The 53,399-nt window shown below is 46.5% G+C and overlaps 4 protein-coding genes across 5 annotated transcripts; 3 read left to right on the top strand and 1 right to left on the bottom strand.

The window, feature by feature from the left end:
* The first annotated feature begins 16,710 nt into the window (after positions 1-16,710).
* LOC100278158 (phosphoinositide binding) lies at positions 16,711-21,928 on the top strand. Its single transcript, NM_001350952.1, has 4 exons — positions 16,711-16,960; positions 17,125-17,268; positions 17,827-17,995; positions 18,773-21,928. The coding sequence occupies exons 2-4, from the start codon at positions 17,155-17,157 to the stop codon at positions 21,694-21,696; spliced, it is 3,207 nt and encodes a 1,068-aa protein (NP_001337881.1). The 5' UTR covers positions 16,711-16,960; positions 17,125-17,154; the 3' UTR covers positions 21,697-21,928.
* A 224-nt stretch (positions 21,929-22,152) lies between these two features.
* On the top strand, positions 22,153-25,724 carry LOC100193191 (uncharacterized). 2 transcript variants are annotated; one of them, XM_008682903.4, is made up of 5 exons: positions 22,153-22,535; positions 22,625-22,770; positions 23,379-23,538; positions 23,654-23,971; positions 25,368-25,724. In XM_008682903.4, exons 1-5 carry the CDS (start codon positions 22,433-22,435, stop codon positions 25,436-25,438), a joined length of 798 nt encoding a protein of 265 aa, XP_008681125.1. In that variant the 5' UTR covers positions 22,153-22,432; the 3' UTR covers positions 25,439-25,724. The 2 variants fall into 2 exon arrangements, with proteins under 2 accessions (XP_008681125.1, NP_001131818.1); NM_001138346.1 differs by having other exon boundaries at positions 22,328-22,535; positions 25,354-25,700.
* Positions 25,725-27,464: 1,740 nt separating this feature from the next.
* Positions 27,465-29,881, bottom strand: LOC103628729 (zinc finger MYM-type protein 1-like). The gene is made up of 2 exons (XM_020538199.1): positions 28,974-29,881; positions 27,465-28,896 (listed from the first exon to the last, which is right to left on the bottom strand). The coding sequence occupies exons 1-2, from the start codon at positions 29,879-29,881 to the stop codon at positions 27,465-27,467; spliced, it is 2,340 nt and encodes a 779-aa protein (XP_020393788.1).
* Positions 29,882-51,369: 21,488 nt separating this feature from the next.
* LOC100280774 (uncharacterized) lies at positions 51,370-52,130 on the top strand. The gene is made up of 2 exons (NM_001153696.1): positions 51,370-51,536; positions 51,709-52,130. Exons 1-2 carry the CDS (start codon positions 51,458-51,460, stop codon positions 51,918-51,920), a joined length of 291 nt encoding a protein of 96 aa, NP_001147168.1. The 5' UTR covers positions 51,370-51,457; the 3' UTR covers positions 51,921-52,130.
* Positions 52,131-53,399: the final 1,269 nt, after the last annotated feature.

A 53,399-nucleotide genomic window follows, 5' to 3' on the forward strand; every position in this document is an offset into this window, starting at 1 on the left:
TTGTTGGTATGGATACTCTCTGTTTACAATTTTGGAGATTAGGTTTAGTGCTACTGTCGGTGTTTTGGGTCCCACCGCACACCCGGGGTTGCCCCTCAAGGTGTTTTTAGGAGTAGGACGGTGTCGACAACTGTAGCAAAATGGTTCGTGCCGAGGGACAGTGGACAAGGTTTACAGGTTCGGGCCGCTTAGAGATGCGTAACACCCTACGTCCTGGTGAGTATGCTTGGTGAATGAGGTTACAAGAGAGCTCTCTGAATTGAGAATGCAGAGGGTTGATGTGGTGGCTAAGTAATAGGGCCGATCGTTCTGAAGGGGTGCCCCCTAGGCCTTATATACTCGACCGTGGGGCAATACATGTGGATATGATAACAACAAGTAGCTAAAAGATAGTGAACTGCTTGAGTTTATCTCCATGTAATTCTGCCGACTTATCCTCGCATGGCTCCGTTGCATGGGGGCTCCAGCGCGGGAAAGTCGGATCTCCGTTGCGGTCACTCGCTCGACGTTGTGGGCCGTCCGGGTTTGCACCAATCCGGCCTCATGTCGCTCTGCTTTGCTGGTTGTCTCTCCCCAGGCCCACGAAAGAATGACCTTACGATTTATTGGGCCCTTGGGCCTTTCGTGAGGTCTTTTACTCTTTTAGTGGACCCGGGGGATATCTATCCCCCACAAGCCCCCGATCTTTGGGTTAATTTAGAGGTAATCAGCCCAAAGATCCCAAGTCCAGCTTGCAGGTGATTTGAAGAAAATGACTTCCTGTTGTCTTCTCCTGCTTTGATCACTCGTAGACCGAAGCCTAGTTTCGTGCTTGTGCCTTAGAGGTCGGCATTTCAATTCGTGGGATTCTGAACTTCATTGGGTGCACCGGAGGTGCACCCAATGGGTGTAGCCCCCGAGCTTCGAGTAGATTTTAGAAAATAATCTACTCGAAGGTCTTCCCCAGAAATTATTTCCATTTGTGCTCCTGCGTTTTGGTTGAGGGCTGGCCTTTTAATCTTGTCCCACGCCTTAGAAGTCGGCACTATCTTGGCTTGGAATGATAATCCATGGGGTGCACCGGAGGTGCACCCAATGTGTAGCCCCCGACCTTCAAATGGATTTTTGAGGATAATCCATTCGAAGGTCTTCCTTTTGTGTCTCTTTGCTGAAAATTATTCTTTTTGTTTGTAGAAATTGGCATGAAGCTATTCGCATTATGCTTTGGAGGTCAGCATTATGTCATCAATATTTTGCTTCAGAGGTCAGCATATATTTTGTCTTTAGCAGCCGAGTTCGCAATCCATCCATATCTTGCTAGGTAGTGCAATTTATTTGCTCTGCGACTGATTGGACGTTTGATGGACGTTCTTTGTCTAGTCTTCACATCGCTTCTGTCGGCCATATTTTGTACTTCACTGGCTATATTTGGCTTTCCTCTGATCCTTACTGATATCTCATTTTTGTCTTGAGGTATTCACTGCGTGCCCTGCACAGATGTGACCGTTTTGAAAAATATACTGATAATTCCTGGGCGTCCCCCCCCCCCCCAATGGGTGTGGGCAAGGGACGGCTTGGTACGCTGAGTGTTTTAGCCGGCTGCTTCTGAGTAGTAATGTGATGTGACGGCGGGTGTAATCATATCCTCTGCGCTGTTGACTGGAGTCCCAATGGCTGTTGTGTTGCGTGAAACGGCGTCAGCCGCCTGACGTGTCTTCAGACGGGTTGAAGTGCTTATTGAATGCTTTGCGACTGTTCAGTGACCGCGGTTGGAGGTGAGCGGTTGCCTTCTCCTTCTATAAATAACGTCGTTGTCTCTCTGGATTTTTCACATCTCTTCGTTGTTCTCTGCTGCTTCCCTTTCTTCTCTCCCTTCTGCTTCCACCATGGGCAAGAACAACAAGCGCAAGCGTGAGCCAACTCCTCCATCGGAGGAGTTTGGTGACTCGGAGTACTCAGAGGAGGAGTTCTCCTCTGAGTCTGAGGGGTCTCCGGCTCCCGTCCCCCTGCGTGAGTCGTCTGACGACTCAGACGACTCCCAGGGGCTCGCGGCGGAGGTCTGGACGTACATCCGGGCCGTCAAGCGCTCCGGGCTCGAGGGCTCGGATGAGTCGGAGTACTCCTCGGATGAGGAGGACTCGGACGGCGGCGGCGAGGACGACGACGACGACGACGATGGCGACGGTGACGGTGACGGCAGCGGCAGGGGCGGCGGCGACGGCAGCAAGGACGGTGACGGCAGCGGCGGGGGCAGCAACCGGGGCGGCAGCAGCAGGGGCAGCACCAGAGGCGGCAGCGGCGGCGGCAGCAACAGGGCCAGTGGCTAGATGCCACTGGTCTTTTAGATATTAGTATAGTATAGTTAGAATAATGTAGTAGTAATGTAGAGTAGTATAGCGTAGTGTAGTAGTAGTAGCAGTAATGCAATGTAGTAGTAGTAGGGAAGTATCAACTCGTAAAGAGTTGATTTGTAAGTATGTTATCTTCCCTTCTAATGAAAGAATGATGTTGGCTTCTCCTTTATAACTTGTCTTGCTCGTTTGTGAAGCTGATTCCTTTGAGATAGTAGATGAATAACTTGGGGATCAAACTGATGCTTTCAGAAATAGCTGCCGAGTAACTTGTAGACGGTGTCAGAGGGCGACGTCAGCGTTTTAGAGGTAACACCGAGCGACTGAAGGGCGACGTCGGCGTTTTAGAGGCAACGCCGAGCAACTGAACACTATATCAGCGTTTTAGAGGCAACGCCGAGTGATTGGAAAGCGACGTCAGCATTTTAGAGGTAATGCCGAGCGACTTGAGACGATGTCAGAGGGCGACGTCAGCGTTTTAGAGGTAACACCGAGCGACTGAAGGGCGACGTCAGCGTTTTAGAGGCAACGCCGAGCAACTGAACACTATATCAGTGTTTTAGAGGCAACGCCGAGTGATTGGAAAGCGATGTCAGCATTTTAGAGGTAATGCCGAGCGACTTGAGACGATGTCAGAGGGCGACGTCAGCGTTTTAGAGGTAACACCGAGCGACTGAAGGGCGACGTCGGCGTTTTAGAGGCAACGCCGAGCAACTGAACACTATATCAGCGTTTTAGAGGCAACGCCGAGTGATAGCAGGCCGCGCGAGCCACTTTGAGGATGATAGCCGAGTGATGAGGTGGCGCATCGGTTTTTTGGGAAATAACTGCCGGATGACCACGTGGTACGCTGGGTGCTGACAGGGCACTTTTTGAAACGGTATCTGGCTCGAGAATATCCCATAAGTGCTGCGCTTTTAGCCGCCTTTGCTTTCCGTGCCCTAGTTCTTGCTTTCCCGCTTCCGAATCCTCTCTGCCATTCGCCTCCCACTCTGCTCGCTGGTAGAATCGAGATGGCACCCAAGAGGAAGACCTCGAGCTCGTCTACTGTGGTGATTCCTCCAATCGACCCCAACAGCCAGTTGCCTTTCGCAGGTAACCACATGTCCGTCATTTCTGAAACTGAACTTCTCCACCTCGTATCCATCGGGGTTCTTCCTCTGCGAGAACTCTGTTCTTGGCGGATTTGCCATGGGTTTACTGTTCTGACAGAGGATACCCATGAGTCCGTTGTTTACGCCCCTTTCCTTCTCCGCGGCCTTGGCCTTCCCATCTCTCCCTTTTTCCGCGGCCTCCTTGATTTCTACCATATTAACTTGACCCATTTGAACCCCAATTCAATTCTGCAAATCTTCATTTTCGTTCATTTATGCGAGGCCTTTCTTGGCGTGCTGCCGCATTTCGGTCTGTGGAAATACTTGTATCATTGTCGCCCTGGGATGGCCGGGGGACAACATCAGTTGGTCGGGGGTGCCAGCTTGGAGATGCGCCGCGGGAGGAAAACTGAATATCTCGAGATCCCTCTCAAGGACAGTATTAAGGGATGGCGCCTGGAGTGGTTCATAGTTGAGAATTATGGGAATTCTCTCCCCTCCCGGTCGGGAAGACAGTCGGACGTTCGCACCCCAAGCTGGACCGAGTCTCCCACAGATCAGGAGGTAGCTGAGGCAGGTGTGTTGCTAGCTGAAGTTGGACTGCTGAAAGAGAGGGGTCTGACTGCTGAAGCTGTGGTTACTGATTTTGTTTTCAAGAATATTCAGCCATTGAAAGACAGGGCCTACCCAGCTTATCTGTATCGAGGGCTAGCCGACTCAACTCGGGTTACTAACAGAAGAATTCCCTCTGCAGACTTGGTGAGTCGACTAGAGATGATCCTTAGGGGTAAAGTGTCAAATGTTGGTGCTCCAGTGGCATACTCGGCCTGGAACCTGCCTCCTCCCAAAGCCTTCACCCTTTTTGTGTCGAATCCACCTATTAATGATGGCATTTTGGGCCTTAGAGTGCGACCCTCTGCTGAAGAAGTTAGTGCTTTGGTTGCCTCGCTTGGGGAGATTCCTGATGATGAACGGCAGGTCCATTTTGAGGTGCCCCTGAACCCTAGTGATGCAGAGATAAGCGCTATGCTTGATTTGCTAGCTGAGGATTCATCCGACGCTGCTCCTGCTGGGGCGTTGGTAGTGGCGCCCCTCCTAGAGGCTGATACGACTTTGGATGTTCAGAAGCCTGTCAGTACTCGCCCGAGGCGCCCTTGCCGAGCCAATCAGCCTGATCCTTCTGCTGATGAGCAGAAGAAGAAAAGAAGACGCCTCCGGCGAGTATCCAGTTTGGATCAGGACACTGGTACCTCAGTTCCTGCTACTGAAGAAGTGCCTGCGACTGGATTTACGGATGCTGACCCCAATGGGTGTACCCAATCTGCTGCTGATCCCAATGTGGGTGCTCCATCTGTTGCTGACCCCAATGGGGGTGCTGCTTGTGTTGCCAATGTGGATGACGAGGAGGAAGAAAATGAAATTCCTTTGACTCGAAAAAACAGTCGGCAGTTCATCGCCAGCGGTGAAAGTAGTGGGGTTCCCTCTCCTGCTTTGTCTGCCCTCATTGGTCTGCAAGAACTGTCCCTGGCCAACTTTAATCAGACTCTTGAGGATATGGTCCCAGAGGACTTGTTATCGGAGCCAGTGGATGATGGTGCAATGGAGGCTTGTGCTGACGTGCCTGATGCTGGGTTGAGGTCATCCCGTGCCTCATCGACCTTAGAGCGCGATCTCGAGGGTCGGGAGACTGACTTGGATCGTTCTGGTCCTATGGAAGTAGCTGAGGGCCCGTCAACCTTAGAGGTTGCCACTGCAGAGAACTTGGACCCCCCAGGATGGCGCTGACACATGCCCAGCCCCCGAGGATGTCGTCGGGGTTGACTTAGCTCGGGTGAAGAGTGTAAGCCACTGCCCAGCCCCCGAGGGTGCTGCCGGGGATGATCCGGCTCAAGTGGGTAGTGCAAACTATGACCCAGCCCCCGAGGGTGCCCGAGCAGGGTCTCCCTCCTGTACTTCCATGGACGTTCATGCGGGATCTCCTCCACACTCTGGCTGTATGGTGGTAGCCCAAACCTTGGGCCAGGGAGTCGCTTTAGAGGGCAGCGTCCCCGCTGATCGAGTGTTTGGCTCTATTGAAGGCACCGAGCTGATTCCTACTGGTTCGTTGCAAGCTGCTTCGGGTGGTGGCCTTACGCCTGATTATCAACTGATCTCTCCTGATTTGGGGATCCCTTCGTTCTTTTCCAACCTCCAGGTACTGTGATGTATTTTAGCTTGATTTTCACATTGTATGAACTGCTGTCATTACACTCATCTGTTTTCCTCATCAGGCTTTGGTGGATGGGATGGCTAGCCAGCTGAGGCTACAGGGTGCTTCCGTCCCAGAAGTAGCTTCGTCTCTTGCATGTTGGAATCCAGTGTCACTTCAACATCGCGTCTCTGAATTGGAGGCAACCAACGCTGGTTAGTGCCTTTTTGCTTCTCTTTGCCTTCACTGTGGACTGCTTTACCTTCTGACCCCGTTTTGTTTGATTATCTCTTGCTAGGAATGACTCGGCATATTTCAACTCTTGAGGAAAAACATTCCCGAGATCAAGCTGAATTGGTCCAGCGGTGTGCTGAATTCGAGGAGAAGTACTCTCAGAGCCAAACTGAACTGGGTCAAGTCTCTGCTGCCTTGGATGACGCCAATGCACTGAGTTCTTCTCTTCATGCTCAGCTCGATTCTGAAAAGGTAATTTACAAAACTGTGCTTTGCCTTGCTGTGTTCCTATTACTTGCTTGGTTTTTGAAGGAGTTGATTTTTGCTCGCAGGAAGAAAAGTGTATCCTCGCTGCCTCTCGTGACAGTCTTGACAGATTGTATCGTGATTCTAGCAACTCGCTGACCATCTTGGAGAGGAGTCACCGCTTTACAATGGAGGAATTGGACAATCAACGCTGTAAGCTGCAAGAATCCGCGGACGAAGTGACCCGCCTCAAGCAGTTGATATCAGCAAAGGATGCTACCATCAAAGAACTCCGAGCTTCCAAAAAATCCATTGTCCAGGAGTTAGAAACTGCTCGACTGGCTGCTAAAGTTGCCGAAGAAACTTCTGTTACTCTCAGAGCCCAGCGCGACAGAGCCATGGACAAGGCTATTCGGGCGGGACGAATCTTGATGAGGAGACCCGGCGTGGTTGTTCCTGAAGACATAAGGGCTGATGTGAATGCTGCCCCTGATTCCTCGAGTCGCCCTTCTTCGTCGGTCGCTCCTGAGAAAGACATTGCGAAATAGAGAAACATTTTGCGTGCTTTGAGCGCGCGGTTAGCATGATCGAGTATTTGTTAGAGGACATCAGTTCAGCATTCGAATGATATAATTACTCTCTTATTGTTTCAGAATTCATCAGTTCGTAAATTTGCAGTAGTGAAATGACGCGCGATGATTATGAAATTTGTTTGCGGGATATAGAAGTCATCCCCTGAATTGCATAGGCATGAGCATGTTGCACCGGCTTAAGTCGCCACTGACTTTAGCCGATTGCTCCATTAGTAGGGCATAGTGGTCACCCCGAGTTGAGTAAGCGTGAGCATGTTGCCCCGCCTTAAGTCGTTTCCGACTTAAGTCGATTGCTCTGATAGTAGGGCATAGTGATCACCCCGAGTTAAGTAAGCGTGAGCATGTTGCACCGCCTTAAGTCGTTGCCGACTTAAGTCGATTGCTCCGATAGTAGGGCATAGTGATCACCCCGAGTTAAGTAAGCGTGAGCATGTTGCACCGCCTTAAGTCGTTGCCGACTTAAGTCGATTGCTCCGATAGTAGGGCATAGTGATCACCCCAAGTTAAGTAAGCGTGAGCATGTTGCACCGCCTTAAGTCGTTGCCGACTTAAGTCGATTGCTCCGTTAGTAGGGCATAGTGGTCACCCCGAGTTAAGTAAGCGTGAGCATGTTGCACCGCCTTAATTTGTTGCCGACTTAAGTCGATTGCTCCGATAGTAGGGCATAGTGGTCACCCCGAGTTAAGTAAGCGTGAGCATGTTGCACCGCCTTAAGTCGTTGCCGACTTAAGTCGATTGCTCCGTTAGTAGGGCATAGTGGTCACCCCGAGTTAAGTAAGCGTGAGCATGTTGCACCGCCTTAAGTCGTTGCCGACTTAAGTCGATTGCTCCGATAGTAGGGCATAGTGGTCACCCCGAGTTAAGTAAGCGTGAGCATGTTGCACCGCCTTAAGTCGTTGCCGACTTAAGTCGATTGCTCCGTTAGTAGGGCATAGTGGTCACCCCGAGTTAAGTAAGAATGCAAGTCAATCGTAAACAAACTGAGTATCTTTGAAACCTCTTTTTTATTGATGACATATTTCCACTTTACAGAGTACATCGTCGTCCCGACAGTTTTTGAAATACAGCTAGGGATAAAACTTTCTGAGGTGTTCTATGTTCCAGGAGTTCCCGACTTCTGTGCCATCCATCTGAGTGAGACGATACGATCCGGGCCGAGTGACTTCTGCTACCATGAAGGGTCCTTCCCATAAGGGCGATAACTTGTGCCGTCCCTCCCCCGTTAGAATTCGGTGGAGGACGAGATCTCCTATTGAGAAGGACCGTTGTCGCACAGCCTTGTCGTGATAGCGCCTTAGAGTCTGCTGGTACCGTGCTGATTGGATTACCGCATTTAGCCATTTTTCTTCAAGTACATCAATGTCCTCCAACCTGGTGGCCTCAGCTTCTGCTATGTTTTCGAAGATCAACCTTGGCGCCCCAAACTTGAGATCGGCGGGTAGCACTGCCTCCGACCCATAGACCATGAAGAAAGGAGTGTTTCCATGCAGGGCTCGACTAGGTTGGGTTCTTAGGCTCCAAACGACATAAGGCAATTCCCTTATCCACTTTCCTGCGAATTTTTCATTCTTATCGAAGACCTTTTTCCTGAGTGCCTCCAATATCATCCCGTTGGCTCGCTCAACCTGCCCGTTGGCTCTTGGATGTGCTACAGATGCATACTTGATCTGAATGCTCTTTTGCTCGCAGAAGTCGAAGAATTCTGAACTTGTGAAGTTGGATCCTAAGTCAGTTATGATGCTGTTTGGTATCCCGAATCTGAATATTATGTCCTGTATGAATTCCACGGCCTTAGCAGAGGTTAAAGAAGCAATGGGCTTGAACTCTATACATTTAGTGAATTTGTCGATCGCTACCAATACATGAGTGTATCCCCCTTGAGCTTTCTTGAAAGGTCCGATCATATCCAGTCCCTAGCATGCGAAAGGCCAAGTTACTGGTATGGTCTGCAGTTGCTGCGCTGGCAGGTGTTGTTGCTTTGACAAGTATTGGCAAGCTTCGCACCTCTGAACTAACTCGGCTGCATCGTTCTTTGTTGTTGGCCAATAGAATCCTGACCTGAAGACCTTCCCGACTAGTGTTATGGAGGCTGCATGTATTCCACATTGCCCAGCATGGACCTCCTCCAGAAGTTGCTTCCCAGTGGACGGGAGGATGCACTTCATGAGGACGCCTGACGCACCCCTTCTATACAATGTCTCCCCAATGAGTGTGTAGTGAGCCGACTGTCTGGCAATGCGCTCGGCCGAGTTCTTGTCATCTGGTTCTTCTTCATTCTTTATATACTTGATGATTGGCCTTCTCCAGTCATCAGAGTCTGACTCGGGTTGATCTATAATGTTGCACTCTTCTGTTTGATCCATTGAGATACTCGGCTGTAGTATTTCTTGCACAAAGACTCCGGGTGGGACCTGAGCTCGACTGGATCCTAGCTTGGACAGTACATCGGCTGCCGTGTTCCGATCTCTTTCTACATGATGAAATTCCAGATCCTCAAATTTATCTTCCAGCTTTCGGACGGCAGCGCAGTATTTTCCCATTGAATCGCTTGAACAATCCCACTCCTTGTTTATCTGGCTGATGACCACCAGAGAGTCTCCGTATACCATCAATCTCTTGACGCCCAATGAGATGGCGATGTTCAATCCATGGATCAGAGCTTCATACTCGGCTGCATTGTTGGAGGCCGGAAATAGCAGCTGGAGGGCATATTTGAGGTGCTCGCCTCCAGGTGCGGTGAAGAGAATTCCTGCTCCTGCTCCCTGCAACTTCAGCGAGCCATCAAAATACATTCGCCACACTTCTGCAGTCTCTGGGTTATCTGGTACTTGCTGTTCAGTCCACTCTGATACGAAATCAACCAGTGCTTGAGTTTTGATGGCAGTGCGAGGTCGGAACTCGATGTCATGAGATCCCAATTCACAAGCCCATTTGGCTATCCGGCCAATGGCCTCCTTGTTGTGAAGAATATCCCCTATTGGAAAACCGGTGACTACTATGACTTTGTGGTCATCAAAGTAGTGACGTAGCTTGCGGGCAGTTAGAAGTACTGCGTACAATAGCTTCTGAACTTGAGGATACTTTTTCTTTGAGGGGCCTAGAACTTCACTGATGAAGTAAACATGATGTTGCACTGGGTAGGCATGTCCTTCTTCTACTCTCGACTACCAACGCGGTGCTTACCACGTGAGTCGTGCAAGAGATATACAGTAGCAGATCTTCAGCTGGTTGAGCTGACGTAGCTTGTCGGGGTGGCTTCAGTACTGGTGGTGTTGTCAAGAATTTCTTCAGCGCATCTAGAGCTTCCTGTGCTTCTGAAGTCCACTGAAACTTATGCACCTTCTTGAGTAGCTTGTAAAACGGCAAACCTTTTTCCCCCAGCCTGGATATAAATCTGCTCAGAGCTGCCATACATCCAGTAAGTCGCTGAACCTTCTTTTGTGATCGAGGTGCTTCCATCTTCATGATAGCTTCAATCTTATCCGGATTAGCCTCAATTCCTCGGTGGCTGACGATAAACCCGAGTAACTTTCCCGTCGGTACCCCGAAAACACATTTTTCAGGATTAAGCTTCCATCTATACCGTCTCAGACTGTTGAAAACCAGCTGTAAGTCTTCGATGAAGTTTTCCGAATTCTCCGTTTTGATTACCACATCATCTACGTAGGCCTCCACACGCTTGCCCCAGTGGTCGGCTAAGCACGTTTGGATGGCTCTCTGATAAGTCGCTCCAGTGTTTTTGAGGCCGAACGACATGGAGGTATAACAGAAAGCACCAAACGGAGTGATGAACGCCGTTTTTTCCTCGTCTTCCTTCGCCAAACTAATCTGGTGGTATCCGGAATAGCAATCCAAGAAAGACAGCACAGAACATCCAGCGGTGGAGTCCACCACCTGATCTATCCTCGGGAGCCCGAAGGGATCCTTCGGACAGTGTTTGTTGAGATCGGTATAGTCGACGCACATGCGCCAATCCACTTTATTCTTTTTGAGTACAAGAACAGGGTTGGCTAACCACTCGGGGTGTAACACTTCTCTAATAAATCCGGCCGCGACCAAGCGAGCTAACTCGGCGCGAATGGCCTCTCTCTTGTCGGGCGTGAAACGACGTAGCTTTTGCCGAATCGGCCTTGCCTGGGGATAGACTTTCAGTTTGTGCTCGGCCAGTTCTCTTGGGACTCCCGGCATATCCGCAGGTTGCCATGCGAATACATCTTGGTTATCTTGCAGAAACTGGACGAGCGCGCTTTCCTATTTGTCGTCCAAGCTGGAGCTGATGATGGCAGTCTTGCGTTTATCAGCGAACCCCAGGTTGATCCTCTTGGTTTCTTCAGTCGGCCGCATAGAAGTTGCAGTCTGAGCTTCGTTTGCCGGTACTGCAAGGTCCTCTTCAGGCTTAGAGTTCGCCAGTGTCGAAGAAACCGCCGACGGCTTGGTGGTGAGGGCTGCTTGGATGGCCACTCGGAAACACTCTGCGACGCCTTGGAAGTCGGCGCGCACAGTTATGATTCCTTGCGGCCCTGGCATCTTCAGTATCATATACGTGTAATGAAGGATGGCCATGAATTTGGCCAGTCCCGGCCTCCCGATGATGGCGTTGTACCCGCAGTCGAAGTTCGCCACTTCGAACCTCAGGAACTCGGTTCTGTACTTCTCCGGAGTTCCGAAGGTGACTGGCATGTAGATGTGGCCCAGCGGGTATTCCCCTTCCGTCGGCACGATGCCAAAGAAAGGAGTGTCCGACTCGTGGAGCTCTTTGAGGTGAACTCCCAATCCTTGGAGTGTCCGGGGGAAGGTGACGTTGATGCTGCTCCCCCCGTCCACTAGCACCTTCTTTACCCGGCTCTCTCGGATCACCGGATCGACAAGAAGCGGGTATTTGCCTGGATGGTCGAAGTTGAGCCATTGATCCTCCCAAGTGAAAGTGATCGGGTGTTCCGACCATCGGTATGGGGCGGGAGGACCGGTGGTCGCCACCAGTATCTGGCGGTCGTTGAGCTTTTGTTGTCTTTTGTTCTCCTGCGACCCATGTCCGCCGAAGATGACGTTGACCTCCATGTCGACGCATGGGAAAGCTCCTCCTCCTCCCTCCTTCTGCTGATGGGGTTGTCGTGGTTCATCTGGTCCTCCCCTCGGCGGAGGAGGAGGTAGACGTTGGAAGGGCCGGTCGTGTCCGACGGAATGCTTGAAGTCCCGGCAGTTACGAAGAGTGTGGCGCATGTCCTTGTGGTACGGGCACTGGGCGTCGAGGATGTCGTCCAGCGTGCGTTCGCCTCCACGAGGTCCTCCTCGGGCGCGAGAGGCAGGTGGTCCGGCGGCGTGTACTTCTTCGCGAGGCCTCTTCTCCCATCGTTTGTCGGGTTGCTGGTTCGTGTCGCGTCGTGGTGCTGTCGGTGCGGGCTTTGCTCCTCCGATGAGGTCCTGGGCCCGCTCGTCGGCGGTGATGTAGAGGTCGGCTTCCCGGAACAGCTCCTCGGAGGTAGTCGGCGCCTTCTGTAGTATGGCTCGGGCGAAAGCCGAGTCGTTGGATCCTCTGTAGAAGTCCTCGATCACGGCCGCCTCCGTGACCTCGGGAATACGATTTCTCATGGTCTAGAACCTTTTGAGGTACGACCGGAGAGTCTCGTCCCCCCGGCGCTTGATGGATTTGAGGTCCCACGGTTGCGCTGGTTTGTCGGAGAGGGACTGGAAGTTGGCGGTGAAGCGTCGACTGAAGTCGCCCCAGTTGTCGATGCAGTGTCGGGGTAGATGTCGCAGCCATTGCAGCGCGTATTGCCCAAGGACAATGGGTAAATACGCGGTCATCACGTCTTCGGACGCCCCGGCAGCTCGGGCAGCGGTGGTGTAGACGGCTAGCCAACCCCCTGGATCTTGCTTAGGTTCATATTTGTCGACATTGGATACCTTGAAGTTGGGAGGCCATTGGATGGCCCTAAGGCGCGGAGTAAGAGCAGACACTCCGCACGTGTCCTCCTGTCGTCGGGGATGATGTCTGTCCCAGGGAGGGGAGTAGTGGTTGCGGTTCCTCGACCGCCCCCGGGTGGTACCGCCAGTTGAGGCCGTTGCCGACTCAGTTCTGGTGGCCTGGCTCTGAGCTGGGATGCCATGATCCCTGTCGTACTCCTCCCGGCGGCGGATCTCGTTCTCATGCCGCCGTTCGCGCGAAGCATTGATGGAGCTTCGCGCGTCTCGGTGACTGTTGATGGCGTGTCGTAGATCGTTCGGCGGGTGAGCAAGCGGTAGAAGATGGTTGGCCGCCTGGGTGAACAGTCGTCGGTAGCCCTTAGCGTCGGGAGTCCGAGGGAGTCCATCAGCTATCCGAGCTAGTACCCCTCCGACTTCGCTCGGCGTGTTCATAGCTCGGGCGAAGTCGGGATTCAGGTTGCGCCCGAAGAATGGATTCTCCCGGCGTTGCCTTGCATCTTGCTCGGCTTGCTCCTGAGCCCGGCGGCGATCACGTCGTCGGGAGTTCCTTCGTTCTCTGAAGACGCGTTCTTCCGGAGTTTCTCCTATCTCCGAGACCTCGTCTCGCGAGACAGGCTGCTCCGGATCCCGTTCTCCGGCCGCGTGATGTCGTCGAATGTTCCTGCGCCGGTTCCTCCGTCGGCGGGATTCTCGTTGAGGTGGTTCTTCTTCGGGTGCAGTCGGCTCGTCGTCGGAGACGGTAGGCGACTCCACTCTCCCGATGAAGAGGACGTCGGGGTAGAATGGTGCTGCTGTCGTGGCGATCTTCTTTCTGTTCTCCTTTGAGGGCGGAGGAACGGAAAGAACAACTTGCTTCCCCTTGGTCTCCTTCTTTCTCGCGATCTGTGTCCATTCTTTTGTCGGAGAAGTAGACAGTGGAGTTCTCCGGGTCAGCGAGCCCTCGGCCCCCGACTTTCCGGAGACGATCTTTTTCCGGAGAGCTGGAGGTTGCGCTTCTCCGGCATTTTCGGAGTTCGTTGGAGGAGACTTCTTTTCCGGCGGATCCGCAATGCGGTGTAGAGTTCCCTCTTCATCCGCTACGGATGAGATTGTTCTGAAGCAGAATACGGATCCGGGACGCAGGGTGATCTTGCTGTAGAAGGTGACGGCCATTGAGCTAGCTTGGATCGTCGACACACCCCCTACCTGGCGCGCCAGCTGTCGGTGTTTTGGGTCCGACCGCACACCCGAGGTTGCCCCTCAAGGTGTTTTTAGGAGTAGGACGGTGTCGACAACTGTAGCAAAATGGTTCGTGCCGATTGCACGAGGGACAGTGGACAAGGTTTATAGGTTCGGGCCGCTTAGAGATGCGTAACACCCTACGTCCTGGTGAGTATGCTTGGTGAATGAGGTTACAAGAGAGCTCTCTGAATTGAGAATGCAGAGGGTTGATGTGGTGGCTAAGTAATAGGGCCGATCGTTCTGAAGGGGTGCCCCCTAGGCCTTATATACTCGACCGTGGGGCAATACATGTGGATATGATAACAACAAGTAGCTAAAAGATAGTGAACTGCTTGAGTTTATCTCCATGTAATTCTGCCGACTTATCCTCGCATGGCTCCGTTGCATGGGGCTCCAGCGCGGGAAAGTCGGATCTCCGTTGCGGTCACTCGCTCGACGTTGTGGGCCGTCCGGGTTTGCACCAATCCGGCCTCATGTCGCTCTGCTTTGCTGGTTGTCTCTCCCCAGGCCCATAAAAGAATGACCTTACGATTTATTGGGCCCTTGGGCCTTTCGTGAGGTCTTTTACTCTTTTAGTGGACCCGGGGGATATCTATCCCCCACAGCTACCAACCTGAATGCTTCTCTATTCTTAACTCGATAATGTTTCTGTTCTTAAATCTGAGGTGCCATGAATTAGAGTTCTACTTTGAGACATCGTTGGATTTTAATTTAGGGTAAGGTTAAGTTTCTAGGAACTTAATCCCCTTTATTTTTTTCATCCCTTTTTCATGTTCCAGTCTCAATTTTAGGGTCTTGAATAGGGTTAGAGTTCTGATCCCATCAATATGGCCTTTCGAGTCTGACTATTCTATTATTCTTTTCTATTTTTATGGATTTAAGGTAATTACATATTCCAATACGACTTTGATACTATCGGCATCTTAAGATTGGGGTACCCACTCCTGCTAGGTGAAGGTGGGCCCCTATAGCCTTTGGTCACATGATCTCAGGTCTGCCCTGGCATAAAGTCCAGACCCGTACGACGAAGCCGCTGGCCCTAGGTGGGAGCCAGTCTCCACGAGGGCTCTTTAGATCCCATTTTATTTTCTATTTGTTGTATCTTTTCATTAATAAATTAATTCTACAATTTTAGTTACAATATATTTTATTTTAAATGTCTTTTATTTTATTTATTATAACAATTAATTATTTTTGTTCATATTTTAAATTCTATTTGTCATATTTTTTTATTAATATCAAACTTAGATAAGCAGCAAAAATAAGATCCAAGTTGCTTTCAAATTTGTACTATAAAAGTTGTTTTAAAAAAAACAATAGCAAAAATGTTGAACCCTTTGGTTCAATTTAAAAAGTTAAAGCAAACACACCCTAAAGCCACTTAAATGTTAAATCTATATTTCCTTTTTTCCGCCATGTGTATAAGGTCATTCTTAATGGAGTTTCATGAGAAATATTATGAAATTAATTAATATGCACATAAGATTTTTATAACAGGGTACTACATTTATTATGAAATAGTTGAAACTAGTTTTATCGTCACAAAACTTTGGTGGCCCATTTCCAAGGTATCGAAAAGGCATGTGAAACCGAGAGCAAATTATTTTACCTCCATCTATTTTATCTATTTTTATTGGTTACTTAGATGCAACATTCAAATAACATATTAGCTTATAAAATTGTATCATAAAATTCTTCATCATTAGTTTTATTTTATCTTATTTTTTTGACACGGTAATATTGGAAACCAAGGTTTTAAAGTCGTCGGACTAATCGTAGTCACGATTAGTTGGCCTTATTGCTAGAGCGAGCTCGATTTGGGTCTCCAACTCGACTAGGAAGCGATTAGTCGTCCTAGTCGTCGACTAATCGTGATGCTTGTTTTGGGCCACTAATCTGGTATCCGTTACATGGGTCGGCCACCATCTATGTAGCACAAACATTTTTCTGCTCTACTTGTATCAATACGGTCCACGCATTACGTAGCGCACAGTCGTGCGTGCGCCCTTCTCCAGCACCGATGCCCCTTCTCCATCGTCCTCGCCCTTCATCACAGCCGCCCTTCTCCAGCACCGCTGCCCCTTCTCCATCGTCCCCGCCCTTCTCCATTGCCGCCACCATCCTCTCCTACCGGCGTGCTATGCTCCTGAAGTCCTCCTATTATAGTCATTGACAACACCCTACAAGTTTGGCAATTTAATAATTCCTGGAGTTGAAATCAGTGTGCTGCTGTATAATCCAAGGTAAGTGATCTTTACCTTTTACTTTTAGTGAAAACATGCTTGTACATTTATATTGTGATATTGTCAATAGATCTGCTGATCTGTAATATAGTATAATGTTGTCCTGCTACAACTATAGTGTATTGTTGTCCTGCAGTCCTGCTGCAACTATATATATTGATATATATACACACACATGGTTCTGTTATAGGTGGACGACTAGGAGTCGTCTAAGCTCGACTAATCAGGTAAATCGACGACTAATCGCGATTAGTCACCTTATCGATGCTCAGACGACTAGAGTCGACTAGCCGACTTTAAAACCTTGTTGGAAATACGGTGTAGCCGAGCAACTCCAAGAGATTAGCCAAATCGTTTGTAAAGATAAATTTAACTATTATTAGAAGAAAAACATCTCTAATGAACTCTATAAACGACTCTTTAAATTTAGTAGCTCTCTATTTTTTATAGCTTCACTCGCTATGCTGAGTTCTAAATTTACAGTCTACTATTTTTCTTGTAAAATATATTACAGAGAGTAGCTAAATCAGTAAATTTGGCTAATATATATTTTTTTTGCTAAACTTAGAGTTGCTCTATCCCTATGCATACGCCCCAACGACAGAAAACGCCCGGTTCTGTGATGCTTCTCTTGCCTACTACCCATTCGCAAATCGCAACCTCAAGGTTCGAGACCTTGACTCGCGGACGCGTTTTCTGTTCGCCGAGCGCTGCAGCCGTCGAGCGGGAGTGCGGGCCGCGTTACTGCGTTAGCCGCCCCCCGCCGTCGCCTGCCTCAGCGGATCCACGCTCGGCAGGTTACTGACGCCGCCCGCCTAACTTCCACCGGTCTGGTGGAGTGGTGGGGAGATCTATCTGCCTTGGATCGATTATTCTCTACTACTTGGTAATCAAGTTATTATCTACTTATTGGTAATCAAGGAATGAGTCCTCGGACCAGCCTTTGTTCTGCACGAGCATTATAAATTAAATATAAATCTGTGTTGGCCTACCTTTTCTTTGCGAAGATAACCAAATCCGAGATTTACCTTAGGTTCCCCATGATCGCAGGTAGAAGAGAGTTTATCCACACAGGCAGCTATGTTGGAAAAGATTGGGTTGCCGCCGAAGCCGTCCATGCGAGGCGCCACCTGGGTGGTGGACGCATCCCACTGTCAGGGTTGTTCTGTTCAGTTCTCGTTGTTTACTAGGAAGGTAATCTCTTGTGTTTCTCCCTTGCAGTGATCGTACTCTGAATAGATGCTTACCCGGCAACCCTCCTTTTTCTGTTTTGTTATTCAAAACCTTAATTTAGTATTTTAGTTCTCCATAATTCCATAAAACTGACATAATTGGTTTATTTCATGGAACTTTTTTTTTGTTCTGTTACGTTTATGTATGCTGCTTATTTCCGCTCCACCACTAGCAAAACTCATGAAGTGTTGGACTACAAGTCTGCAAAGCAAATCGATTAAATAAATTCATTGATTGTTGATTGTCGAAACCATAATCACTGCGTTTGGTTCATGTTCTCCATCGTCTTTCCTTTTCTCATTTTCCGCTTGTAAATATGGCCAATCATGAAGCGAAATACTTGCTATGAAACTTTGAATCTACTGCCTAAAAATGCCCCACCTGTTTGTTTCAATAAATTAGATGCGCATTGCCATGTCCACTGTGTTTCTGAATTTGCCATCCAATTGAAAAGTGAAATAATTATTACATTATGGTCTCAGCAGGAGTTGTGTTTACTTTTGTGTATTTGACATGTAGCACCATTGCCAAAGATGTGGGGGCTTGTTCTGCAGCAGCTGCACCCAGCAGAGGATGGTTTTACGTGGACAGGGTGATTCACCTGTTAGAATTTGTGATCCTTGCAAAAAGCTTGAGGAAGAAGCACGCCATGAGTTGAGATATGGGCACAAAAATAGAGCTACAAGAGGTTCATTTCCTTTTCCTTATTCTTCTGATCACTCACGTGTTTCAGTGAATATATGTGATTTGGTTGACACTACTGCTATGAAATATGTTTAAATAGTACATTTGTGGAAATCATAATAGCAATCAAGGCCTGTTGTTTAAAATCTGACTATCAGCATGGAAACCAATGGGGATGCAGTTTAAGTCGAAATTTGGCTATCGTCATAATATAGAACACATTTGACCATTTTGGATGCTTGGGCACAAGGTTTGGACTGGTTGTTTTTTACATTTGATTATGCTTTATGGGAACTATATCCTTATGCTCTGAAACACAGATGCTTGTAATGATGGTGCTTGCAGCTTCTCACTAGCGAACAATTAAACAGTTTTGACAATATTTTGTTCATCTCAGGGAAATCATTTTATTCTGTGGTTTACGGTTTACCTTTTGTCAGCTACAACTACAAGTGACTTGCAGCCTAACCACTTGCAACAAAATAAGTTTGATCTTTGATCTGATATACTTACAAAATCTATTCGTACATATGTAAAGGTGTAACTTTTTCATATTTCTATATTATACACAGTATTTTGATTATCATTATATTGCACATGAAAAATTCTCAAATTACAATCTATGGGAGCTAACATATATTGTGGATTTATTCAAATAAAATAGTGTGTTATGCATGCATGAGACTGATCTATGATAAATGGTGCACAATCAAACCAAGAAAACTTTTTGGTGTTACCATGCAGACATTTTTAATTTGTAATATGTCATCTATTTCTACAGCTACCACAAAATCTGCTTCGAAACCAGAGGATGAAATTCTAAGTGAAATTCTTGGAGGTGGAGAGCGTATCCAATCTCTGGATTCTTTGCTTCCTGGGAGAACCACAAGCAGTGCCAGTACCTCCAGACGAACTTCTTCTAACCTCAGTACGGACGCAAAAGGAGATGAAAGCCTTTCTGCTGAAGCACACAATTATGAACTTAACAATACCGCATCTATTTTCACCCCAGAGGAGTTGCGCCAACATGCTGTAGAAGAGAAGAAAAGGTACAAAACTTTAAAATCAGAAGGTAAACCAGAGGAAGCACTGCGGGCTTTCAAGCATGGTAAAGAACTTGAGAAGCAAGCTGCAGCCCTGGAATTAGAATTGAGAAGGACTAGGAGAATGGCTACAAAAGCGACTAACATCTCTTCTGCTGTTGGTACTTCGATGACTGCTGGTTCTGATGAGGTTGAAACAAAAAGGTCTTCAACTGGGAAAAAGATTAAGAAAGAAAAGAATGATCTTGCCTCTGAGCTCAGAGATCTAGGCTGGTCAGATGCAGACCTTCGTGATGAAACAAAGGCTGCCCCTATGAGTCTGGAGGGAGAGTTGACACAGATTCTTAGAGAGGTGGCCCCTAAACCATTGGAGGGCAAGAGAACAGGTGGTATCGATAAATCTCAGGTTAATGCTCTGAAGAGGCAAGCTTTACTGCTAAAGCGGGAAGGTAGGCTTGCTGAAGCAAAGGAAGAGCTCAAGAAGGCTAAAATTTTGGAAAAACAACTTGAGGAACAGGAGATTCTAGGTGAAGCAGAAAACTCAGATGATGATTTGGCTGCTATTATTCGGAACATGGACGACGATAAGAATGATGACATATTTATAGATGATTCAAAGTTCCCAGCTTTCAACTTTGAACAAATTATGGTTGCCTCTAATGATCTTGCCACTGATGGTCACTTTGACGTTACAGATGATGACATGAATGACCCAGATATGGCTGCTGCTCTAAAATCATTTGGCTGGAGTGAGGAGGATGACAAACAGTTGGAAAATCTCGAACCTGTTTCTTCAAATCAAGAGGGGCTAAAGGAGCAAGTACTTTCTCTAAAAAGAGAGGCTGTTGCAAACAGAAGGTCTGGTAATGTTGTAGAAGCCATGTCATTGCTTAAAAAGGCAAAGCTACTAGAGAAGGATCTCAAAACTGAAGAGCCAGACTCAAAGGTTCCTTCTCTAGAAAGGCAGAAAACTACACATGCAGAAGATGCCACTTATGCAGGGACGAATGTCCGACCTATACCAACACCAAAAAGTAAGCTTGCAATTCAGCGAGAACTGTTGGCTCTGAAGAAGAAGGCACTAGCTTTGAGGAGGGAAGGGAAGGTGGATGAGTCTGAGGAAGAGCTGAGAAAGGGTAGTGTTCTTGAAAAGCAGCTTGAAGAGCTTGAAAATTCTTCCAAACCACCTGTAGCAAAGGAAACCAGGAGCTTTCCATCTAATCCCCCGTACAAAGTTGAACCCCCAAATATCAATCTTGCTGATGAGGTATATGAACCTGAGGTTACAGACAAGGATATGCAGGATCCAGCATTGCTGTCGGTGCTGAAAAATATGGGATGGGAAGATGCTGGTTCAGATTCTGTGGAAACAACTGACAAAGCATCATTTTCTGCACATGTAGTTCATCATAAATCATCAAAAACTAAGGGCCAGCTTCAGAAGGAATTGCTTGGTATAAAAAGGAAGGCTCTTGCCCTCAGAAGGGGAGGGAAAAACACTGAAGCTGAGGAGGAACTTGAGAAGGCTAAGGTGTTGGAGCAGCAACTTGCAGAGATGGAAGAATCAAATAACTTGAGTGCTAGTCAAGGTGTTACTACTGCTGGCGGGGACGAAATATTGCTAGTGCATGCATCTGAATCTGGTACGCCAGTGGTTACTCTGTGTGGTTCTCCAAGTAAACCGCAGATTGAGACAACCAATCCTAATCAAGGTGATGTGGGAGAAGAAAGTAGAGCTGGAAGGTCTCCAGCCTTGTCGCAGCCAGCTTTTACTGATCCGTTGGGATCTGAAAAAGGGTCACATTCACCTTCTGTAGTACATGATCGTAATGAGCATCAGAAAACACAAGGAGATGATACTCTTAAAGATGAGATATTACTTCATAAGAGAAAAGCAGTTGCCTTTAAGAGAGAAGGGAAGATGGCAGAAGCTAGAGAAGAATTGAAACTGGCAAAACAATTAGAAAAGCACCTTGAAGGTGCTCAACAAGACACCATGGATGGTGTGGGTGACTCCATTACTCCTGCTGTGGAACAGAACAGTTTGGTCCAACAACCTGCTAGCTCCAGCAATCACACTGACGACATAACTTCTCCCCCTCCTGCACAAGCGAGCAAGCGGACGCAACCTCAGAAAGCAATGTCCAGCCGGGATCGTCTCAAAATCCAGCGTGAATCCCTGGCTCATAAGCGCAACGCCCTCAAGTTGCGGAGAGAAGGAAAGACTGCAGAAGCAGATGCAGAATTTGAACTGGCCAAGGAGCTAGAGAGCCAACTGGAAGAGTCAGACAACCAAAGCTCGAGCTCCGGGGGAAAGTCAAGTGAACCAAACGACACGAGCGTCGAGAATCTCCTTGATCCTCAGATCATGTCTGCCCTAAGATCCATTGGTTGGAGTGACATGGATTTATCCATGCAATCCTCTAGTGCACAACCTCTGAAACCTGTGCAGTCCTCAAGTTCTCAACCTCCGCAAAAAGTGGAAGCCAAGTCATCTGTTGCCGCGACCAGCAAACCTCAGAGCGAGAGAAGTCAACTTGAAGAACAGATCAAGGCGGAGAAACTGAAAGCGCTTAACTTGAAGCGGGAAGGGAAACAAGCAGAGGCCCTGGAGGCCCTTCGCTCGGCAAAGCGACTGGAGAAGAAGTTGAACTCAGCTTAAGCCAATCACACCCTCCCAGATTGCTCTTGTTCTTTTGTCAATTGTTCGTTTTGGTTACCTGACATCCCAAGCGTTCCAGCTAGAACAGAGAATCATATCGAGTCCTATGGCCCTGATTGGCACAGCTTGTGAGCTTTGAGCACCATAAACTTATGTCCTGTTTGTGTTCGAGCTATGAGCAGTCCCTTTCATGTATGTATAAATAAAATCTGATGGACGGAGATTATTTTCACGAATTCGTGTATACACAATGTTAGGGGAATGTCAATTAAGTTGGAATCTGAACATTTCATATGTTAGTCATTTGATAATAATGTTTTCCAAGCTCACAACGTATGCTACTGTATTTGACATTTTCACAGGATTCTAATACTAATAGTTCTTGTGTCCTTGCCTCGTGGTATTTTATTCAACTCACTTTATAAAATGGGCTGTTGATCTGTACTAACGGTGATGTAAAAAAATACTATTACAAGAAAAATATTTACAAAAAGTTTGTACCAAAACTAAGGTGGTAAGGCCTGAGCTGTTATCTCCACGGGCTGGCCAAAACCGTGTATATAGCCCACAGGGCCACAGGCCCAGTCGAAACCTTCGCGCGGTGATGGAGCACGCGCACGCGACCTCGACACGCACGCAGCAGCCAGCAGGTGACCGCCGTCACGCGACCGCTTCCCACACTCCCTTCCCCACCAGCCGAAACCGAGGCTGACGCTGCGCGAGCCAACCGGCGGTGATGCAGGCGGCAGTCGGCCACCGCGGCGCCAACCTTGGCTCCCCGTCACTCTCGCGCTTCCGGTATGGCTTCCGCCTCCCCGGCCGGTCCCGCCTCTTCTCTGGTAAGCCGCTAAACCCCCGAGGCCCCAGGTTGTGTGGTCTTACCTTGGCTGCTTCGATTGATTCGCTTTCCGTGTTGATGCGAGAGTAGAGGGCGTGGCGGCGGCGTCACTCCGCGTCGGCTCTCTGCCCCAGCCACGGACCCATGGCAGCGGCGGTTTCGCGCACCTCGGGGCCATGGGTGGGGAGGCGCCGAGGCTGCCGCACGCCCTCAGGAGAATGCTTATCGATCATCAGGTGCGTTCGATTACGCTTTCGCTTGCTGCAGTGAGAGTTGAATCGATCGAAATGTGAACCAAATACTTGAAATTTCACGTGATGTGGGGTACTGTGGCAATGCATAAGCCCACATGGAGCACTGAGTCTTCTAGGTGACACACACACACTGACATTGCAACTGAATACCCTGTTGATGTGGCTATGGCTACGGTGTACATAGAGTCATAGATTAGATAGCTTATTCAATCAGAGGCACTTACATTTTGCTTGTTCCTCGGCAGTTTGTACGATCATTTTGCCCACCAACTGTAACTAGTTTGTGAATCGCAACCAGACAGAAATATGGGCTTACATAATTGCATCTGAAGTAAGCAGAATTTCTGATCAGCGTGAACAAAGAGGCTTGTCGCAGGATTCTATGCGGCGGTTTAGGGCACAGTGAGCATAATCTACAAATTTTGCATACATTTACAAAACTTTGAGCGGTTTAGGGCATTTACATTCCACTAGTGGAGTGTATTCTTGCTTGTCTTTGCTTTGACATGCTGTTCTGCTCTCCGTTCAGTTGTGTTGCAGTGTGGATGCTGACCTGGCATTATCTCTGCACTTGAAATTTGCCACTGCAGAAAATGGCATGTCCCAACCTTCTGAAAGCTGCTGTACTTTCAACCATGACATTGCTTTCTGTACCTCTTGAGGCGTCAGCGGAGATGTGCCAGCCACCTAGTTCTTTCGCCAATATGCCAATTTTTATTGTTGTAGCACTAATAGGAGCTGCTGTTGGCGGTAAGATATCTGAACATGTGTGCTCGTTCGCATCATTGCTTCTTGCATGCAAAGTTGATGTAGAGGGATGTTACTTAGCCGCTAAAATTTTTCCTCTCTGATTTTTCACATGTAGGATTATTAGCACGCCAAAGAAAGGCGGAATTGAAGCGGCTCAATAATCAACTTCGCCAGATCAATGCAGCACTTAGAAGGCAGGCACAGATTGAGTCATTTGCGCCTGGCCTTACTTATGCGCCAGTTGGGAGAACAAATGAAACTGATGTTATTGTTGACCCAAGGAAGCAGCAGTTGGTCACAAACCTGAGAAATGGGAAGAATTACATGAGGAATCAAGATCTTGATAAGGCTATAGTGGAGTTCAGAACAGCTCTGGAGCTTGCAGAGAGCATAGGTGATCGTTTTGAAGAAAAGAAAGCTGCCCGAGGACTAGGTTATTTTTCTCCCTGTAATCACTTTTATTTATATTTTTGTTATCATAGGTGATGAACAGTGCATAAATAATCTAACGTGTGCTGCCCTAAAAAACGCATATATGCTTTCCTAGATCCCATAAAAATGGTCAGTCAGGTTACACAATATTAATCAGCACAACGTAGTAGACTGATGGAGATGGAGAACTAGCGCTGATGTCCTAACTTTGGCACCAAGCATTAGCTAAGTAGTGGATATTTGTATATAAAAACTGAAAATGACTGAAATGTATGGTGGTGTCTACTTGTTTCACCTAGGTTGCATTTTCTTGCTATTGTGTTTCAGTTGCTTCTGCATGAGATGACTGTTGTCCCGCATTGAATTTTGAATAATTCCTTTATTTATGGTAAGCAAAGATTTATTTGCCAAACCTTTAGGAGAATGATTGCCAGGTGAAAATCTTCAAGTAAAATTTCGAAGTAGTTTTTTTTGGCAAATCCCATTAGATGGTAGATTTTGCAGTTGGGTGGGTACCGAAGATGTTATCTAGCTTCTTACTGAATACTTTATTTGCTTGTATCCCTGCTCTCGAATTGGAGATCTGCACATCTGAAATAAGTGGAAACAAATTTTAATGTGAACTAGTAGCATAATTTATATCTACTGGAAAGCTATTGCTCAGCATAAGGTGACTTTTGGTTTTTAAGGATGAATTTAATGTCTTCCAAACTTTTGTCTTTTTTTGGGAGATATCAAACTTCTTTTGATTAGTTTCCTCCAACGAACAAAGTCATGTAGTTTGTTGAGGTTGCTTTAGCTTACACCAGTGTTTAATGTTTTTTTTTTCCAGAAGCATAATCTTTTGTCGACCTTCTTTGTAGTTCCAATTTCTAGCATTAAATACACAGCAGATGCAAACATCGCCAAATCGCAATGGATCGTTGAGCCTTCAGATAGCTACATACTGTAGGGTTTTTTTTTTCATCTGCATGCGTGCTTAGCCTGTAACTTTGGAGATTTATTTACATGCCGGAGATCACTTGAAGCAAATTCTGTTGTGAACTAGTAATGGACCTTATATCAACTGACTGCAATAGTTCTTAGCATAAGATGACTAATGTTTGAAACCTACGGTTGAGTTTGTCTCCCGTGAACCAACCTATGTGATTTGTTCTGGTTGTACTGGTTTATAGTGGTGCTTTACTTTTTATGATCATGGACGATTTTTTTGTTTGTCAACCTTGTTTATCATCCCCATAGAAAAGAATTGCACTCTAGCTGTATGTAAGCTTCATTCAGGCAGAGACGCAAATCGTGGAACGCTAGCTGTTTTTACTCATGAAGTCGATCTGTGCGAGCTGGGGATTTCCTCACACGCTATCTATTTGGCTTTCTGGCTAGGCGCATCGCTGCAGAGGCTCGGGAAGTACCGAGAAGCAATGAGACAGTACAGCAAGGTTCTGGAGCTGTCCAAGGAGACAGGTGAAGATTCCGGCTGCACCGAGGCCTACGGTGCCATAGCGGACTGCTACACCGAGCTGGGCGACCTGGAGCGAGCGGCGAAGGTGTATGACAAGTACATATCGAGGCTGCAGCCCGGCGAGTAAGGTAGATTTCTTTACAGACGAGACAGCGAGTTCCTTCCCGTTCGTTGAGTTTTGCGTTTTGTCGGTCTTGTTAAACTCACTGCAGGTATTGGATTGTTTTGAGAACGATTTTAATATTCGTATATAAATAACTATTGATTTAATCAAAAAAATAAAAATAAATCACAACGCACTCGCCCAGCTAGTCTCCATCCGTGTTTTACTTAAAAAGAAAGGTGAATCGTTGAATGTGAACACCGAAAATGCACGTACCAGTCCGTTTGCGGTGTCTGGTGTGTGTTTGGTTATGGAACAGTTGGGACAGCTACATCATCTCTCGTTCCTCCATTTTTGATTTCAGAGGTAGAGACAACACTAGAATAATCTTGTAACCTCGGAATCTAAACAAGGGGCGCCCTAGAGCGGCGGGACGTATTTTGGGTGAGAGTCACGACTCACGAGCCGTGCGCGCGCGAGAGAGGGGCAGACCGTTACTGCAGGCGCGTTCGTGTCGACCTCCACACGCGATAGTGCCTAGCTGCAGCTAGTTGCCTACACAGCGACGGGCAGCTGGGTGAGCTGCCTGTGTCCGGTTTGTTGGCCGCCGTGTAGGAACAAATAAAATAAAGAGAGCGCACGCGTATCAACCTCTCCTCACTACTATACTTGATCGTCGTCTCTTCCCGTCTCACGCACATACATACGCGCCCTTATCTGCTCCATCCGCTGCCGGTATAGTATAAATAGCACCGCCTCGACCTGCTAAACTGATCGCCCACCAGCGGCTAGCTGCGACATCCCATCGATCCACACATCAATACAATATAATCTAATGGCGTCCAAGGCTCTGTTCCTCCTCGCCATCCTGCTGCTAGCGACGTCGGCCGCCGTGCTCGCCGCCGCGGCGGAGCAAACTCGTGCGTTCGTTGGACACTATTCCAGTTTTTTTCCTCCGTTCTCTCTTCTTTGTCAATATAATCAATACTCATACATATGAGATATGACGATCTGTATGCTATTATATTCCTTCGTCATCACCCACCACTCAGATGAAAACAACGAGAAGATGGTGGCGAGGAGCAAGGACGCCGCCGCCGGCGTGATGAAGCAGCAGGAACGGCGCGGCGGCGGATCAGACGAGTACGGCCACGCCTGCGAGTACGGCTGCTGCCACCACGTATTCCATGGAGGATGCCAGAAGTGCTGCCCGCCGCCACCCGGCGCTGCAGGTGGCCGACCGCAGGAGGTTAAGAACTAGTAGACGTCTACACCCGCCGGCCGGCCGCTGCCATGCATGCATGACGCCGGGAGTGGACCGGAGCTGTACCGTACGTACCACTGCGCCGCGCTCGCGCGCGTGCCAACAACGTACGTGGCGAGAATAATCATCATCTCCTTTAATTTTGTTAAATAACACGTACGGCTCGGCTGTAGCTAGGTACGTAACAGCTTCCCTTAATATATACCGTCGACCGACTTGCTTTTGTATGTGTATAACGGGGGCGTACGTGCGTGTTATATACGTATATATAGGCGTACATGCGTACGTCTTTCGCGCTGCTGGAGTGCTGGTTCGCACGAGTATATATACACAACATGCATGCATGATACATGCCGTAGCACCTTATCCCAATTAATATCTATATCTACACTTCTATATTTTCTTTTCGTCTAAAAAGAGAAGGATTAATCTCTGAAAGGCATGCCACATATGTGCAGTGGCGGAGCTAGCCCGTAACCGGAGCCTGGGCACCATTATAAATTTCTAAATTATTTCTAAAGTATATATTCAATATAGACTAGTAAATTTCAAGAGAATAGATATAAAATACAAACATTCAAGCAAACAATGACTTAGTGCTAAAAAATTTAAACGTAGCACGGTAAATACCTCAAGATGGTAGAGAACGAGACAAATTCATCTTTCTAGTCTTCATGCCTTGAAACCGTCGCAATGGTAGAGTCATCAAGTTCTTTGAATATTTCCCGCTCGATGTAGCACACCATCAAATGATTGAACCACTCATCAGCCATCTTGTTTCGTAAATTAGTCTTGATAATTTTCATTGCTGAAAATGCCCTTTCAACAGATGTTGTGGACACCGGTAATATTAATGCCAATTCAATAAGTCTATAAACCAATGGAAAAACCTTATGTTTCTCTGTCTCAACCATCTTAGAAGCCAAACTAGCAATATCAGTGCAAGTAGAGAATGTTGCATGCCTTCTTACTTGAAGAATATAAGCCTGAAGTTGCTGTCTAATTTGTGCAAAGTCACTAGTAGAGAAATCAGCATCATAAATCTGAGCACCTCGAACAAGGCTATCTATATCAAACCTAGAGAAGTTATTCTTTGGATCAAGACATGAGAAACATGTCAATATCTCAATAGTGGATTCTCCAAATCGATTATTCATCTCAACACATATTTTATCAAGAACAACAAAGAAAATCCCGACACGATAATGATGAAGGAAAGTAGTAGTTTCATTTCGGCGCTTTGCACGACCTCTGACTGGTATTTCATCCATCATATTTGGCACCGAAATATTCTTTTGCTCACAATATATCTTAGCCTCATCAAACACTTCATCCCAACCACTCTCCCTCAATGTGGCTAATTGAGCTTTCACATCTTGGATTAGCTCCATAGCATGAACTATATTTATATCTTTTCTTTGTAAGATATGAGAAAGCTCATTTGTGATAGCAAACAATTTTAGCATAAGCTTCATAATGAAAACAAACTCAAAAGACTCCATTTTCTCAAGCAACCCCGCAGCTGGAGAAGGACCACGAATATCTTTGTCAACCATCTCAAGCACCTCAGTAACTGAGTTCCACATTAGCTCCAATCGGATAAGGGTTATGTGATGTGAACCCCATCTAGTGTCCCCAGGTCTAGCAAGACCGATCTGTTGATGTTTTCCTGTACCCGATTCAATCTCCAAGGAATCAAGTTGCCGCAAAATGTTGTTATGATGGCTTTCAACCAATGCATCTCTTCTTTTGCATGAAGCGCTTGTTGTGGTCACAATTAAAGAGACATACTCAAAGAAATCATGAATAGCCGAGCAACAGCTAGAAACAGAAACAATGACTAACTGTAACCGACGGGCAAAGCAATGGACATAAAAAGCATGTGGATTTTCATCTAAAATCTTTTTCTGTAGCCCATTAAATTCACCCCTCATATTTGAAGCTCCATCATATCCTTGTCCACGTATCCTAGAGATGGATAAATTATACTTATCAAGGATGTCAAATAACGCTACCTTTAATGCTTCAGATGTAGTATCAACGACATGATGTAAAGTAAGGAATCGTTCCACGACCTTCCCTTTAACATCAACATACCTAAATCAAGGATAGGATTATGTCATACAACATTATAATTATAAAATAGTGACAATCGACAAGTTTAGTGCATATACCTTAGCATCACTGCCATTTGCTCTTTCACAGATATGTCCCGTGACTCGTCAATAAGAATAGAAAATTTTCTATCTTCAATCTCTCCCATGATCACATCTACAATTTCTTCTGCACTACATCTTGCAATATCTTTTTGAATATTAGGAGAAGTCATCTTGCAATTCATTGCACCACGACTAAAAGCTTTCCTCACAATTTCATTCTTATCTTTGTACCAATCTATCATCTCTAGAAAATTACCTCTATTCAAAGATGTTGAAGACTCATCATGTCCACGAAAAGCCATGCCTTGTGCAATTAGAAACTTTGAACATTCTAGAGATGAAGTCAAGCGGATTCGATACAATTCCTCTGCTTCTTCAGTAGCACGACTAAGCTGACTTGAGATGCTTTGTCTTTGATTTTGAAAATCATCAAAATGCTTAACACACTTATTATGAGCACTACTCACTCCACCAACATGCTCAGGTAATGCTTTGTATGCATGCTTCCAATCATTAAATCCCATTTTATTAAACACATCATATCCAAATATTTTTGCCCTTCCTCGCTCTTTAAAAAGGAAGCAATAGAAACAAAATGCTACATCTTTGTACTCGCTGTATTCTAGCCAATTATAATTTATATACCAAGATTTAGAAAATGCTCTTTTCTTTGCATTATTTCCAAATTGCTTCAAAGGAAACTTCAGAATAGGTTGAGTTGGTCCTTTTTGAATGTAAGCTCTTCTAACTTGATCTCGAATTTCAGGACGAAACTCATAAATTTGTTTTCTAAGTGCCGGGTCACTTACAATATCATCCAGATTAAATCCATATCCATGGTTACTATCTTGAGGTGGAGCAGAAGGTTGAAGTGGAGGAGGTGGTGGTGGGTGACTGCCTTGTGCTATCAAATACCTCCTCATCCTAGAAAATTAGCAATCCAAAATTCACAGCATGTAAATACTTAAATTAAATCAAATGTTCAATCAAGTAATCAACCATCAATAATGTGAATATGGCACTGTGCCTGGTGGCGGCGACGTGGCGTCAGGCTTGGGCGCGCCGCGCGTGGAGTTGTGCCTGGGCGCTCTCCTGGGCGCTGGCCGCTCGCCTGGGCGCTGGGCCGCTGGCCGCTCGCCTGGAGGCTGGAGCCTTGGACGCTGGCTGCGGTGGCGCTGTGCGGAAGCTGCGGAGCTGCGCCTGCGGATGGAAATCAAGAAATGGAATAATAGATGACCTAGCCTGATAGCCTATTAGCCTCCACTGCATTATTGAGCCTAATTAAACAGGCTGAACCACCGAAGCCCGGGCACATGCCCTGGCTTGCCGGGCTATGCGTCCGCCACTGCATATGTGTCCAAGCACACGATCTAGATCATCAGGCCGTCCGCGGCGCACGCTTATCCCCCCCTCCCCCTCGACAGCAGAGCTAGGCTACGGTAGCCCACTAGGAGCCGCAGCGGAAGCTCTCCCTCTCCCTCTCCCGCTAATCTTGTCTTGAGCTTTAAGGCTATGTGCAACGGTTTCCTTTAAACTTCACCCCTCTATATCTTACTTTTATGTCACGTCATACAGATTCCACCTTCTACTTTTCTCTCTCCCGCAATGTTACCTCTAAATTCTCTTCCTATACCCCACTAAAACCATAAAATATTATTTTACATACCTTCTTATCATCTAATATCATTTTTTTCTCAACTAATACATAATGGTGTGCACAAAATTTGATGCAATGGGGTCGGCATAGTCCACCATTTATCTGGCGTGTTGTGGCTTGCAGCAAGGGGGTAGGGGAGGGGGTAGAGGCAGGCGATGCACTGTACCGTGGTTGCGACGCTAAATTGCTACAGGATTAGGGGATGTGGTGTAGGGTGAAGCGTTGCAACCAGTCTAAGGGTGTGCGTTTGGTTGGTGAGCCAACTAAAATGGAGCGGCTCTATTCCGGTTTCTAAGAATAGAGCCATTTTATTTTGTGTTTGGCAATCAGAACGGAACCGCTCCATTTTTTTGTTTGGTTGAAGAGTAGAATAAAGCAGAGCCATTCCGTTTATTGTTTGGTTGGAGAGCCATATAAGTGTGGAGAGAGAAGAGGAAGGAGAGCGCTTGCATCCGGTCGTTTTGGTGGAGCGGGAGCATTCTAAATATTTGCTATATATAGACTTCAGAGCCGCTCCACTCCTTTTCCGTTGGAAACCAAACATCTATAAAACAGGAATGGAGCCACTCCGTTCTACCCCGTTGTTCAACCAAACATACCATTAACACTTTGATGTTCTCGTGTTTTGTGCCCACAAATAATTGTTAGTATAGAAAAAATTATAATGAATAATATGTAGGTGTATGAAATGATATTTTATGGTTGTATTGGGGTATAGAGAGAGAATTTATAGAGAATCGTTGCGAACAACCTGGGATACTCATCAGAAGAATGATGAGTGTGTGACTACCACAACACTAGAATAGCATCGAACATCAGTCGATATAAATAAATAAATATATGTTGACATATTGTCAATCGATAAAAACAATCCATAGATCATTAGTCGTTATAATTATATGTTCCGACAAACTATCAGTCGGTATATATATTTACAGCAGTGTCTTGGGTATATGTAATGACAAACTATCCGTGGGCATATAGATTGAGTCATCTCCCGCCATAGAGCCCACTCGCGCTATTTTTTTTGGAGGCCCATAACCCTAGCTGCCACTCCTTTCATTTTCCCAAAAACGTAACCGCCGCAGTGTCTTCTTCCCGGCCGGCCGCGCTCGCCACAAACCAGCACTCTTCCTCCAAGCAATAGAGACGACCGAGTTGCGCTACCATACGTCATCACCTGGGCTCCGGCACAACAGTAAACGACACAACTTCCGATGGCCAAAGCCGTCGGACATAAGGGGTAAACCATCGGACATAGCTTATGTCCGACGACATTTAGTTATCTCCGACGGTTTTAAGCCGTCGGACATAAGGGGTCAGAAATACCGTAATGTCCGATGGCCGCCGTCGGACATAAGCTATCTCCGACGGCCGCAACCACCTATCGGAGATAGCACATGTCAACCGTTTTACCGGTCGCATGTGGGACCCACAACTTTTATGTTCGACGGCCTGGCGTCAGCCGTCAGACATAAGGGCTTGTTATCTCTGACGATTTATGTTAAGTCGTCGGACATAACCAACACTTATGTCCGACGGCTGATGCCAGACCGTCGGACATAACAAATTTCAGAAATTACACAAAATTTTGTTTTTTAAAAAAATCTGACATTTACAAAAAAAAACAGATTTCATGCAAATATACACAGAGTTCATATACAACCACATATTCACAATCACAAATATATTCACATAAGTATTCACATTCACAAATTTAACATCACGACATATAGTTCCAAATAGTCTCAACAAGTCTTTTACATCAACATATAGGTCCAAAATAAAAACTGACATTGTTCGACGGATAGTCTTTGACATGAACAATAATAGTTCCAAATTAAACACATTTGATGAACTATCAATCATATCCATCGCCTGGTTGGTTCGAGTTATAGCCACTTCCTCCGGCTGGACTCTGCGTGTTGAAAAGGTTGTACACCCAAGAATGCGATGCGTCGTCTTGACCTGACCCATCTCCAGGTGCGGCAACTGAAGCGGGTGGTGTCTGAAATCCCTATAACACACGCACATGAAATAGTAATCACTCACTTTTTCATTTAAACACATAAGACATCTATGAACATGTCACAACGCATATGTGTACATACCATAGGAAATTGTGATGGAGGCGGAGGTGGAGGCGTCAACATTGGCATCGGCAGTGCAAAGTCCGGAGGCGGCATCCCATATGTCGGCATCGGGACGCCCGCTTGTTGGGCTAGTTGCTAAAAATTATATACAAGCCATTGTTGAGCAAATAAGATACACATCATGTGTTTTGCAAAATAAGGTACAAATGTTACTTCAACTTACCGAGAGAAGAGCTTGATTTTGGGCCTGGAGGTTTGCATAATACTCGTCATTCTTCTTCTGGTACTTAGCTTGTTGTCTCTGGTACTCAAATTGTTGCCTCTGGTACTCCAATTGTTCCCTCAAAACTGATTGATGATACTCTGCCTGTTGACGCAACACTGCAAGCTCTATCTCTTGGGCGGATGATCGTGAACGGGACGACTGTGAAGACGACGATGTGGACTGTCGTCCACGGCGTCTCAGCTCCCTAGAATCAATCATAGAATCAAAAATACCCAACCTACAAGAGTGAACCATGCACTTAGTATAGTAAATCATGGACTCAGTTGAATCGCAAGCATATGAGGATAATTTTGAATTCCAAATCAAATAATCCCACCGTCCATGGGCTTGTCCTCTTGCGCTAGCATATGCTGCCTGAGGGTCGATTGGTTGGCTCCTCCAATCGTACTCCTGTCCATGGCGTTGAACCATCTCCTGCCCATACGAAGCCTGGAGGCAAACAATATCAAATATAAGTGCATCACCAAATTGATGGACAAACACATAATAGAGTACCAAAAACTCACTAGACGGTCGGTGGCCGTTTGAGTGCATAAAACATCATGATTCTAAGGATCAGAACCCCTATGCCCTTGCATATTCACCTCCACATCCGTGGGCGTACGACCGGATTTGACTTCCTATACATACAAGTTAGAATGACACATTTCTATGTAATTCGAAGTTACAACATATTGTGACATACCATTCGCTTAGCCAAGCGCACATGACCATCGCCGTCGTAGTTGTGGAACGACTCAGTCCCACGGTTTCCCCTGTTCCTTTCGGAAATGGCACGAAACTCAGGGGAAGCCCACCATCTGCACAAGGCCCAATAACCCTCTGATCGGGTGGCCATCCACGGCACCGACACCTACATGAAAAATTTTCAATAAAGCAAATACATGGATTCGTGCGATATGAGATGCAACAACTTGTTTACCTCAAGGTATTGCTCCTCCGTATGGTAAATTGATGACCACTCGGCCTTGGTATTTGGCATCGGTCGATCATCAGCACTTGCTCTGTACCATGCCTTTATAGCCTGAATTCGTGCATAGTACATTGCATCTGCAACGACATCGTTCGCGTTATACTCAAACACGTAACGAGCGTTCATATCATATGATCCATCGTCCGACAACTTGTACCGTTTCTGCAAAAAAATAGTGTTATCATAAAAGCAACCATATATAGGATAACTAAATTAGTATAAACAAATCATACCTAGAATGCATCCCAAACTAGTGCCTGTGTGTTGCCAAACGTTCTACAGACACCATAGCGATAATGCTCCCAAGTGGTGGCGGGGACAAACTCGCCACTAGGCAAAGTCACAAGACCAGGCCAGTGCAGATGAACAAGATTACCAAGGACCATGTTCACCTGCCTGTAGTGTCCTGTGCCTGTGAACGAGTCGTCGATCCAAGTCCTGCAAACAGAAAACAATGTAGAAATTAACATAACTTTCAATAACATTTAAGCAAAGATATGTCACTCACTTTCCACTAGGCTTTATCAAAACCCAAGATTCGGGTGAAAGCTCTAGAGGTGGTCCAACAAAATGCAGCTTCCTCGTTCTCCTAACTCGAGAAGTTCCAGACCCAGCTGTGGAATCTCCACCAGCCCCAGAATCCACGCATGCAGAATACCCATCAGCATCGTCTCCAGCATCATCTCCCACATCATCTCCACCATCATCTTCATCATCATCTCTCGCATGATCCTCTACCACTGGTTCCTCGATTTCAGCATCCTATGAAACAAGTAACTTACATCATACAATATTAAATAACTCAAATAATGTAATTTAACGACTAACTTACATCGTGTGGAGGCAAATATTCTACCAGCGCTCTGCGTCTGCTCATGGTAGAACATGTGCCCTGAAAAACTAAATCCTCACCCCTCGAGCCGCTCCTCGAGCTACTCCTCGTCCCAAGCAAACTACGAGCAAAAGACCTTATTTTCTTTGACATCATATTTTAACAAAAAACAAGTTAGTACATAAATCGACAATAAAACAATGAAACAAATTAAATATATATATATATAATATTCAATAAAATCATGATCCATACTCGTCAATCGTAATCGTAATCAAAATCAGGATCTAGTTGCTTTCGTCAATTTAATGGACGCCAAGTAGCTTTCTTCTTTCTCGTCACTCGTTTTCTTTTTGGAGGAACCTCTACATCATTTTGATCGCCTAATAAAGATTCTTCCAACATTTCAGTTTGTACATTAAACGTGCTGATAAGTTCGTCGTCTTGGAAAATCTCAGCAGCACCCACTTCCTGCTCGATTTGACTTTCAACATAACCAGCATCACCAGGAATATATAGTTGTTCACGCGGATTAACTTTGTACACTACCCTCCAATCAACCAAATCCTTTTTTCTTAGATGGATATGTCATATAATACACCTGCTCGCATTAGTGGGCAAGGATTATAGTGTCGTGGCCTTTTAATCTATCGTTGTGTTTGACTTCCACCATGCCATATTGGTTTTCTCGCGTTGTATTTGGAGAAAACCAATCACAATCGAAGAACACCACTTTGAGTTGTTTATCTCCAAAAAACTTGTACTTGAGTATATCATTAATGACTCCATAATAATTAGTCACCTTCCCTTCATCATCGATAGCTCTAGTTACAACTCCGGAATTTGTTGTGGCTGCTAGAGGATGATCATATTTGAACCTTGTAGAACGGAATCTAAAACCATTGACATCATGAAAGTGCATTCATCCCTTTTGTGAGTTTTGGTGATTTGGATAACAACACATTTAAAGGTCTAACAAGTTTGCTAAAGTGTTGAACAGGAAATTCAGTATGATGAACATACTTGAATAGTGTATAATGACAGTGAACAAAGGTTCAACACAAGGTTAAATAACCAGTGAGACAATGCAAATGGATACAATATGATCTCTATATTGGCTTGAATATATGGACAAGACCTGAGAAATCACTATGCATAAATATGATCATAATAGAGGTTGAAGTGATTAAGAGGATTGGTCAAGCCAAAGTGAATAAGATATGAGGAACCGTGAATTGGCTTGACCATATTACTATTAGTCCATATATGAATATATGAGAATAAAACTAGAGCTTGATTGATCTTAGCAGTTATATCTAGATGACATTCAAGCAAGGTTCACAATATTGAAGAAATGATTCTCTCAATGGATGCTCAATAGGATGTGACTCAAGAATGGCTTGATAGGGTGTAGATAGCAAGGAAAGGGCTTCGAGGAACTAAGCGAAGGTGAAGGCCAAGCGACGGCTTGTAGACCGAGGTACCATGGCTAAGGTGAAGAAGAGAGTACTTGCACTAAGTCGATGAACTAATCAGCTATAAAGAGTTACAACATGTTGATGCATCAGTAAGGTGACTTGAAGCCATGATTTGAACTCATATTTGGTGAAATGGTACAAGTCACAAGGTTTGCTTTGTGTTTGCTTCAAAAGGTGAGACAAGGATGTTTGTGATCCTTATGAAGCAACGCCATGGAGAAATCACATGAGACACCAATTACTCAAGGAGTTTACTTAATTATATTTTATCTAACTTGAGTATAGGAATCATCGTACTATCAAGGGGGGTCCAAAAAGAATGTTGGTGTTGGTACTAAAGCTCAGTCCAAACCCTTTCAAATCCTCTAAGAAAATATTTTACTAGATCATGAATGCTCTTGAAAAAACCACTTTTACTCCCCACTAAAGTTTCATCTTGGTTCAGCTCAGTTTTATCAAAACTTGTTCTTCAGTTTCAAAAATCGGTTCAACCGGACCTAAAACCGGTTCAACCGGTTTCTGCACTGTTCCCCTCTGTCACTGCCAGTCTGTCAGTCAGTCCTGTCAGAAAAAGTCGTGTGCAGATTTTTGGAAAACCGGTTCAATCGAATTTTGAATCTGGTTCAACCGAATTTGAAACCGGTTGAACCGAATTTGAAACCGGTTCAACCGAATTTGAGTCCGGTTCAGTCTCTGGCTGAGTCCGCCAGTGAACCGAAAACCGACTGGTGGAATCCGGTTCAACCGGTTTTAGAACCGGTTCAACCAAATTTCAGTCAGATTTCCCTAACGGCCACCAGCTTTTGGGGCACCTTTATATACATCTCCCACACTCTTCCCCACAGTAGAGCACGCACAAAACTTCATTCCCAACCTGAGAAACACCTCCCACTCTCTCTCTCACACACCTCTTGCCTCTCCCATTTCAAATCTTTGGAGAGAAATCTTTGAGTGAGTTTGAGAGCTACGGTTTTTGTGCTTCATCTCCAAATCTCTCTTGCTCTTCTTGATTCGAGCTTTGGTACTACATCGAGTTCTTTGTGGATTCATTACTCTTGGAGCTTCTAGCTCCTAGGCGACTAGGTGTCTCTTGTGAGTCTCCAAATCTTGTGGAAGACCACAAGAAAGTTTGTATTACCCGCTCGTTTGAGCAAAGATTATTGTGCGGGCTTGACCTTTGTGGTCGGCAAAGGGAGGATTAGGGTTGAAAGAGACCCGGCTCTTTGTGGGCGCCTCAACGAGGAAGTAGGGCACCTTGGTGGTGTGACCGAACCTCGGGATAAATCTTGTGTCTCTTGTGTTCTTGCTCATTGTGTTTGTTTGTGTTCTTCGTTCTCTCACCATTGCGTGGAAGATTTGTTTATATATATTTGGTGTGTGGATTTTGAGAAGTGCCCTTCTCAGATTTACTATTTTGAACCCTGTGGATCAACTAGAACATCTCATTTCCGAAGTTAACTGGGTGAATTTCGAGATCAATTCAGTTTTACCCAGTTTGCTTCTAGTTTTTGTTGAAAAAGTTTTAACTTGCCTATTCATCCCCCCTCTAGGCAACTTTCACATCATACCGACCATAACGTCTGGCAGTTACTGCTCCTAGGGATAATTGTCGAAGGTCCGGGTGTATATTGTCATTTTTATCTACATAATCTCGAAACCAACACAATAAATTAGGTCCCCCATCTTTTCCCTCTCGACGAATCTGGTCACGTTCACAGCCAGAGATGCAATTTTGAGAATCAAATTCACTGTTAGTACAAGGAAACAAACCTTTTAGTATAACAACAAAAAATGTAGCGGCAATGACTAAAATTAAGTTTACACTTACAGGAGAAACTGACTCATCTCTTCCATGTTGTTATACATGTAGAGTAAAGTAGTCTTCCATTCGTCATTGGTGAAACAGTATGATGTGTTGGGTCCTACAGTTTTGCCCCTCCATTGAAAAAATTCAATATCACTGATAGAGGGCTCGTCGACATGATACCGCAACGCAGGGGCATTGACATTGTGTTCCTCTGCAAAGTACAGGCCCGTGAACGATGTTATCTCTTTGTATTTGAATTCTTCAGCGATGCACCCTTCAACTCATCTCTTATTACCAACCATTGCACGTAGCTTCTTTAGTGTCCTTTCGATGTGATACATCCATCTATATTGCACATGACCTCCTACCTTAGCTTCGTATGGTAGATGAACAAGTAGATGTTGCATCGGATTGAAGAAACCCGGTGGAAATATTTTTTTCAAGTTTGCATACCAAAATCGGTATTTGTTGCTCAAGCTTCTCCATCATCTCTTTCTTTATTTCTTTAGCACAAAGATGTCTATAAAAGTAGCTTAGCTCCACTAATGCTTTCCAGACATCATTTTTAACAAAACCACGAAACATAACAAGGAGTCTTTCCATTATTATGTGGTAGTCATGACTCTTCAACCCGGAAAACTTGTCCGTCTCCAAATTCACAGACCTTCTAAAGCCCGCGGCGTAACCATCTAGGAACTTTAAGTTTTTCAACCATTTCATCAATTGTTTCTTCCTTTTAGGTTTAATACTGAAAGGAGCACGTGGCTTCTTCTGGTTCTCTCCTATCTCCATAGTTGGTCTTCTACAGATTAAGGCCAAGTCTTTTCTAGCCTTAGGGTTGTCTTTTGTTTTGTCAGTGATATTCATGCAAGTGCTGATAATGCTTTCACCCATATTTCGTTCCTAGTGCATCACATCAATGTTATGCATTAGAATCAAGGCTTTCATATAAGGGAGTTCCCATAGACCACATTTATGAGTCCAATTATGCTCGGTTCCATAACCTTCAAAACGATTTCCATGGTTGTTTAGTTTCAAATCATTAAGTCTCGCGAGAATCTCTGCACCACTAAGACGCTTGGGTGGTCCCCTCGTCACAATCGTGTCCTTTTTAAAAGCGTTCCTATCGAACCTGAATGGGTGATCCTCTGGCAAAAAAATATTTATGGCAATCGAAGCAACATATCTTTCCACCAAACTTTAGTCGAAAGCATAAAGTGTCTTCAACGCATATCAGACATGTCAAAATCCCATGACAACTCCATCCAACAAAGATACCATAAGCCATAAAATTTGTGAATAGACCACAAAAACGCGACTCTCAGGTTGAACTTCTGTTTCTTGTAACAATCGTACGCCTCAACTCCTTCCCACAAAATTTTCAATTCTTCAATCAGGGGTCTCATCATCACATCGATCTTTGTTCCAGGATGATCCGGACCAGGTATTACAAGACACAAGAAAATAAATTCATATTTCATGCAAAGAGCTGGTGGAAGGTTGTATGGAATAGCAAAGACGGGCCAACATGAGTAGGACGTTGCAGTTAGATTGAAAGGCGAGAAACCATCTGTTGCTAAACCGAAGCGGACATTCCGCACTTCATCAGCAAAGTTGGAATCAAAAGCATCTAGTGCCTTCCATGCATCTGTATCAGTTGGGTGCGCCATGACATTTGTATTCTCACGTACCCCTTCTTTGTGCCACCCACTACAGGAAACACCTAAATTTTCGTGGGCCAAAAACCCACAAAAATAAGCCTAAACCGACGAAAATAGCCGCCGAAAATAAGTTCGACGAAAATAGGCACCTATTTTCGTCGGTACCGACGAAAATAACCTATTTTCGTCGGCTTTCCCAAGGCCGACGAAAATAAATGGTCGACTAACTATTTTCGTCAGCCCGGTAGTGGCCGACGAAAATACGTGCCAGGCTATTTTCGTCGGCCTCGGTGGTGGCCGACGAAAATATCCTGGGAACATATTTTCGTCGGCCACCACCGAGGCCGACGAAAATTGATGGTTCCCCCCCCAAAACAGATTTTTCTGCACCTATTAATAATTCACAGCAAAATACACAATATCACAATTCACATATACAGATTCACAAGCCTAATACATAATTCACAAAACACATTCACATATACATAAATAGTCCATAGTCCATTCAAATAAGTCCAGAGTCCATAAGTCCATAAGTCCATTGTCCATTCAAATACACAATTCACAAAACACACTCACTAGCTACTCACTACTCACTACTCACTCCTCACTCCGGCGGGCTGTGGGAGTTTTGGCCACTCCCTCCTCCGCCACCAGGAAGGTGGCCACTCCCTCCAGCACCATGGACGAGGAAGTCTTGGACGTTGACACCATCCTCCGATCCATGAGCATGTGACGCTGAACCCTGCAATTCATCAATCATTCAAATAAGGCTGTATTTTGCTATCCCTATACCTATACATTGTTGTGTTTGGTCAATATTTGCATAAAACTAAACATGGAACGTCACCTGTGATCCATGGTGAGGAGGAGGTTGTGCATGCATCCACGGGTACTGTTGTGCTGGCCACCCCAGAGGTGGTGGCACCCACCCCGTCGGTGGCGGTGCCATCCACGCTTGAAATGGCTGAGAGCCCGCCGGTGGCTGGGAGACCGGTGGCACCCATCCCGGGACTGGCTGCGATCCTTGGGGTGGTGGAGGCGTCCAAGTGCCTGGAGGTGCCTGCGTCCACCCAACACCGGTCCACTGTGGCTGCGACGCTGGAGCTTGTCCTGGCCACTGTCCCCATCCTTGTGCCTGCGAGCCATTTTTGATAATAAAAAAAGAGTTGCTATGGAATTGAAGTGTTCAGATAGTGTTACCTGGGGAAGGCGAAAAGCGGGCAAGTTCATATCAGGGCCGAGTCGAGTAGTCATTTCCTGCAAATGGATGCAACGTTAGAATCACAACATTATACTTTGAATTCAATGACGACACGTGATGAGATAGACGGATTACTTGAAAATAAGAAGCCATATATTGCGTCAGCTGTCCAACCTGCTCCTGCGCTGCTCGAGCCTGCTCCTGTGCTGCTCGAGCCTGCTCCTGTGCTGCCCGAGTCTCCTCCTCCAGCTGAGCCTCTCGAGCAGACCTGGAGGAGCGAGAACTCCCTCCCGAAGACGATGCCTTCCCTTGACCTATTGTCCTGTTATATTCCACAACGCCGGTGCCAAAGGCAAACCTGCATGATACACATAGTTGAGCCATTAAGTGGACACATTCTTGTCAATGAAATCGTCGAATCAAACACAAACACCTCACCTGCCATGCTTTCTACCCCCACCACTGTGGTACAACGCCGAGGCATCTAAGTCTGAATGCATCCAGTCGAAGTCAGGCCCATGGCGTTGAGTCATTTCCTCCCCATATGCATTCTGCAAAGAAAGTTAGAGTTGGAGTTAGACACAAAACATGCAATTTAATTCGTAAATACAAACTTGTTTACCATTTTCTCCCTTGCCGCCTCGCTGCATAGCACATCAGGGTTCGCCGGATCAGGGCCACGGTGACCACGGACGTAAACCTCCATAAAACTTGGAGCAACTCCACTTTCAGCTTCCTGCATGAAAAAAAAAGAGTTAAACCATATAATTTTCATAGATGTAACATACAAGTTTGATTTATATACTTACCATGCGGCGTGCGGTACCAAGGTGTCCATCGGCGCCGTACCTGTGCCCCGGTCCTTCAGTGCCACGGTTGGCACGGTGCTTGTTGGACTCTGCAATCCACTCAGGCGACGCCCATCTCTTAGCCAACCACCTCCAGGCTTCCATGTCCTTCGCCAGCCAATCCACAACGCTCTCCAGGTACTGCTCCTCTGTGAGGTAGATCTCATTGGCCCCTAATGCTTTGCTCATTTTCTGCCCCTTTATCTTCTTGTAGTAGTAGTTGATGGCCGCGATGCGAGCATTGTACATGGCATCCTTGATTATCTTATCAGCGCACTTCCGAAAGTGCCTCTTCACACGTGTCCACTGAGCCTGATCCTCCTCGATGTCATCCGGCAATTGGAACCTCCCCTACATATCAATGGAGAAGTTAAGTTAAAGTAAGATTAGGAGAAGCAATAATTCAGTGAATTGCTTATATACGAAAGTAAACTCACCCAGAACTCATCCCACACAGCCACCTGACAAGTCCTTCGTTTTTTTCCGAACTTCCCCCTCCGCTACTGCTTTCCCCTGACTCCCCTGGCTGGACATAGTCCTTTAGACCCCAGTCAGCCCACTGCATAGCCGCGAACCTCTCGCCATTGAGCTCCACCATGCCAGGGTAGTAGAAGCGACAGAGGCTACCCAACACCGCGTTCACCTTGGGACGTCTGCCTGTACCGTCCCAAGTCAAGTCTTCCCATGACCTACAAAAATTAATAAAACAAGTAAACCAGTGCAATCACGTTCACATTAAAAAATTAACACAACAGAAATAAGCCCCACCATTCTCCATGCGGCCGGATGAGCCTCCTCTCGGCAGGTCTCGGACCAAGCGCATTGCTCTTCTTATACCTAAGTATACAAGTAAATTCAATATGATGAAATGATTAAAAACTAATATCAATTAAACTAATATGCATAATAATATCTGAAGGACGTAGAACCATCTGACGCGTCGCCCGCGCTGCCTGCCCCCATTGGGTCAACCTCCTCATCCTGCTCACCCTCCTCACCCTGCACATGAGCATCCTGCTGAGGAGTCTCCTGCTCACCCTCCTCACCCTGCACTTCGTCTAAACAGTCGAGAAGTTGTTGCTGCCTCTGTTGGCTCTGTGAGGTGCCCTAAAAAAGCCCACTGCCCGAGCTGTCCTCGCTGGCCGCGCTGCCCCCACTCCTCCTCGATCTCCTATGCTTGAACATGTTCAACTGTAGATAAATTAATGTCAAACCACAGTATATGAAACAAATAATATGAAAATTAATAATGTGGAAATTGGAATACATAGCTTAATTGATTAACTAAAAGAAACATACTAATCAAAAGTCATCCGCATCCGATGATGCTTCTTCGGCTCGTTGTTTATTCATACGCTCTTGATTTCGTTGGATCCTTACTGATCTTCTAACGACGACAGGTCGTTTGCGCTTTGACCTAGGTTCTTCAATTAAGTCGCTTGAATTGCAACAGAGATTTTCAAGTCCTTCTCCATTGGTCACATGGAATCGGTGAGCTATGTCTTGATTCGACGCCGCTTCTGGTTGAAAAACAGCGTCATCGTTGTCCCTGCTCGTATTCACGTAGTCAGCACTCTCTGGAGCGACGACTTGTGGGTTGACTTTGATTGCAACCCACCAAGCCCTAAGGCTTGGGTGAGGATATGGCAGGTAGTACACCTGTTTTGCCTGATTTGCAAGGACAACATCGCTCATACTGCTCGGAATCCTAGAGCTATGCTTCACCTCGACATTACCATACTTGTCGACACGAGTCCCACTATGAGCATCAAACCAGTCGCACTCGAAAAACACGACTTTAAGTTCCTTGGGGCCATCGAAAATCAACTCTACAATGTTTTGAAGAACACCGTAATAGTCCACTACTTTGTCATCGTCAACATATGAACTTGCCAACACACCACTATTGGTGGTGGCTGCCAATGGTCGACTCTTCTCCAATTTCGCGGTTCGGAAGCGATATCCATTTACATCATAGTGAGTATAGTTCCGGACGGACACAGAGGTATGTGCCATTTGCTGCAAGTCCGGGTGCACAGAGTTTTTTGAAACCTATACAAGGAATTAGTATATGCATTATATCTTCCAAGTCCAAAATTCAAAGATTAAGTATGGACAATGAGAGAACGACAATTACTAACATAATTACGAAACCACTGCACGAAGTTTGGTCCACCTTTCAACCCATCACGTCGAAGATTTTCTAATTGGATGGCCGTAGGTTTACTAGTAGATTTCCAACATTCTTCATCAAACATGCTGGACATATTAGAAACATGGAGATTACACACTATAGAAATTATGAGATGAGAAAATGGAAGTAACTATGAAGAAAACTTACTCGAACGCCTCCTGTGTGCTGTCAATATTGCTATACATATATAGCATTAGCGTGTTCAAATCTGATCCTTCAATGTGACGTACACTCCCTTTTCCAACTGCTTTACCCGGATTCGCAAAAATTTGAAGGGTGCTTTGGGGCGATTCATTTTCGACATGAAGTCGCATTGAAGGAGCAAACACATTGTTGGCTCGAGCGAAATACCTGGTTGAGAATTGAGATATCTCCTTAAGGGCAAAAGCCTCCGCAATACACCCTTCGACTCTAGCCTTGTTGCGATCAGACGCCCTGAGCTTTTTCAACGCCCTTTCTATAGGATACATCCACCTGAATTGCACTGGTCCGCCTACCAAAGCTTCCCAAGGCAAATGCACAATTAGATGTTGCATCACATTGAAGAATCCTGGCGGGAAAACCTTTTCAAATTTACAAATAAGAATTGGAATTTCTTTCTCAAATTTCTGCATCAACCTCTTCGATACCGTCTTTGCGCATACTTCCCTATAGAAGTAACTCAGCTCTGCAAATATGCTCCAAAGCTCATCCTTAAAATAGCCTCGAAACATCACGGGCATCAGCCTCTTCATAATAATATGGTAGTCATGGCTTTTCAAACCGATCAATTTACCGGTCTTCAGATTGACTGTCCGTTTCAGATTTGCCGCATATCGATCTGGAAATTTCAGATTCTTCAACCACTTAAATATTTCTTTCCTTTCATCTGGCTTGAGGCAGTAATCAGCTCGCGGCCTACTCTCATGCCCTTTATCGCTTACTTTCAACTCGAGCATCGGTCTCTTACAAATTTCAGCCATGTCTTTTCTTGCCTTCATATTATCTTTCGTTTTATCAGTCACATCGAAACATGTGCTTATGATGCTTTCAGCAATGTTACGCTCTTGGTGCATCAAGTCTATGTTGTGCGGCATGATCAAGGCTTTTGCATACGGAAGCTCCCATATTGATGAAATATGGGTCCAGTTGTGGTCCTCCCCGTAGCCTTGAAACCTATCATTTTCTCCTTGCTTCAGACAAGCATTCCATGCCATTATCTGCGGTGCAGTTTGCCTCTTTGGTGGCCCATTTCTGATTTTGGCTCCACTTCTGAATGCAGTAAGCGAATTCCTGAAATCATGCTTGAATGGAGTCCAACGTCGATGAGCATCAAAGAATGACACTTTCCCACCATGCTTCAATCTGAATGCATCCGTATCATTCATACATATGGGACAACACAACCGACCATGAACACACCATCCAGACCAATCTCCATACGCCAGTAGATCATGCACTGACCACAAATAAGCAGCGCGCATGGTAAACTCCTTTTCAGTATGGCTGTCATAAGCCTTCACACCTCTCCACAATTGTTTCAGCTCTTCAATTAAAGGGCAAACAAACATATTCAGCTTTGGCCCTGGATGCTCAGGGCCTGGGATGACTAGTGCAAGGAACATGAACTCTTCTTTATTGACCAACTCAGGAGGAAGATTATATGGCACAATGAAGACATGCCAACACGAGTAAGGGCTTGCACTGGTATTGAAAGGTGTGAATCCGTCTGTCGATAGACCAAGCCGTACACTCCTAGGGTCGTTTGCAAATTCGGGATCAAACTCGTCAAATGCCTTCCACGCATCACCGTCCGACGGATGGACCATTATGTCTGGATCAGTGACGAGACGTACACCATTCTTTGGCCACGTCATATGCAGAGCTATTTCCTTGTTGAGGAACAACCTTGAAAGCCGAGGAATGATGGGCAACCGACGAAGTTGCTTAGCTGCGACCTTCGTAACTACCAATTCACCCTCATCATTTGTCACCTCGACATATCTAGAAGCTTCGCAATGCTTACAATGGTCCAGCTTGTCATCCTCCTCAAAGAATAGCATGCAACTGTTGGGACACACGTCGATCTTCTCATATGTCATCCCAAGACCAGCCAACATCTTCTTTGCGAAGTACATATTCTTTGGCAACTTATGATTCTCCGGGAGAACCTCGCCCATCAGTTGGACGATGTCGTTGTAAGCACTGTTTGAAATGTTGTGCTTCGACTTTATCGCCATTAGTTTTGTGAGAGTCCCAAGAACTGACATCTGAGTGTGCTCGTGCAGTCTCTCTTCTCCCGCGGCGAGTAGCCGGAAGAATTCCTGAGCATCGCGTGGAAGCTGCCCCGGCTCCTCAGCGTTCATTTCAACATCCCTACCAAGATCATGCAACATGTCGTCCATCCTATCATGATCGTCATCAAGTTCCACCTCCGCGTCAACGTGTCTAATAGACTCTCCATGCCGGTACCATACAAGGTAGTTCGACATAAACCCACTTTTGCAAAGGTGTTTCTCCATTTCTTCCTTCTTCTGAGGCCACTTGTTCTCGCAGCGATTGCAAGGACACTTCACTAGACGACCAGTTGCATCTTTGAAAGCGTGCCCAAGAAAAGCCTTTGTTACAACCATCCATTCATTCGAATGTGCCCCATCCTTTCTCCACCCGTCATACATCACCCTCCGATCACCGTTCATTTCAAAGGCTAAACGAAATACAAAGAACATCAACGATCGTCCGTGGCTTAGGTGAACTCCCTATTAGGTAAAGGCCCTAAACCCACCCAAGAGTGTAGAACGATGCTTGTGATTTGTGACGTGTAGCCTACGATTGCCGCGAAATTTCGGCAGCATAACCCTGCTGCTCTCCAAGCACACGCCTGAACATGGTGTGTTGGAGAACAACTGAGTTACACAACCGAAATTCCGCGTAAATCGTAAGGCACATATCACAAATCACAAGCATCGGCCTACACTCTCAGGCTGTCCAAAATACGTGGACAATTCCGGAGCGGCGAACCTCACAAGCCAATGTGACGTTCGTCGTTCCCGAACGGGTGACGCATACGGTTCGCTACGGTTAACGATTAAAACTAAACTCTAAACATTAAAACATAACTCGGAGACAAATATGAATTTGAATTAAAGCAATAAACAGTTAAACTAATCACAACACGACAAGATGACTAATATAAATTAATGACCTCGGAGCCTCGGCAATTATACTTGCCTGATGGCGAAAATGCGGGCGAGTCGAGGCGGGCGACGGCGCAGCTGGGAGACCTTCGCGACGGAGCGGGCGGGCGTGTGGGCGGCGGCACGGCGCAGGGAGGCCGTCGCGATGCGGTGCAGCGCGGCGAGGGACGGTCGGGGTGCCTCGGACGACGGGCGTGCGGGCAGCGGCGTGGGGCGGCGTGGGGCTCGGCGGGGCGGGCGTGGGTCTCGGCAGGCGTGCACGGGCGAGGGGCGCAGCGTGTAGGGGCTAGGGGCACGGCGTGCAGGGGCGGGCGTGGGGGCGTGGGCCTCGGCGGCGTGGCGGCGTGCAGGGGCGGGCCGGCGTGGGGCTCGGCGGCGGCGCGGGCCCGCGGCGGCGCTGCTGTGAGGGCGCGCGCGCGCAGGCTCCCTTAGCGCGCGGGGCGGCGGCGTGGCGCGTCGGCGCGGGCACCGGCGGGCGGCGGGCGGCATGTGGTGGCGCGGCGAGGCGAGGGCGGGCGTGGGGCGGCGGCGCGGCGGGGCGACGGCGGATTGAAACGAGTGACGCGCAATTGAAACGAGCGAGGCCGAGGACGACGATGTTGGGCCTCTATTTTCGTCGGCCTCACTAGGCCGACGAAAATAGAGGACGGTTAATGACGTATTTTCGTCGGTTTGGCCTCGGCCCACGAAAATACGCTTTATTTTCGTCGGCCTAGTGACCGACGAAAATAAGTTTCTGTATTTTCGTGGGCCTGCCGACGAACATATTGACGGGCCCACGAAAATACGCATTATTTTCGTCGGCCTAGGGACCGACGAAAATAACGTCAGTATTTTCGTGGGCCGGTCGACGAAAATATCTCGGCCCACGAAAATTTAGGTGTTTCCTGTAGTGACCTCATGTGTCTGGCTGTATTCTTGGAGATGAACAAACGTTTCAATCGAGGTATAAGAGGCATGTAACGAAGCTGCTTACGTGCAATCTTCGTCGTCACGGTCAAACCATCGTCGTTTTCAACCTCAACGAATCTACGCTCACCACATACAGTACACTTCTTCTCACTCGCGGTCTCCTTCCAGAAAAGCATACAATTATTATCACAGACATCGATTTTTTCGTAGTCCATACCGAGCCCAGAAAGCAACATTTTGGACTGATACATGTCCTTTGGCATCTTGTGATTCTCTGGAAGTACATCACTAATCAAGTTCAAAAGCTCCTTGTAGCAGTTGTTTGAGAATGCAAACTTAGACTTAATAGCCATAAGTCGAGTCACAAATATAAGAACGGTCACTTTCGTGTGCTCATGCAACGGCTCTTCGGCAGCTTTAAGGAGCTCGAAGAACTTCTGAACCTCAGGTGTAGCTGGATCCTCATAATCGGTGGGTTGACCGGGGTTCTGCGAATCGACGGTTAGAATCTCATGGCGTACATCGTCAAGCACCTCTTCCATCCTATCGTAATCCCCCTCTTCATGTGACTGAAATTCCGATACAATACGAGGAGGTGGATCCTCACCGAAGTGCACCCACACCTCATAGCCTAGCATATAACCGTTCTTGCAAATATCTATCGACATAGTCCTCCTGTCAAGGAAATAAATGTTCCGACACTTGCTACAAGGACACCAAACATCGGTTCCAGTCTCTGAACGAGCAAAAGCACGGTCGAGAAAAGCATCAGTCTTGGCAACCCACTCACTTGATAGAGCACCTCTTTTCTTCCAACCTTCGTACATCCATCGACGATCCTCCTCCATACTAGATATGAGACGTTCACTTAATTAGTTATGGTTACTAATGAACCACACTAATACAACATCACTACAGAAAAATCATTTTACGGGACCCTAAATCAAATAAAACAACCTTATTTCCGAGGGCTTAATAATTACCCTTGGAAATTAAAATTTTAAATTATATAGCCACTAATAAATAAATTAAAACAAGCTAATTTAATTGCATAATTAAATCAAGCCGTCGGACATAACAAAACTAAACATTACTACTAACAAACAATATATATGCATATACAAAATTATACTAAAAATTATAAAATTACTCACTTTGCCGGACGATGAGCCGGTGAAGCGAGCGCCGGCGGGGTCGGGGCGGGAGCCGGTGGCGTCGGGGACGGGGGCAGAGGCTACGGCGGCCGCGGGCTGCGTCGGGCGGCTCCAGTGTTGCTTGGGCGGCGGTGGAGTTACCGGGCGACGAGGGCAGAGGCTCGGGCGCGGGCTAGGCGTCAGGGCGGGAGGTCGCCGGGAGTTGATTGGGCGACGGTGGAGTTATCGAGCGGCGGCGGCGGCTAGGCATACGCGAGCGGGAGAGAAGACAGAGAATGAACCGACGCGGGCGCGGGGCCGTCAGTTAAATTCGTTTATTTCCGACGGCTGACAGATAGGCCGTCGGACATAAGCTTATGTCCGACGGCCTGTCTGACAACCCTCAGATGTCCCGCGTTATGTTCGACGGCTACTGGCGGCCGTCGGACATAAGCTTATGTCAGACGATTCCCTAGATGGCCGTCGGACATAAGTGAGTCATCGGACTTGTATTGTTTTACTGTAGTGCGCGCGCGGCCGGCCGGTGGGCATCGGATTTGGAGATGACAGCATGCAAAGCATATACATTTTTTTTTTGCAAGCGGCGCACTTAAATAGAAGCTTGCAAAACCAGAGCGTATTCTTAGAGACGATTCTCTGAAGTAAGGGGGTGTTTGGTTTATAGGGACTAATGTTTAGTCCCTTCATTTTTATCCATTTTAGTCTATAAATTGCTAAATATAGAAATTAAAATATAATTTTAGTTTTTATATTTGACAATTTTGAACTAAAATGAAATAAAATATAGGGACTAAAAAATAGTCCTTAGAAACCAAACACCCCCTAAGGCAGACACTTTCTATAATTTCTTTTTACAAGTGCGTTGTTCCTTTCCGCTTCTCTGGGCGCCAAAGAACCAAAGCCCATTTCAGTGCCAGTGAACTGATGAGCGCATTGTTTGCAACATGGTTCGTTACTTAATACAGATTCATAAATTGATTTAACGAAGGATACACACATACACCGCGTGTTTGTGGCAGGACTTTCTTAGAAATGAGGTTGTCGTTGCACATGGAGTATATATGTGAATTGGACCTATGTATTCAGTCACCATGCATCGAAGATGGCACAAATTAAAGCGAACGATAGTTGGCTTGACAGGTCTCGGCCCCAATGCAAGGGACCTGGCTCCGCATCTCTTTGAGTTGGTGTTGGCTGCTCGGGGCTGGCATCACCATCAGACATGTACTCTATGCAATGGCACAATGAAAAACATGGCATCACCTTTAATTTGCCTGCTTTGCCCCTTTGCCCAGGAGATCTGGATGCTCGTTCTCGCACAACTTAACATGCCCTTTCGCCTCAAGCCGACTTCTCTCGATTCTCCAACATTGCAGACTGGTCGAAAAAAGCAACAACCTCCCTTCCAAAGATCAAAAGGCGAGACTTCAACGGAATAACAATCTACACCATGTGGAACATTTGGAAGGAGCGGAATCGAAGCATATCTGAGGGTTGTTCTCTTGGTGTGACCCAGTTCGCAGACATGAGGTTTGCATCTAAAAGAAGAAGAAAAATGACATGGTAACGAAGTTAACTGCAGCGCCATTGCCGTAAAGAACATGGTGTCGTCCAGAAGGTGCAAGGCTAGCTCCGAACTCCGAGAGTCCGATCGAGCTCGCTCTTTCCTCATCCCTCGTCTGACAAATTCAGCCGACGATATCTTATCGGATCAGGAATGATGGAGCTGTGCCGGCCCAGTCGCTTGATCGATCCGGAGGGGAGAAGTTGTCTGATCTATATCCATATGAAGCTAGCTGCTTGCCTGCCTGCGTGTCTGTCCAAGATGTAACCGGAGCGTATGGTCTATATAAATAAAATTTTGCAATAATATTAATGCACACATGCATGCATGAGTAGTCAAACTTGGCGTGCGTGCATGCATGCTATGCACGATCGCACGCACGCACGTTAATGCGATCTACCTCCCAACTGCTAACGTTTCATCATTGATCATGCGTGCATGGGGCCCAAATAAGCCTACACGGCTGCATCTTGCATGCCGACGACGATCGCCGTCGATCACTGGCCGGCCCTCTCGATCGATCACCCCACCTCGCCTACCTATAAATACGCTGGGCTCGCATGCACTGATGCACACATCACTCAGCTCTCATCTCGCAGCCGCAGCTAGTTACAGTTCAGAGAGAAGAAAGAGACCGAGATCTCGCCGATAGCTAGCATCATGGCGTCCAAGGCGCTCCTCGTGCTAACGCTCCTGCTCGCCGCCACCTTCCTCGCCGCCTCCGCTAACGAGCAAGCCAGTGAGTTCACCGTTCAGTTTCACGCACTGTAGCTAATACTGATAACTTGCAGGCTTATTAGCTTTCCTAGCTCATTCAAGCAAAGCAACAAATTAATCAAAAGCTAGCCATGATCCGCCCGAATTAATAAGTATCCATCTCATACTATGCACGTGTTGGGTCGTTGTGGCAGAGGCGGCCAAAGAGGAGAAGAAGGTGGAGGTCCAAGACTGGCACGGCGGCGGCGGCTACCCGGGTCACGGCGGCGGCGGCGGCGGCGGCTACCCGCACTGCCGGTGGGGCTGCTGCAACCGCGGGTACCATGGCGGCTGCCGGTGCTGCTCGCACCCTGATCAGATACCAGAGCCCATGTACCGTCCTGAGCTCGTCGAGGTCCACAACTAAATAGTATACGGGTACGTATGCCCCGATGGGAATGAATGGGAAGCAAGAGCACACGCGTAGTACGCTCGTCGTAGTAGTCAATAAAAGTTTGGTTCCATCACCGTCATGAAATAAAAGTAAGGAGGTTGCACGCTTTGTGTGCGTGCTTGGAAACGTCGACTGTATCTCATGCATCGAATAAATAGATGTTAATGAATATCATTGGGACAACTTTTTACGGAACATAAAATCAAAACAAAATCTGAAACCCCATTGACTAGTAGATAGTCACCACGCTGACGAGTATCGTGAGGAACAAAAACGACGAACCAGTCTGTGACAGCATCTCTCTGTTCTTTTAATTCAGTTGATCACACAGACAGAAAGCGCTGCCTTTTCTGCAGCACCAAAACACCGGTGTGTTTCTCTAGTGTATGTATTCAAAGTTCGTCGGTAAAAGCTTCCCTGTGATTTCTAACATTTGGTATCGGGACCGTGTTCAATCCTAGCCATGATGTCTGCTCCAGAACACCAGCAGCATCTCCGGCCGGTAGCCAATTTCTGGACACTGAAAGTCTCAAATAATCTCCATCACCACCACCGCCACGACGTGATCGAGAAGTTAAGGTTGGGCATTGTCTACCCCTATATATGCTAACAAGCATGAACTACACACCAAGTGATCCCTAGTACTACGTGATGCACGTAAACCTGTAAACAGAGATGGAGGCAGAAAAAAGTTTAGAAGGGACTGAACTAAATTGTTGTAGTATAAAAGCTCATTCTACATTATATTGTATACATTTTAGATTAGAGGAAACTGTAGTGGGGCTCCGTGGGATCCGAAGCAGTAGGGGGCTCGAGCCCCGCTCGCCCCACCGCTGGATCCGTCCCTGCTTGTAAACGACAGGAGACTATGGGATGTCATCAAGCTCGGCGTCGGCGATGGTAAATGCCGCGATGACCAGAACACTCTGGTGGCTCTCCTCCGTCCCATGCATGTCGCCGGATATGCGGGCTGTTCTGGCAGTAAAATCTACTGCCTGAGAGATGTTGGAGGTGATCTGATGAGAGTATGAAAGTCGTCTAGAGAGGGTGAACAGACAAAACCTAAAAATTATAAATTTTGAACACGCACTTCGCCCGGGGTTAGGGTTATAAATAAATAATATTAAATTTGTAGTGTGGAAGATAGTTCTTATTGATATGAGTTGCTCAATCAATACAGATAACTTTAGGAGCTTACTCAAAACAATGCGAGCAAGAGAACTTTTAGTGAGAGAGGAGAGGGGAGAAACAAATCGAATGGTGAAGATCAACACAAGTGAACACAACGATTTGTTTCCCGAGGTTCGGTTCCAAAGAACCTACTCCATGTTGAGGAGACCACAAAGGCCGGGTCTATTTCAACCCTTCACTCTCTCAATCGGTCACTTAGATCGGTCAAGTGCTTCTTCTTAATCACACGGGTCACTAAGACCCCGCAAGAATCACCACACA

Source organism: Zea mays, chromosome 5 (genome assembly GCF_902167145.1).
Source record: "Zea mays cultivar B73 chromosome 5, Zm-B73-REFERENCE-NAM-5.0, whole genome shotgun sequence".
NCBI lineage: Eukaryota > Viridiplantae > Streptophyta > Magnoliopsida > Poales > Poaceae > Zea > Zea mays.

Bases quoted from the DNA above. Each gene is read 5' to 3' on its own strand.
- LOC100278158 (NM_001350952.1), top strand. From the start codon at position 17,155: ATGTTGGAAAAGATTGGGTTGCCGCCGAAGCCGTCCATGCGAGGCGCC. The intron at 17,269-17,826 runs GTAATCTCTTGT...TTTGACATGTAG, and splicing joins TCTCGTTGTTTACTAGGAAG to CACCATTGCCAAAGATGTGG. The intron at 17,996-18,772 runs GTTCATTTCCTT...CTATTTCTACAG, and splicing joins CAAAAATAGAGCTACAAGAG to CTACCACAAAATCTGCTTCG.
- LOC100193191 (NM_001138346.1), top strand. From the start codon at position 22,433: ATGCAGGCGGCAGTCGGCCACCGCGGCGCCAACCTTGGCTCCCCGTCA. The intron at 22,536-22,624 runs GTAAGCCGCTAA...ATGCGAGAGTAG, and splicing joins CCGGTCCCGCCTCTTCTCTG to AGGGCGTGGCGGCGGCGTCA. The intron at 23,972-25,353 runs GTTATTTTTCTC...CTTTCTGGCTAG, and splicing joins GAAAGCTGCCCGAGGACTAG to GCGCATCGCTGCAGAGGCTC.
- LOC103628729 (XM_020538199.1), bottom strand. From the start codon at position 29,881: ATGAGGAGGTATTTGATAGCACAAGGCAGTCACCCACCACCACCTCCT. The intron at 28,897-28,973 runs GTATATGCACTA...TCCTTGATTTAG, and splicing joins CAAATGGCAGTGATGCTAAG to GTATGTTGATGTTAAAGGGA.
- LOC100280774 (NM_001153696.1), top strand. From the start codon at position 51,458: ATGGCGTCCAAGGCGCTCCTCGTGCTAACGCTCCTGCTCGCCGCCACC. The intron at 51,537-51,708 runs GTGAGTTCACCG...TCGTTGTGGCAG, and splicing joins CTCCGCTAACGAGCAAGCCA to AGGCGGCCAAAGAGGAGAAG.